This window comes from Saccopteryx leptura, chromosome 8, assembly GCF_036850995.1.
Source record: "Saccopteryx leptura isolate mSacLep1 chromosome 8, mSacLep1_pri_phased_curated, whole genome shotgun sequence".
Taxonomy (NCBI): Eukaryota; Metazoa; Chordata; class Mammalia; order Chiroptera; family Emballonuridae; genus Saccopteryx; species Saccopteryx leptura.
This window is the reverse complement of record NC_089510.1, coordinates 64,340,058-64,412,146: the sequence shown is the minus strand read 5'-3', so window position 1 is coordinate 64,412,146 and position 72,089 is coordinate 64,340,058. Positions and strand designations below refer to the sequence as shown.

General features: G+C 38.8%; 1 protein-coding gene across 1 annotated transcript; it reads left to right on the top strand.

The window, feature by feature from the left end:
* The first annotated feature begins 36,212 nt into the window (after positions 1–36,212).
* RPL39L (ribosomal protein L39 like) lies at positions 36,213–36,366 on the top strand. Its single transcript, XM_066347647.1, is given in 2 exon segments — positions 36,213–36,256; positions 36,258–36,366. Coding segments are annotated over 2 exon segments (153 nt in total).
* Positions 36,367–72,089: the final 35,723 nt, after the last annotated feature.

Sequence of the window (72,089 nt, the reverse complement as noted above, 5' to 3'; positions counted from 1 at the left end):
CAACTCCTCTCTCTACATGTCATATTTTTCTTCTTCAACTCTTCTTGGGACTTTTATAAAGTCTCAATATAAGCAGTCAGACTTGTTTAAACCACCTTTATGCTTATTATATCCTTCTAGAGTAGAAGTTTCTCTGTGGTTAGGGGGACTCTTTCTTACTGATCTCAACCCTGAAAAACTAAGGCAACTGTGTGCCTTCCCAGTTTATGCCTGTTGTCCTGACATTGTCATGAATAACTCCCTCTTTCAACCTGAAACATTCACGTTTGGATGATGAGGGTTCTATCCAAGTACCTAGCACATCCGTAGAGGCTTGGTGAATATGACGACTGGCTTTGAAGAACATGTCAGAGCTGTTCCTTACCCAGCTCCCTGTCCTTCCCCTTTTCACAAGCCTGGAGGCATGCTCCCCTTTGTTCCTCTTCCTCTTCCCTGGGGAAGAACAGCAGAAGGACCTAAGACCTCTTTCATTTTGACAGGCCTTTCCATGATTTCAAAATGCTCCGACCCAGCAAGAAGTTGCTTACCTCAACTCTTTCCATCCTTCTCAGCCCTTGCCCTGCAAGACAGCAGCTGGATGTTTGAAATAGGTATCAAACACCAGAGCTTACCTAGTCTGTGGGATGAAGCCCTCAAATCCATTCTCAGCTGGATTTTTTACTTTGACGGTTTCTTTGACAGCCTAACTCTTCAGAAGTTCCTTCCTTTGTATAGCTGCCTCAGAAGGAAGTTACAACTTGGAAAGTTGAGAGCTAGTTCATTATCAACTATGTTAACATTCTAGGTACAGCTCAGAGGTTAGGAAAAATAAGGTCCCTTGCCCTTTTGCATCATAATGAAAAATTTTCCCCAAAGTAAACCAATTGGGGTGAGTGTTTGTTGACTTATTTTTAAAGATATCAAACATTTGGAAATAACAGCAGGCAAGATGCCTGGCCCTGTGATGGAGCATAGTGTCAGGAAGCCTGGGTCTCCTTTCTCCTTCTCCTCTGACTCACTGCTTTCTGGAGGATGAATCATATGCCCTTTCTCGGCATCGGGTCTCACTTCCTTCATCTCTCCTATAAAATGGGCGTATTTGCCAATCCTACCAAACAGGAGGGGGCTGAGGCTGTAAGAGGCCTTGCTAATTACACAAAATAATTATCATTAAAAGTAAAAATGGACTTGTGTTTTTGACTCTCTGGAGAGGCACACATGGAGGGTATGTGAGGCCTTTTATGTTGCTGCTTTAGTTTCTGGGATGCCTCAATTCACGAAGAGCTGCCTTTCAGAAATGGGCAAGAGGATCAGTCTCAAGACAGTGGGAAGGTGCCTGGAGTGTTTGAGTGGGAGCAAGAGTCCTAAGCAATCAGGAAGGAAATAGAGAGACAAATAAATGATAAACAGGGCTACTCTATGGAGGGCTTTCATGCCAGGCTGGGACATTTTATTTTCTCCCGAGGATCATGGGATATCAATGGAGGGCCTGAGCATGGGCATGGCATAATCTGCAGAGCCTCTCTGGGGGACATGTCTGTGAGAGCCAGAAGCAGACTCTGGACCTGGTGTCTGTCACATCCCCATTTGGCATTAAGTAAATAGCGGCTCGTCTACATCTGAGCCTCAGTTTCCTTCTCTGGAATAAATGCGTAAGATGACCCAGAATAGCCCTTACAGGCTGTGAGGGTATAGTAAAGACAATGAGGAAACAGCTTGAGTGTGAGTGTGAGTGTGTGTGTGTGTGTTTAGGTTAGGGAAGAAGTAGGAATGAGGTAACTGCCCAGTTGTACACAAAACCTCACTTTTTAGGGGAGGAAGCCTGATCAGTCTCATGATCTCAGCCAGATCTGAGGGACTCTTTGTGTGTCCAGAGCCCAAAGATCCTTTTTTCAGGCCTCAGAAGACTACATCTGACCTTTAGGGCCTGCTCAGTCACCTTTGTCTAGACTTGTCTGCTCTCTACTTCCTAGTCTGGCTGAGAAAGCTGATGTTTGAGGAGACTACATTGAAGTTCATACTAACCAGTTATTCTTCAAGATGTTTCAGGTCTCCCACCATCCTGTTAGGGTTCCAGGAAGCCTTCTACCAACTAGGACCAGGGCCCTAGGCAGGGCCTTCAGAATTCTGCTTAGAAGACATTTACCAGGGTCTGCTATAAGATTGACATACAGAAGTTTCTTTATTATGATGGTGCTATCAGGATATTATCTGTTAGGTTGTTTAATGGCTCTTATGTAAAGACTCACATAGAGAATCCCTCAGTGAATTCATAGAGCAAAAACGATGTCATTAAAAGATTTTTTTTTTTTTGTCATTTTAGTGTTTGCAATAGTTCCCTTAGGTTCAGGGATAATTGCATTTATGCTTCTGTCTTATAGTTGAGTTTAAAGATACTTATGCTTTTTTTTTCAGAGACAGAGAGAGAGTCAGAGAGAGGGATAGATAGGGTCAGACAGACAGGAACGGAGAGAGATGAGAAGCATCAATCATCAATTTTTCATAGCGACACCTTAGTTGTTCATTGATTGCTTTCTCATATGTGCCTTGACCGTGGGCCCTCAGCAGACCAAGTAACCCCTTGCTCAAGCCAACAACCTTGGGTCCAAGCTGGTGAGCTTTGCTCAAACCAGATGAGCCCATGCTCGAACCTCGGGGTCTCAAACCTGGGTCTTCCGCATTTCAGTCCGACGCTCTCTCCACTGCACCACCGCCTGGTCAGGCAAAAGATACTTATGCTTTTATTGTAAGCTTTCTCAAATATTTTTTTTCAAGTACATTTACATAATTAAGTAAATCAACAAATAAGAGTGAAGTTAGACCAAATTAGTATATGAAGTGGAGAAAGAAGTCCACTCATGAACAGTGAACTGACTGAAGTTCTCCTAACTTTAATTTTTTAAATTAATCTTCAAATTTAAAAAATTTGAAGCAAAAGATCCAAATTTTAGAACATCATGGCCAGAAGTAGCTGTCACTCAAACTACTGACTTCATGATCCTGTAGATGAGTCAGGCTTTTGTGAGAAAAGGTCTGAAGGGATTGTGATTATCTCTAAGCAGCACAAAGACCCAGTGATAATTGGAAGAAGAAAATTAAAATAGTTCTGGTAGGGTTATGGGGTTGGTGCATGAGGAGGTTATATGGCAAAAGTTACATTTAGCCAATAAGGACTCTGTGATCCAGGTTTATTCTACCAATTACTGTGTGGCTTCAAAATTGTGTCTCAGCATTTAATAAATGATAGGGGAGAGCAGCTGAGCTCTGAAGTCTCTTTTGGTGCTTGTGTTCTCTTTGCCTAAAAGTCAGAGTCTACATGAGTCGACTGATCAAACTCCACCAATCCACTCTGGAGTCCATGAACCAGCTTAGAACATAATATGGTCTCCCTCACCTGTAGCCTCCACACTACATCCTCACAGCTAATGGCTGAAGGGCATCTATGGATGGGAGTAGGGATGTGGCTGGAAGTTTCTGACACAAGCTCTTCTCCCCTCTGAAGGACATGTGTGTTAACTACATAATGACTGAATCAATGCACCACCACCACCCTTTACCTGCTTTACAAGTTGTCCCTAAAGAACATTTAAATTATAATTGTAAGATGCTAGAAACCCATAGACTAAATATAAAATGTGAAATGAATCTAACAGATTGTGTGGTTTAACTCCTTGACTTGATAGATGAGGAAACTGAGGCTTAAAGAGACGCACCCAAGGGAATTGTCCCAAGACACAAAGCCAAGTCTCAGAGCTAGGGCTAGAGCCCAGACCTGCACTGTTTCATGGTGCTTATTTTGGCTACTAGCTGGAGCTCAGTCTCTGGGTTACAAAGGATAATAGATCTTTCGCTAAGTGACCCAGTTACTAAGCTTTGATTGCATCGTTTTTTGGACTCAAAAACCTCTGTGGATTTCTGCTTCCCATTCCTAGTTCAAGGTTCATTTTATGTCATTATTTGGGCTCTGTCCATGATATCTGCTACCACTTTTTAAAAATTTTTATGAATTCCCTTATAGATGGTGAGGTTGGGAGAGGCAGACAGGCGATCTCGCTTAAGGTGATTTTACTATTTCTGACACATACCTAGCCTGATTAACCTTTTCCTGATTTCTCAGTTCTCAGCAGCTTTTCTGTACAATTGCCTGGGTGTCACATTTCTGAAATTCATTTCCTATTTCTTGAAGATAAGTTCGTCATTTTTTTCTTGGTAGTGAGAAGCAAGGTAGAGCTGAGAAACAGGATCTTTAGCAGAGTTTAAATGGACTAAGAGCAGAATTCTATAAGGCAAGGCAAGAAGGACCTCTCAGGTCAGCAAAGAAGGCTCAGAAAACACCAAGCCAATTAGCCCTCTGGTGAAGGAGGTTGAGATTGTCCTCCCAAGTTCCCACCACCATCCCCAATTCTGCTCCAAGCGCGCCCTCTGCTGGATTGGAGCATGACCCAGTGGTCTCAAACATCTTGAAAGTGAGGCCAGCAAGGAACACTGAAAGGATGAAAAGGAAGCTTGGTTTACCATGAGAGATGGGTTCCCCCTCAAGAAAGTGCTAAGGTGCCCCCACTGAAACACAGACATAAAATAAGATGGGTCCATTCCATGCGCCTGTTCCCTCTATATTTATTATTCTCTCCATTTTAATTTCTTTTGTCTCATCTTGCTGATTGGTATTTGGGGAAAGAATTCACTGTGGTAATTCAACCTAGATCACCTTGAGATGAAAAAATAGAATTTAAATAGGTGAAATGGGGTCTTGTGAAATGGGCACAAAATTATGAATTTTACCTTCTTCTTGATCCCTTAATGACTAGATTACAGAAGAGCAATTCTTGGAATAACTCAATTTTTAATCTCAGATCGTATTGCACCTTAGGTTAAAAACTTTCAGAAGCCATTCACTGTCTACTAAACTATGTCAACATTCTTAGCATTCAAGGTATATTTGTAAATACACATGCATTATTTTGTTTGTATTTCATTTACCAAGGCTAATTGCATGTTTATTTAAAAAAAATATTTTTTTTCTTTGATCTGGTTTTTAAGAAATGAAAATGTATTAAAATCTTTAAAAGAACGTTTGAATATCAAAGCATCATATATTTCATATAAAAGTTAGGCTCAGCAAATACTTAATCTGCTTATAATTTTGAAGAAGGCAGCAGACCCTGCTTAACTAATTAGCTTTTAAACAGAAGCAATAATTGATTGAATCTTAGCTTCAGTACTGAGGGTTAGTCTTAACGTGTTCTTTAGGAGGGAAAACCAAGTGAAACTTATTTGACATAAAAAGATTTTTGAGGGTTGATAATTTTTGAAGTGTTATGTGGGTGCTGGGAAAGTCAGTGCCTAAGACTATACTTATTGAATAAACAGAGACAGTAAAATGGTAGCTATTAAAATTATGGCCCCAAAATGAAAATTAAATCTGATTAAAGAGGACTTTATCCTCAAATAACCAGAATGGTAAAGTGAGACCCAGAAAGAAAACTTTTCCCAAAAGTTCATGGGCAGTTACTGGAGGAGCTTAAATTGGAATCTGGGTCATCTATTCTCCATCCAGAGCTCTTACCACACCCCAGCATTACCTTTCTATGATGGCACGGAAACAGACTCAAAGGTAGGAGATCCTAAAGTACCTTTGAAAATTGTTGCCAAAATCCCAATGAAATTAAAAAGTTTCCTTATGCAGACTCTGTCCCATTTCACCAAATCCTTAAGAGGCTGAGAAATGGGGCATTTAAATCCTTTCGGCATGCTGACCCTTTATTCTGTTTACACATGGGCTGGCCAGATGTTAGAGAAATAAACATTTGCAGCTGTTATGATGGGGGGGCGGGGAGGGTGGAGCCCATGATGTTCCCAGGATTGGTTCCAACACATCAGAACACATTTGATTTTTTACTGCTGGTTTAGAGTTTACTGCCTTTAGAATCATCCGCAAAGCCTGACGTTTGCCACTTCTTGGTGAAGCCTACAGTAAGAGATGCCAAGGGTTTCTGGAGTTAACTCTAGCCCATCACCACAGTGGTAAAGATGAGCAAGGCATGTGCACTACTGACTGCTCCATTACAACTTTGGGACCCCTCTTTCCTCATCCCCTGCATTACTTGATGCAAAGCCTGGGGTTCTCAGCCAGCAGAGGCCGGGATGGGCACAATGTGAAAGGCAATGTATTCCAGTGAGCAGAACATGGGTTTTGGGATTATGTAAGACCCAGTTTGAATCCTGGCCCAGCTACTCACTAGCCATGTAATTTTGAATTAGTTGCTTAACTTTGAGCCTTCTTACCCTTGCTTTTCCTTAAAATAAGAATACTCATACTTATTTTTCAAAAAGAAAGGATTTAATGCCATAAAGTTTTAAAGTTTATATTATGCAGGAGTGTATAATAAATTGTAGCTATTATTATTTCTAAAAGGTTGTTTCTTCTTCTTGGAGCCTATACAAATGATATGTCTACTAATTTGTGAAGATTTAAGGGAAAACATTAGGCCTCTTGTCCTCATACTGTTTCTTAAGAACTCAAAGATATGAGGACTTATTATTATGGTCAGTAATAGTCTATCCTATTTATATATGTTTAAAATTTTTCAAAGAACTCTTTTTTTTTTCTATTTTATCATGAAAATTTCAAAGATAATTTTATAAAACCTATTTATTTACCCGCTTTCTAGATTCTAACATTAACAAGCACTGAACTTATATTATCATTTGTCTATCCACTAATCAATTCCTTCATCCATTTATCAATCCACTGAAAGTAATTTGCAAACATCAGTATATATCCCCTTAAATTCTTCAGCATGAATATTATTAGCTAGAGTTCAATATTTGTTTGCTAGTTTTCTTTTGACATATTTTTATATACAACAAAATACACGTTTTAACTATATATTCACTGAGTTTTGACAAATGTATACATTTATGCACTCCAAACTTCTATTAGGATATGTAGCATATTACTAACATCCTGTAAATTTCTCTCATATCTCTCCCAGTCAATCTTTGTTTTTCTCAACTAGAGGAAAACCCTGTTGTTATCTTTTTTTCACCATAGATTAGTTTGGTCTCTTCTAGAACTTCATATAAATGGAATAATATAATATATTCTTGTCTGCATAAGTCTTCTTTTACTCACATAATATTTTTTATACTTACTCTTATAACTGTATATACAGACTGTTTGTTCCACTAGAAAGCTATATTTCTTATGTTTTAAAATTGATATTAGAGAGATGGGAGAAAGAGAAATATTGATTTGTTGTTCCACTTATTCTTGCATTCATTGCTTGATTCATTTGTGTGCCCTGATCGGGAATCAAACCTGCACCTTTGGTGTATTGGAGGATGCTTTAACCGAATGAACTACCTGGCCAGGGCTACAATGCTACCTCTAGTGAGGGGTGCACATATCTCCTAGAAAATACTGAATTGGTATAAACAAAAAGCTTGTGTGTGTGTACAGACAGAAAAAATCTGGAAGGATAATCACCAGACTGTGTATAGCCTTTACCTCTGAGATACACAATTAAGGCAAGAGAAGGAAATGGGGAATTTTTTGTGTGTTTTTCTGAAGCGAGAAGTGGGGGACAGAGAGATAGACTCCTGCATGTACCCCACCGGGATCCAGCCAGTAATCCCACTAGGGGGTGATACTCTGTCCATCTGGGGCATTGCTCCCGTTGCAAACAGAGCCATTCTAGCAGCTGATGTGGAGGCCATGGAGCCATCCTCAGAGCCTGGGCCAACTTTGCTCCAGTTGAGCCTTGGCTGTGGGGATGGAAGAGAGAGATAGAGAGAAAGGAGAGAGGGAAGGGTAGAGAAGCAGATGGGTGTTTCTCCTGTGTGCCCTGGCTGGGAATCGAACCCGGGACTTCCACATGCCAGGGCCAATGCTCTACCACTGAGCCAGTCAGCCAGGGCCGGGAATTTTATTCTTGAATATACACTTTTATACTGTTTGAGTTTTTACATGCATATAAACATTTTAAAATGTAGAAAAAATAAAAATATTTAAAAAACAAAACCAAACTAAAACTCAAGTCTTGTGCTGCCTAAGCCAAGGAGCACATCTCTGGGCTTTGTCTCTGGCCCGGCACTCTCCATGCTGCTGATATGGATAAACAAAGCCTGAAAATAAGTGTGGTTGGCAAGCTCTGGGATACTCACAGATAAGGTCCATTGGACGTTTCAAATATGGGCAGGTTTTGATGGGGAAAAGTATATACAGAATCATTAAGATGGTTGAAAGAATTCTGAAAGAAAACTAATAGAGTTATCAAAGAGTAGAGCCATGATTCCTACTGGAAAAGATCTGTAAGAGGTTTTGGGGGACATTTATTGTGACTCCTTTATTTTGAAAACTGCAAAATAAAATGCTACTTAAGAAAATGACATGTCATCTCACTTGATTATTGAACTTTAGAGCTGATACCAGAGGTCTTAGAGATCATCAAAGCGCCTTGAAGCTTGGCCCACGTCTGTGTTTCCTGTGAACAGTGACAGGTGCAAAGGTTATTGAATCTAATCCATCATATACAAGTCTGAAAACTGAGACATGAACTGATGCTTATTCAGAAGACATATCTCACCCAGAGTATAATAGCCACTGATTACCAGTCTCCACTGAGATATTAAAATAAGAAATAGATTAAAATTATATTTGAGAGATCTAGGTTAAATATAAGGAAGACTTTCTTAAGAAGAAATGTTATGAAACCTCTATTTCTTAGAGATCTTTAAAAATATAATAGTTTTACTTGTTGAAAGAGTTTAAATGTGGCACTACTTGCCAGGCTAGAAAATCTCATTTCCTTCCAGTTTAAAAAAAAAAATTCCAGACTTAGGTTTCTTCTTGAAAGTCTGACCCCTTGTGGTCACCGTCTCTGGTTGTGCTGAGGGGAAAAAAGACCAAGAGAATGAGGACAATTAGACTTTGTTTCTGAAATTGGAAATGAACCTTAGAAATTTCCTAGTCGAATGATCTAATTTCACAAACAAGAGGATTTAGACCAAATGAATAGATATACTGGCCCAACATTAGTGACCCTATAGTAAAGCTTGAAGTGAAATTCAGGACCTTTTGCTGGTGTTCTAGGTTCAAGGTCCAAGTTTTATATCTTCCAGACTCTCTCACCTTCAGTGAATTGGGAGGCTGGAACCTAGTCAGATATTTGGCTTCACATATGCCTATAGTGCTGTCCACCTGCCATTAAAAAGATGTTATTTTCTTAAGCTCATAGAGAAAATAACCTATTTTGTTCTGAGCACTGTGTCATGGACCGATGACCTCGGATAAACTACTGGCTTCTGTGAGCTTCAATTTATTAAAGTGGGAGTAGGAGGGGATGACAAGGTCTCTAAGGGTTTGTCTAATTCAAATCTTTAGGGCTTTCAAGCACACATTGTATCTTGGCTCAGAATTCATAGCAAATGATGGAACTACTACCGTTACAACAGCACTCTTCTCTTTTAAAATAAGGGTCCTGAATCTGGCATCAGTAGAATCCTGGGGGATCAGACTCCATGAGCTCTTGAGCCCACTCAAGTACCATGTAGTTGTTCATGTATCTGTGCATTTTCTTGGACAAAAATTTCTTTAGATTTAATCAGAAGGGCTTAGGACTACATCAGAATTTATAAAATCACTGTGTTAAAAAAGACAGTGGAAAAAGATTTCCAAGCAAGTGAAGGACATAAGCTCTAACTCTCAGCTCTAATTCTGTAGCATTAGACTTGGTGCCTTTAACCCCTTGTTGCCATAGAGACAGCAGAGGTACAATGCTTCTGTGCTCTAGGGACAGGATCTGAGTTCTCATTCTCTCGTCTTATGTGTTGAGGAATGCTGATTATTTAGCAGGTGTAACTTCTACTTAGCTGACAGAAGCCCTCCATCCCCTTGGCAAAGTATTCTGACAAAGGACCTTAGCACACCAAACTCCCACGGATGGTAGGCTGCTCTCTGCGTCCTGGTGCTCGTCCCCTCCCATCAGTTGAGCTGCATGCTTATCAAGGGTCAGTTGATCTCCTCCCCAGACGTATTTATGTCATGTGTACAACTTAATCTAATGATATAATTTAAACGTTATGCAAGCAGGTGAAGTATGAGTGTGAAAATAAAGAGAGTTGTTTCAAAGAAAACTGAGTTAAAGTCTTTGGAAAGGCTCAAAGAGGATGAGTTGCTGAAAAATACTCTAAACTTAATTTGTGGGTGAGGTATCCATAAAAAAATGACAAGAAATTAAAATCTAGAAGAATTTTATAAATCAAGTTTCCTTCATTAAGACAAACAAAACAACGCAGACAGATAAAAACAAAAACAACTGATACTGGAAATAGTGGAGAATACGTTAAAGGAGTGGTTTTGTCAAGAAAAACGAGAAGGAACTCTGGAATCGGAAAATGTGTGCTTAAAAAAAAAAAAAGGCCTGCTGACTGGCAAATGAGTGTCTTAAGTTAATAATATGCACTCATATGATTCCTAGCCTGAACCAACTGCACTGACTAGTGACACTGGTGACAGTGTTTCCTTAGGGTTAAGATTAAAATATCAATTGAAGTCTAAGAAAACTGGTTTACTCGAATCTCCTGCATACTAATTTCACAGGGTTTGAGCTTTTAAAAACTCCCATAATATCTCTTTTAATTGCTCTCTGTTTTTTGTAGGCATTTCTCACAAACCCTTTCTCTTTGACAGTAAGTAAGCTTTGCCTTGGACCTAGGTGCCAAGAATTCAGCATTCAAAATCTCTGTTAAATTAATGTTTGTTAACCTCAGCAAACTAGTCATACTCACTCAAAATCTGGAACCAGATTCTTTATTCACTGCCTTAAGATTTCAACCGTGCAGGGTCATTTGTGGTGCATTAATATTATACTCTCTTTTCAGGGTGTATGAGCCACAGACATGGACCTGCTCTTTGCCCTAGCATTTTCTGGGGAGTTATAGAAATAATATGACTGAGAAAAGAATGAACTGGGAAAAAACATTCATATGATATTGTTTGTATGAAAATCTACTTAACTATTTAGGAGCAAGGTAGTGATTTCATGAGATTTTGACTATCACTTGATTGATTGTCTTGGCTGGTTGGTTATGTGGTCATGAAATAATAATTATGAAGAATTTCAGCAATCATTGTTGAGAAAACATTTATTATAGTATATTAAGTGAAGAAAAATACAAAATGGAATAAACTTCATGATTACAAATGTAGCAAATGTATATATGAAATTAGTGAGCTGGGAGGATTTGATGTTTTTATCTTTTGCCAACTTCTCTTATGTCTCATTCTTTCAATGACTAGAAAAATCCCACATTATGCAACGAGTCACCAATTTTTCAACCTTGGTGTCCTGGGAGGCCTGGTGATGTCTGAGTTTTGATGTAGAGTTTCCCAGAACCACAGAATTACCCCCCAGAGAAATAAGGATTAGGCAAGAACTCACTCAATTACAGATGGAGTGGGTTGAAAAGTGCCTTTGAGGTCATACAAGTCTGGCCTCCTCATTCTACAAATAACATTTATTATGGCACTTACCAGCAACTTGACCCAAACAAGTTACCTATGTATACTCTACCTCAGTTTCTTCATCTGCAGTGAAATAATAAATCTATGCCCACAGTTTGTTGTGAAGTTTAAATGATATAAATGAAGGGCATGGCACAGAATAAGCTCTCAATAAATGTTAGTTATTAACATCACAAAAGTCAGTGGTTCAGCCAGAGCCAGAATTCAGATTTCCTGACTTCCTCACTGGGGCTATTTCTATCACACCACATCACAGACCTTTCATCTTAATCCAGGCTGGAATCCTTTGCTTTGCTGAATACTGGGCAACGAGAAAGCTATTCCAACAATACTGAGGATGCAATGACTTTTCATAACTTTTGCCCATCAGGTGATCAGTGGCATGTACTGTCTGTCATCAGGACTACAAGTGGAAACTGTCAGAGATACACTAAAGGACAGTACCAACCAAACTGAAAACAGCCTTAAATAAGACAGAAATGGGCTCAATTTCTCTGGCCATTTATGTCCTGCTTGACTTGATCTGCACTTGCTTTTATGAGCTTCCATTTCCTTATTGGCCAGATGGGGATTAATAAGAATAATCCTTCCTGTGGATGTGTGTTGTAGGTTGCCACACATGGAAGGGCTATGTAAAATGTAGGGTAGAATACAATTCAAAGTGGTGATTTTGTTTTCCAAAATTATTATTATTATTTTAAAGATTTTATTTATTGACTTTATGGGGAGCAGGAAGAGAAGTAGTTGCTTTACTCTAGCTTGTTGATTGGTTGCTTAATGTATGTGCCTTAACCAGGCAAGCCCAAGGTTTCGAATGGGTAACCTCAGTATTCCAGGTCAACATTCTAGCCACTGTGCCACCACAGGCCTGGCTAAAATTATTTTTATTTTGAAAATATGTATATAGTGAGCTGTATGTGCCAGGCATTATTCAAAGCATTTACACAAATTAACTAATTGAATTGACTGTTGATAGCAGTCCTTTATAATAGTTACTAGTACTATCCAAGCTTTGCTCAGGGAAGCACTAGGATGTTAAAATCTTTACCCTACATCATAGAACTTGTAAGTGATGTTGTTGAGGTTTGACCATAAGAGTTTGCACCACTCTTATACTACTTTATTATCACTGGAAGTGCCTTGACCTAAAAGTAAAGTAACATAAGATTCTGGAGTCTGTTTTCCTTCCTTTCAAGGTTCAATTCAATGTAGTCCAATCTAATGCAATGAAATCCAGTGTAATCCTATTCCATTCCATGCCATCCCAGGCCATCCCATCTTATCCCATCCAAACCTATTCGGTTTGATTCAATATAACTCAAGAAATACTCTTTTCGATGTTTAGCTTATGTCAGTGGTTATTGCACTAAGCAATGTGAGAGCTAACAGAGAGGACTTGGACCCAAGAAACTTGAATTGTAAAAGGACTCTCCTGGAACCACAGAGTCTGAATGAAGGGAGAGCTAAAAATCAGCCAGAGGGGATGGGGGTTCGGGTCTCGTGAAAAAGGTGAAGGGATTAAGTGAAGGACAAAAACTCAGAAGCACAGAAACAGTATGGTGATTACCAGAGGGAAAGGGGATGGGGGGACGTAGAAGAGAATAAGGGAGGGATAAATGGTGATGAAAAGAGACTTGGCTTGGGGTGGTAAACACACAATATACAGATAATGTATTAAAGAATTTTATACTGGAAACCTATATAATTTTACTAGCCAATGTCACATTGATAAATTCAAAAAAATTTAAGAATAAAAGAAAAGAAAAGGAAAAAAAAACAGATACTCAAGACTATTGGAAAGTAAATTGTCGTTGACTGGGTTTATGTCTTTCCAACACTGTAACCGCTGCATCTGTCTGGTCTGGACGCGTGGCCAGCAGCATTGGGCTACCATTGTAAGCTGCAGTGGAGTCATCTCAGTGACCTGGTGCATCTGTCTGGTCTGGACGCGTGGCCAGCAGCATTGGGCTACCATTGTAAGCTGCAGTGGAGTCATCTCAGTGACCTGGTGCATCTGTCTGGTCTGGACGCGTGGCCAGCAGCATTGGGCTACCACTGTAAGCTGCAGTGGAGTCATCTCAGTGACCCGGTGCATCTGTCTGGTCTGGACGCGTGGCCAGCAGCATTGGGCTACCACTGTAAGCTGCAGTGGAGTCATCTCAGTGACCCGGCGCATCTGTCTGGTCTGGACACGTGGCCAGCAGCATTGGGCTACCATTGTAAGCTGCAGTGGAGTCATCTCAGTGACCTGGTGCATCTGTCTGGTCTGGATGCGTGGCCAGCAGCATTGGGCTACCATTGTAAGCTGCAGTGGAGTCATCTCAGTGACCTGGTGTGTGTAATTTCTTATTCCTCCTCTCCCACTGAGCATTCCAAGGAAAATCTGTATATTGATGGGATTTTCCATCTTTTGACCATTTAAAGAAACAACCTATATAAAACACCTTGTACAGTGTCTGGCCCATAGCTGGTGCTCATAAGGTGGTTATATTACCAACATCACCCTAAACCTTTGAAATCTGACTACTTTTCCATAGTTCCCTCTGAAAGCTTGAATAGCCCCACAGACCTGACGGCATATGACAATTATTTGTCTCTTTTGGGGAGTTCTACTTTTTCTCTTCCAAGATAATAAAAGTGAGACTAATCAGGCCAAGCCTTGGAGATCATGCTCCTGCTTGTCCACTGGTCACACTCTATGGATGATGAGAGTTCTGCATAGGTAAACTGTTCCCTTACACAACACTTTTGACATTACACAATTAAAAAGACTAGTATATTAAAATTTGAGGCATGTGTAAGTACCTCATAATTAACTGCTGTCTATTTAACCAGACAGTTTAGCAAGTTAATTTGATGTCTGTTACGAAACTTAATAATTGTCAGTGATTTTTTTAAAAACAATTTACTGGTATAATCATTAACTACCCCTAGATTATCTTGTCAAATTGATAATTAAATGCCTCAAAAATTCATTAGAGTCAGTATATTAATATGAATGTAATTAAGTAATGTTTTGCTTATGTAATCTAGAGTTTATTACCTGTATACTTATTTATCTTTTCTACACTTATTAAATATTTCTAGGGGCCTCTTCAGAATCAATAGAAAACCAAGAGTCAATAAATGTATTATTAGATCTAAATTAACAACTTAATTGATAGACTGTGAAATAAATATAGATTTTCCATATCTGTGGAGAGTCCAAGAGATTATTTCTATTTCACGGTAGTATTATCATTTGGGAAATCAAAGCTCTTCATTACTTTTTCCACTTCTTCCTGCAACCTTCTTTCTCTCTTTCGATCCCTTCTATCTTATCTTTTTTCCTTCCTTCCTTCCTTCCTTCCTTCCTTCCTTCCTTCCTTCCTTCCTTCCTTCCTTCCTTCCTTCCTTCCTTCTTCCTTTCCTTCCTTCTTCCTTTCCTTCCTTCCTTCCTTCTTTCCTTCCTTCCTTCCTTCTTTCCTTCCTTCTTTCCTCCCTCTTTTTCTTTTTTCATCAGTTAAGTGCCTGCTCTATACCAGTCATTTAAGTGCCTGCTATATACCATTACAGGTAGACAGCATAGCATGTGCAATGACATGGGGACAGAGAGGAACATAGACAACCCAGGAGTTAGATGGAAAGGAATGAATTTTAAACTGTTGAGTTTCATGATCAATGCTTTGTTTTTCAAAGAATAACTTTGGAGGTTAGGTAAGGATTTCAGTAGTTCTCCCTGACAGAGCTTTGATGTTCAGTGACTCGCCCTGATATCCTTGAGTCTTCAAGATAAGCATTCAAATTGCAATCTGGTTGGTCCTTCCCTGCCACACCCTCTCCTCCTCTTGATCATCACATGCCAGGCTTTTATAGGTTGCATCAGATTTCTGCTCTGTAGTCATTGTAGAGATATTCATACTTTTTAGATCACATATCCAATGTTGAGCATGATGAATAAGATTGCAATAATTTCAGCCTAGGGCTTCTAAAAAAAAAGTAATCTATATAGTTCAGTTTGGTGATTCCCAGAAACTATCTGACATACCCAGGGGTAATAGATTGAAGTCAAGGATGTTTGGTTATATGAAAAAGACTGGATAAAATTTAGAAGGGAATAGGATCTGAGTTTAAATTGATAGTTTTCAAACCTCCCTAAAGAACCCAGTCCTTCATAACCTTATTTGTCATAACCACTCAGACACACAAGCATCAGTTGCAACAATTTTTGTCCCTTACCAAGTGTCAACCACTATAAAAGTGACTGTGTGGACTTTCTCCTGGCTACATGGCTAAGTGCCTTGTGGCAAAGAAGGAAAAGAGGGAGAGAAATAAATAAAAAAAAACCCTATTCTGTTGGGCTTGACACCTGTGTTTCTAACTAGGGATAAATTAAATGTCCTCTTACTACAAGCACAGTGTACCTTTACCTCTGAGAGTATAATGCAGTGACATTTCTGTGAATAGACCATTTTGAACACTTGTGCCTTTGGGGTGTTTATTGAAGTTTAATAAAATGTGATGCTTTCTCAATATACTTAAAGTCATGTCCACATTTTAAAAAGTTTGTAGGAAAAAAATGGATATATATTTTTAAACTCTGATATAACTTTCTAGGCCTTTAAACTATTAAGCTACTCAACTTGCCTTCATATATGGTATTGTAAATACTTTTCAAGTTTATGATGTTGTCACCTAAAAAACCTTTTAGGGGACATTTCACTGTCCAGCAGTGTCATTTGCCATACAGCTTACGTGGAATTCCTGAACCACAGCTGAAAAAAGCCTTCTGCTGTTTTCAGTCCACCTCAGACACCGTGTATAATTTTAATAAAGGTGGTGGGTAAAAACTTAAGAAGCCTTTCCATTATCTTGGGTTGCAGGAAACTTTATAGTTTTTGAGGTTTAACACTGTCTATGCCTAAATTTACATTGCTCACTATGCTAATGACTCTGTAAAACAGTCTTTGGCATTGATGCGTTTTGTACCTCCCTCCATTAAAAGCATTAACAGCCATAAAAATTATTTTTATAAAACTAATTCTAGTATTTAAAACTGCTCACAAAAATTAGGGGATGGATACTCCAGTACTTTTCAGACTTTTGTGTAGTGCACTTTCACCAATGAAATAAAAGTTGGTTTTGCATCTCATTTGAGTAATCAAACAACTTTCATTGACTTCTCATTTGCTTTTCTGATATTCTTGTTTAATAAAAAAAATCAAATGCTTTTTTTTTTTATATATAATTTTATTTTCTTAATGGGGTGACATCAATAAATCAGGATACATATATTCAAAGATAACAAGTCCAGGTTATCTTGTCGTTCAATTATGTTGCATACCCACCACCCAAAGTCAGATTGTCCTCTGTCACCTTCTATCTTGTTTTCTTTGTGCCCCTCCCCACCCCCTATCCCTCTCCCATTCCCCCCTCCCCCCCGTAACCACCACACTCTTATAAATGTCTCTTAGTTTCACTATCAAATGCTTTTTTTTATTGCTTCATATTCATTTTGAAATATTCCCTAATTTTTGTGAGCAGTATAAATGTTGAAATGTGTTGAAGGACATTGAAGTCTCTTTTACATGATTCTTGAAGATGAATTGACTATCCTAATGCTATTCTTTTTTTTTTTTTTTTTTGTATTTTTCTGAAGCTGGAAACGGGGAGAGACAGTCAGACAGACTTCCGCATGCGCCCGACCGGAATCCACCTGGCACACCCACCAGGGGGCGATGCTCTGCCCCTCCGGGGCGTCGCTCTGTCGTGACCAGAGCCACTCTAGCGCCTGGGGCAGAGGCCAAGGAGCCATCCCCAGCGCCTGGGCCATCTTTGCTCCAATGGAGCCTCACTGCGGGAGGGGAAGAGAGAGACAGAGAGGAAGGAGAGGGGGAGGGGTAGAGAAGCAGATGGGCGCCTCTCCTGTGTGCACTGGCCGGGAATCGAACCTGGGACTTCTGCACGCCAGGCCAACGCTCTACCACTGAGCCAACCAGCCAGGGCCCTAATGCTATTCTTAAGCTCTGGCCAATGCAAAAATCTGCGTGGAGGGCTCACTTTGCTCTGGGAAATGAGTGTCCTTCATTGCTGACACCAGTGTGCTCTGCGTGGGCCCGGCCCCCCTCAGTGATACGCACTGTACCAGCAATATTTTAAAATAACCAAAATGACCATATTAAATGATTACATTAGACAAGGTCGAGAGTGATCAAAATCAATGGCTAAGTAATCCTGAGGGTAAAGAATTCTCTAAATGCTGAGGCTGAGAGTATTTAGAAGTAAGTGACAAAATACACTCCAGAAATACAAAGTAGCTTTGCTTAAAAAAATTATATATTTGTGGAAAGAAGAACTTCAAAACCATCCTCTGAGATCTTTTATAACACATTTGCAGTTTGACCAGAGTGGTAGTTCAGCCTGTCAAAGCTTCTGACCCAAGATGTTAGATGACGCTTTCTTGAAACCGAATGTTAGTGAGGTCTGGTCCCGAGTCTGATGATCTGCAACGAGGCCCCTGGTTTGCCACTCACTTATGTGGATGAGTGGAAACCAGTAGCCTCTGTCTCAAGCCTCCATTTTCCCATATGTAACATGGAGATTGTCTTAAGCCCTTCCATCGTACATCACTGTTAGAAAGATCAGATGAGAGCATAATTTTAAAATACCTTGTATACAGGTCATAAAAGCCCACAAAAATGTGAGGGGTAGTATTATGAGTAGATCTAAAGGGTTGTAAGTATTTCAGAGAAAAATATCCAGTGCTCAAAGCATATGGTTGGAGTTAGGTGCAGCTTTACTCATCTGACCTGGCTCCCAAGAACCGACCTACGTATTCCCGTTCTCCGAGCACTTGTTCTTCCAGGATGCCCCTCCCCCCCATGGATGCAGTTACTGTAGTTGCCTGTTGACCTGTCTGCATCCTTAAATGAGCCTGTAAATTCTGCGAGAGTAAAAATCCTGTCCATTGTGACAGTCTAGTACAATGGCAAAAGTACAGGATTTAGGGAGAGGCAACCTGGGCCAGTCCTAGTTCTAGTTCTGACTTTGCCACTTCTGGCTTTGACTTATGGCAAATTACTGAATCTGTTTAAGTCTTAGTTTTCTCTTCTGTAATATGAAGTAAATAAATATGCCTACCTCATAGTGACCTTAAAAAGAGGAAGTGAGTCAGTATAGTAGTCCCCACTTATCCCCAGTTTTGTTTCCTACATTTTCAGTTACCTGGTGTCAACCACTATCCAGAAACATTAAGTGGAAAATTTAAGAAATGACTTTTATGAGTTTTAAATTGTGTGTCAGTCTGAGTAGTGTGATGAAATCTCACTTTGTCCCCACCAGGACATGAATCATCTCTTTGTCCAGGAACATGTTACCTGCCTGTTAGTCATTTAGTGGCCCTATTGGTGATCCAATTGACTGTCAAGGTACCACAGTGCTTTTGTGTTCAGGTGACTCTTATTTTACTTAATAATGGCCCCAGACATAAGAGGAATAATGCCGGAGCTTGAATATGTCAAAGAGAAGCAGTCAAGTACCTCCTTTAAATGAAAAATATGTATGTATAGGACAAAACAGTATATATAGGGTTCATGATTATCTGCAGTTTCAGGCATCCATTGGAAGTCTTGGAATGTATTTCCTATAGTTAATGGTGGGGGTGGCTAATGTACATGTCAAGTGCATTATATAAAACCTGGAACATAGAGAGTATTCAAGGAATAATGGGGATATATAATTATTATTATTGTTATTATTTTTGGTCTCTCCTTTATATCTGTAGTGCCTAGAACAATGTTTAGCACATAATAATTATGCAATGAATAGGCTAATGAAAGAATACAAAAGAAAGTCCTTTTCAGCAGATACTTATACTGAGATTAATGAATCTTAATATTTAAAAAAAATACAAAAAGATTGAGTTATGTGGGCTGGGTTTTCAAACTTTGGGGCTATTTCTTTCTTTTATTTCTACTGGTAACAAAAGCATTTCTATTATGCTGAAAATTTGTAGTATTGGTATAGCACTTTAGAGTTCACGAATAATTTTTAAGGCCAGTATCTTATTGGATTCCTACATCAGCCCTGTGGGGAAGCTATTAGTATACTGTCCACTTCCCAGTCAGGAACACTGAGGTTCAGACAGGGGCACTGTCTTGCCCACTCATCACATCTGTAAGTAGAAGCTCTAAAATCAGATCTTTTCTGGCTTGTTGTTCTTTTCTCTCCTGGGAACAGACCCAAGGCTAATCTACCCAGGACTGGGTCTCTGGTAGTAGCCATGGAGACCATTCTTGAGAAGAGCCTGGTTTGTCTTCTTGACTACAACAACCCAAATTAGGACAGTGGCCCCTAGATTTCTAGATTTCCTGTAGTATTACATTAAGAATCTCTCACCTCTGAGTTTAATTAAACCCAGCAAAGCCTATTATCAGTTCTGCTTTTACTTTGGTTTTACATCCTAATTTCCTTGGCACACTGGGCTTCACCATTATTGTGCTGGGTTTTCCCCTATGAGAGCTAAACTGATACAACCCATCCTTGATCAGAAAATGGAAACCTTATGCCCTGGAGATCTTTCAGCCTAGGTCATTTAGGCAAGCCAGACATAAAAGTGTAATTACACCATTGCTCAACCTCGTAGAAGCTCCAGATTGCCAGCAGAGAAAAGCATTTCTCTCGATAAATCTGAAACTCCTGATACTTTTCTCTGAAGAATTACCAGCAGGCTGCAAAACCAGCATGGCTCCCCGCTGCCTGACCTTTTCTCCAGTCTCATTCTTTTCCATCTCTCTGCATCGTTCATTGCATACTTTTGACAATCTTTTCTCCCATGTTTCCTGAGACCCATTATTATTCTGGTTCTTCTACACCACCATCCTGGCCTTATCCAGTTCTTCTATGGCCTAAGAAGTTTGGACATTTTCCTAAGGCTTAGTCTGTGTCCCTTGTGTCTTCTTCTTGATCTCCTCTCATCAGCTCTGTGCCCACTCTGATAGTGAGCACTGGGTATATAGTACAAAGACAAAAATACATAGCCTCAAACTTCAAGAAACTCACAGTCTGACTGAGGGGAGCTGGGTGTGGGAACAAAGACCTCTAAGTCTAATGAGCTATCTGTGCTTTGACGGGGCTGGCTAGAGCTTGAATGGAGGGAAAATACAGTAAAAGGGAAGGAAACAAATGTCTCTGTGAAAGGGATCTTCAGGGATGGATGTCTGAGAAGGCAAGTAGGTGCTTCTCATTCAGATTTGAAAAGGAGGAACATTTGAGATAATAGCTCAGTTTGTACAAAGAAGCCAAAGGAAGAAACTTTGAGTTTTGTTTTCCAAATCTGAAACATCTAAATAATATTTTGCAATCAAAAACATCTAAACATCTAAATATTTATTTTGCAATGTTTATGTGAACATTGGCAACATATAAAGTAGAGCCTGGAACTCAGAAGTCAGTGAATGGCCAATAATAAACTTTTTTTTTCTTACCAATTCTCTCTTTCTCTCCCACTCTGTGAAAAGATGGTATTAAACTAGAATATTTTTAAAGGACTTTCTGCTTCTGATATCCAAAGATGCCTTAAAATTCTCTAGAGAACTTTAACAGCAGTGCAATCTGTTTCCCCCATACATTCTTTGAAACCTGGTGAAGCCTCAGCACTCTGTCCCCTCTGAGCACACAAATCATTTGCTCTAAGGACCACCGGTTTACCGACAGCAAATGCTGCCTCATTAGGTTTATTTCTGCACTGCGTGGACTGTCTGGTTTTGCGCTATTATTTTTACACATGGGTTCAACTTGTCTCCTGTACTTGACTGTAAACTCCTTGACATGAGGATGGTGGTACTCGACTTAGAGCAGGAACACAAGATTCCAGTTTTGGCTCCCAGAACCTGGGTCAATAAGTCGCCATTTTCTCATCTACTAAATAAGGAACATGATAACAGCCAACATTTGGAACTTTTGTGATATTCACACGAGATACTGCCTATGATGGTACTGTATAAAACCATTAAGCATTATAAGATAGGAATTTTATATTACATTTGTCTCTACACCTGTATAACCAGGACTCTTTCAGTTGCAACGAACAGAAACCCAATTCAAAGTACATAAAATAAAAAATATCACATTTTGGGCACATCACTGAATAATTACAAGTATCAACTAGAAAAATCAGAAGTAGACTTCTCTTCTATCAGCTATGCTTTTCTCTGTGTTGCTTCGCTATCAGACATTTCTTTTTCTTGATGTTTTTCAGTAGCTCTATGTTTATACCAGTTTAAAAGCCTTAAGTAAAAGCTTTCTTTCTTCTTTTTTTCCCCCTCTTTCTCAAGGAATTCTGGCAGAAATTCCACAATTGACTCAATGGAGAGACAAAGGCACGTGCCCATCTCTGACTCAGTGAGGTAGGAGCACTGATTGGCCAAGCCTGGACTTGCTCTGCAAGTGAGCCTATAGATGTGAGGCCAGTTCTTCACGAAACACATGGATGGAAGGCCAGAGAGACAGTTCTCTAAAGGAAAAGAGAAAGGTTGTTGCCAGAATAGGAGACGGTAGGTGCTGAGAAGGCCAAGATGACAGAGGGGCTCTGCAGCACCCACCACGCAGCCTTATCAATCAAAGCAACACAATCTGAAGAGGGCAGACCCTCTATGTGTCTGCACCATGCTGCACACCTTGGCACAATGCTATGATGAATCAGAATCCACATTGCGTTAGGTACAGCAATCCACTCAACAATAACGGAAGACAGGTTGTGGAAAGTTCCAAAGCAGGGATATTCATAGGGCATATATTGGGAGTCTAACCCATGTTTCATTGCTATGGTTTTGTTGATTTCAAACTTGCCCAGTTTTCTTATACTGGTATTGGTGAACCTGAGACCGAGAAGAGCAGAGAAAGTCCTGAGACAATTTTTTTAAACAAAATCTTTTAAAATAAAACATTTACTCATTTAAATACCTGCCTGAGCAGAGAAGGGCCTCTGAGAAGTTCACCCCAGGACAAGCTCAGCGATGGAGCCAGGCTGCCGGAGGCCGGAAAGGGCAGAGCCCACAGCCACAGGCCTGCACTGTCCCTGCCAGCTGGGCGGCTCCCTGCTCCCGCCAGCCTCCAGGCAGACGGCCTCCTGGCCTCTGCTGTCCTTTCTGGTGCACATGCTTGGGGGCTCACTTGGGTGCCTGTGTTACTCAGTCTTAGCTTGGGTGGCAGTTGGCTATGTTTGCTGGCAGTCACTGGACAGAATCTAGTGAGAGGGACTGAATCTAGACAAAAGCTAAGGGACTGAAGTTCTCCCGTTCCTTTCTCCCCACTTCTCCACCATCCTCTCTGTCTTCTTTTTCCACCAACTTTCTTCTTGTCTTCTCCCCCCATTTGCTCCTTCTACAAGGATAAAAAGCCCTTCAGGACAACCTTTATGTCTTAATTATGGGCAGCACCCTCGTTGAAGAAAGATATTGAGACAAATAAGATGTAAATTCCATCTTTCAACTTTCACTGTAGTAAAGGGAGCCCCCCACTGACAACAAACCCAGAGAAGGCAGTGCCCCCCCCACCAAAAGCACAGCTGGTAGTTTTGGAGTTCAGAAGCAGAAGTGATTTGTGCTGGGAGATTCATAGAATGTTTTCTGAAGGAGGTTTTACATGAGTTAGGTCTTCAAGGCCATGCACTGAAAAAACACCAGTCCACCTAGAAAATAAGCAAAGGACATGGCCATAGCCACAAGAAGGGCCCAAGTTTAGTACCCAATATTGCATAGTTTCATGATGGATGCTAGTCCTTCATTCAAAGCTTGATTAGTTTTAGTTAATAGAAACTGCTAAGAAACTTGGTTACCTAAAAATATATATGAGATTAAAACCAAATCAGAAGTGGAGAAAGGGCCACCATAGGCAGGCCACTGAAAATGGAGTGAAGTACAAACTTGATAGCTTGGTAAAAAGACTAGAGACAGAAACAAAACAAACAAAAAACTAAACCATCCTAAAAATATGCAAGAATAAAAAGAAATCACAGACATCTGAATTGAGGGTAGAAGTCAAGCAGTCCTGTAAATTTAGAGCATTTTCTAGTATGTTACTATACATTAGAGTCTGGTGAAGACAGTGACAGCCTATTGTCCCCTCTCCCAAAAGGCTAGATTATATTGTTTATGCTTTGTTTTAGAATATAGACAAATGCATACTTGATTTTAGAAAGCGTTCTACTCTAATGAAGTTACAAAAAATTTTATTAAAACCCAAAACCTTCAGCATTTGGAATGCTACATCTTAGATAAGGAATAATTTGGTTTGACATTTGATAAGTCCAAAAGTTCTGTGGGTCATTTGATGTCACACACCCCTTTACCAGTCTCCTTACCATCTCTAAGCTTCATTCCTAAGGGGTTTTTTTTCTTCTTCTTCCCAGACTGTGTCTTCAGCAGCTCCCCTCCTGAGTCCAGCACACCTAGCTGTTGTTGGCCCCTCTTCTCTAGCATCTACAACATGGCAGTGAGTGGTCAAGAGGAGAACCCTGAGGCAGGGCCCAGAGATTGGTTTGGGCACTGGTTTGGGCTTACTACCTAAGAGCTGGAGATATTAGAAAAATCACTTTCCTTCTTTGAACTTATTTCCCACTTGGAAAATGGGGATAATAACTCTTATTTATGGAGTTCTGAAAACCAAAGACATTAATGGATATGAGATTGATAAACTGACCAGTATTTCTGTTCTCAGTCCACACACTGCACTTTACCCTCATCCTAGTTATCACTTGCGTGCTCATCTGTGTCCCTCATTTGATGGCTAACTTTGGTTTGAGGCTTTGTTTTTCCTATGGTGTTCTGTTTTCTTTTGTATTTTGGTCTTTTTGTACCTTCCTGATAAAGACTGAGTTCACCGGCTCTGCAGCGCGTGCGCACTGCACAACACTGTGGAAGGGCACTGTTCACATAACTGCAGGTGACTGGGGTGCTTGAAGGTTGTATGATGCAGGAACCATGATCAAAGCACCCAGCATGCTGCTGTTTCTACAGTATTAATCATCAGGGGCTTTCTTTTCTATTCTTAATATCTAAATCCTATCTTGGGGCACAAAATGTTGTTAAATACTGGATTCTGGGCCCTGAATTAAAAGTTTTGTACTCTGTTATTCAGCTCCTGGCCCAGCTTTCAGCCTTCCCTTTCATGTTTGATTGGACTATAACTGGTCCTACTCTTGGTAGAATCTATCAGTCATAGAGGTCTTTTGATAAAGAGGGGCTTGGGGCTCTCAGGGTTTCAAAGTAAAAGTAAATTAAAAACTTGGCAAGCCTGGTGTTTAGACTTTTGTATTTTATTCCTCAAATTTTTGAAAGTGGGGACATCTCAACAGCCAGACTTGAGAGTAAGTGAAGAAAATCACACATATCTCTTCTATGCCCCCAACTCTCACCCCCCTGGCCACAAATAATTAAGATTTCATAGCATTTGTGAAATCTTATAGTCTATCCTCTACTTATTTCTTTTTCTTTTTTTTTTTTTTAAGTGGGAGGAGGGGAGATACTGAGAAAAACTCTCGGCCAATGCTCGAATCAACCAAGCTATTATTAGTGCCTGAGGCTGATGCACTGGTGCCAACCAGAGCCATCCTCAGCACCCAGGGTGAGACTTGAACCAATTGAGCCACTAGCTATGGTAGGGAAGAGGGAGAGGATAGAAAGAATGAGGGAGAGAGAAGCATATGGTCACTTATCTTGTGTGCCCTGACTGGGAATCGAACCCAGGATATCCATATGCCAGGCTGTTCTTCTCTCCACTGAGCCAACCGGCCAGGGATCTACTTGGTTTTTGGTGGGCTTCAATTTCTTCATCTGCATATTGGGACTAATCATATCCACTTTCTAGGGCTACTAACTAGATGACACATGAATCAACTAGGCCACTCATTGTGTGCTCTATGATGGTCATGTGGCAGGCAGCCCATTCTCCCCCCTTTTGGAAGTGTTTTCATTGTTGGATAACTCTGACATGGAACTTTCTATCTCACAATGAGATTTTAAAAATCTGTAGAGCATCGGCCTGGCGTGCAGAAGTCCCGGGTTCGATTCCTGGCCAGGGCACACAGGAGAAGCGCCCATCTGCTTCTCCACCCCTCCCCCTCTCCTTCCTCTCTGTCTCTCTCTTCCCCTTCCGCAGCCAAGGCTCCACTGGAGCAAAGATGGCCCGGGCGCTGGGGACGGCTCCTTGGCCTCTGCCCCAGGCGCTAGAGTGGCTCTGGTCGCGACAGAGCGACGTCCCGGAGGGGCAGAGCATCGCCCCCTGGTGGGCAGAGCGTCGCCCCCTGGTGGGCGTGCCGGGTGGATCCCGGTCGGGCGCATGCGGGAGTCTGTCTGACTGTCTCTCCCCGTTTCCGGCTTCAGAAAAATACAGAAAAAAAAAATCTATTTCTATGTAATTTTCACCTATGAGACCCTTGGGCAGGGAAAAGGTGTCTTCCAATTTTCCTGGCCTCCTCACTAGTGAGGACAGACAGCAGGGGGCCCCTGTGGTCAGAGGATTGAGGAGCCAGACAAGCCTCTGTGGTTACGCACTTATTTATTTCCTTATTTATTACTCTTGCAGCTAACATTTTTACAATCATGTTATTTTGTGGTTTACTTGCAAAATACATTGTGAGCCAAGTTTGCTTCAAATGTGCTCTGAGTTGGAAGAGGACTGCATAGGGGAGCCCGGAGAGAGGTGAGGGGAGGGCAGGGGAGCAGTTACAAAAACATTGTATCATTGACATATCTGTTAATGCTCCTTTCTCTGTAATCAAGCTACCCAAGGCAGATGAAGAAATACAAACTGAGAAAGTATCATAGACCCATGCGGGGCAGCCTCCACAGACCCTGCAACCTCAGAAGGGAACGCAAAGGGGCCAGCCCGGGACTTGGGGAGGATGGCCCAGGAACAAGCTCCGCTCCTGCACACAGACTCCCAAGCGCCCAATGGCATTTTTTGAAAGACTTTAGGAAAGAGTAGAGCTTGATTGTAGAGGAATGATAGGTGATGAATTAATTCATAAATATTATTAAGGAGTTTATTATAATTAGTTTGTCAAGATTTCAATGAAAACAAAAACTCAGATTTTTTAGAGATGAGCGGAAATGGGGCTCTAGAAACACTGCTTTTCCCTTTCAGTCTAGATTCTTCTTTCCTCACCCCTGGCAATTGTAGATTTCTGAGAGGACGCTGGGTAGTTGGTGGAGCCCATTTGGACTGTATTCAAGTTTGTTCTTGTATTATTCCATCTGGTGGCTCCCCAAACCACTTTCTTTTTTTATTCTCCTTGTAAATATTTACATAAGAAGGTTCTTGCAATGCAGAATCCTATATTCATGGATTGGCGCAAAGCAAAGAGTCTTAATATGTTTTATTTCTTTTATGAACAATTTGGTTAAGTGGATTCCCTCCCAGCTCATTTAAAAAAAAATCCTTTTATTTTAATAACATCATCAGAAACCAAATAGCATCAGAGGGAAAAATAAGTTTGCAATGTACAGTCTCGAGTGGCAATCTCTGTGCTGCTCAGTAGCTGTTAATGGTTGAGGCAAGAACTAGGGACCGTAGTTAATGACTGGGATGCAGCAGGTATTTAAAGGCCTCTTCTCCCCAGGCAGACAGGGATCTGCTATGCTTTCTGGGTTGCCTGGGTGAATAAGAGATTAGATAACTGGAGTAGAAGATTAAGACTTGTTTCCGAACTTCACACACTAGCTGATCTTGTCACTGTTCCTAAGGCTCTGTGCTTGTTTGCTTTCTCTTTGTCCTTTCTCCTGGAAGGGGTCATTCTTACCCATAGCTTTAACTGATGTTACCTCTCAACAGGTAAAAAAGCAAAGCCCTTTTTAGTTTTCACTTCTTTTCTGAACTCCAGTTCTGTAATTTCTGCTTTTCTAGACATTTCAGCAAGAGAGCCCTCACTACCCTAACTCAACAAGACCAAAGCCAACCTCATCTTCATTTGGATTTGGTCTCACTCTGGCTCTGGTGAATGTAGCTTCCTACCCTCATGCAAACCAGCATTATTCTCTCAGATCTGTATCTTCTAAATATGCCACCTTTGACTCCTCCCATTCTCTGGCCCCAACAAATGCTGTTGATTTTAACATCTCATAAAGACTTGCATGAGTCTATCTCTGTTTCTATCCCAGTGGTCAATGCCCTAAGCTTCCTTACACATTATACAATCATTTATTCATACGCTCATCCACTCCACACATGAATTGACTAGATACTTTTTTATATGCCAGACACCTAGCTGATTCTGGAAATACAGAAGTGGACAAGACGAAGAAGAAAAAAAGATTTTGTGCTTGACTCATAGGAAAGCATACACATTAAAAATATAATTATCAAATAGCATAGTTAGTGTAATCAAAAGGGAAAAACAGAGGAAGTCACAAATCTCTCAGTCTTTTGACTCTCCTAAGATCTGGCAGCACACTGTTGCCATATTCATTAATCTGACTGTGTCTCTTGCCTTCACAATGCCATCAAAGCCCTTTGCTATTACCTACTCATTTTATGCCCTTTGTTCATTTATTCCACATTCATATTTTTTGTGCTTCTTCTGCGCACCCTGCTGTTTATTGTCTCCATGCCCTCACTAATGCGGTTCTTTCTTCCTGTGGTACACTCAGCCATTCTTCATTTGGTTAATGGAGGAGATCTCATCAAAAATGCAGATACAAACACTTATAGGAAGACCTCTCCACCCCTCTCAGAAGCGTAATGCACTCAGCAGTTTCTTTCCCATCCCCTCATTTCACTCATTAGGTACCTGTTCACTTTTTAAGCATATCAGAGAGCATCATAACATTTGTTGCTGATTTATGTGGTTCTGAACTCTTAATTCTGTGACAATAGCCATGACCTAAATTTGGTGCTTGTAGCAAGTCTTCTTTGAGTTAAACCTCTTGCCTTTAATAACACATGACCTGTGATTTGGCTAATGCCTCCAAATCTTGGTCACTCTAGCCTGGGGTAGAACCTGCTTCCTGTAATCTGAAATCCACAGAAACTGCTCTACTATTAACCTGGACTCCTTGGACACTACTGAACTGTGCCAAGTTTAGAACATGTAGAGGAGACAGTTTCCATGTGACTATTATTATGTGACCTAGAATAAAAGGGCAATGCATTATAAAGCTGTGCAGCAACATCTTTGTGGAAAAATATTACTTCTCTGTGTTTCTTCTTTCTCTTTGTCAGATTTTCAGATGAGGAAAGGCAATGTTTAAAAAACAGTCTCTTGTCTAAGTTATAATGAATTAGAAGAAATGATAGAGGTGTTAGAAATCAGGTTTATGAACACAAACTTCAGTAGTTGTTCTGGATTTGTATGGCTGCAATCAGAGTGGTTAGATGATATAATATTTTGTCCATTTGGTGTACTGTGTTTTGAATCCTTTATATTTAATGTCTCCTCATCTCACTCCTTTTCAAGAAATAAAATGCCTTTCGGAGAACAGAAGCATCTGCCACGGAGACATTGTGAGCACCAGAGCAGCCCACGGCTGCAGAGTAACACCTGCCTGCAGCTGGACTGAAGATGGGACCAAGTTCTGAGAAAGACTGCACACTCTTCCTATTGGAAAGATAGGCGTCATTTCGGGAAATATTCAATAAAAAGTGTTTGAGACAGAGTCTCGTTCCCGGTGTAAGGGATTGAAGGGAGCTGTTTTTCCTCTTAAGGCTTGGCTCTGTCTGGAAGGATGCTATTTAATGTAACCCAGAACTAATTATTTTGTTGATCATGTTTCAAAACCCCTGCCCTTTAAACGAGTTCCCAGAGTCAACTGAGTGCAATTGTGGGAAATTTAACTTTAAAAAAAGAGTCTTATTTTTTGAGATTTGAGAGCGAAGATGACAGGGGATGGTGAATGAAAACCTGCCCAAGGACCAAAAAATAAAAAGGACTGGGGCATAGGGGTGGGGGAATGAATGGGGCAAAGCAAGACAAGAATTCTGAGACGGAAACTCTTGCTGAATGAGTCATCCTGCAGGACAAATAAAACCTCACTCATCACCCTGTCTTCCTTCTCTGTAGCAAGAGAAGCAAACAGTGGGGCCCTGGAAAAACATCAGCAACTTCTTGTAGCATCTGTAGGTGGGGAAGGTTTCCAAGCCACAGAGAAGGCTGTGAACGCGCTTACCGAGGCTCCAGCTTTTCTCAGCCAAATAGGAAGAACCTCCAAATTGACCTTGGAAAAACATACTCACTGAAGGAAAAAATATTCTCAGCTCCCCCTGCGTATTCGTATTAAGAGATTTTTTTTTTTAAAAGGAAACAAATAGACTGCTTTCCAGTTTTCCATGAGAAGAGCTTGAATGCTCTCAGAGTCGCAGTGGTAGAATCCTTAAAGTGAGTTTTGAAAGGCTGAAGGGAGGGCTTTAGCTTTGCCCCTCTTTAATGAATACAAGGTCATCCACATTGTACAAACATATCCATATTAAAAAGCCGAAGGGGAAAGCATTCTTGCCACTCCTTTCTGCAAAGATTGCAATTAGCATTTTTATGAAGAACATAAACTCTCTGTGTATCAAAGATGCACTTTTATTACTCTGAAACTGGCTCCAATAAGCATCCCGCAAACGTTTGGCTCTTTCCCTTCCAGGAGGAGGCCAATTAAAACACAGTCTGTCTCACTGCCAGCCCCTACCCACCCTGCAGTGGGGCAACAACAATATGGAGATGGTAGCATTGGCACCCTTAAAGGTGGCTTTTCAGTTAGTGGGCACCTGGCAGGAAAATAATAAGTCCTTGGCTGCCATCTCTCTCTCTCTCTCTCTCCCCCCCCCTCTCTCTCTCTCACACACACACACACACACACAAACACACACACACACACACACACACACACACACACACACACACACACACACTCCTAGGGCTTGAAAAAACCTTTCCCTCTTCCCTCTAGTTATAAACTGCTTGATTCAGAACGATGATTTAACTTGCCACCAATTGTGCTAGCTGTTCTCCCTCCTCTGGAGCAGCAAGGCTCAAGGGAGAGTGGCAGTTGACCATGTCTCAGTGGCGCCTGCATGCTTTTACAAACCGTACTGCTCTCCAGACGGCAGCCTGTGCCAGGGGGCTGCTTTCTGGAGCGAGACTTACAGCTGCACAGTCCCCCTGCGGCTAATGGCTGTCCGTACCATTTGATATTTCTTCAGGTATTGTCTGGTCGGACAAGTGGTTTTCCTATTATAGGTGGACTCTATCATGGCGTGGGGCAGAAAGTGGAAAGGACAGTGCTGGCTGTTTTTGGAGCCAAAGGCAACAGGCCAGGTTTTACCTCACTCGTTTGGTTTTGTCGGCCAACTGGTCTTACAAAAACATTTAATCTCCATATACACAGTAAACAGTCTTGAATGGGAGTCAGAAAAAAAGTCTAATTAAGCCCAATATACTTCTCAATGGAGATGGCACAAAGCACAGTGGAAGTAGTCAGTGCTCAGTAAATGTTATTTGAATGAAGGAACTAATATGCCAAGGCTAGAGAGAGAGAGTAATTTCTACCAACTGATGTTAGATAGATTTGAATGGTATTTTCCTAGTGTTCCTCTCTCCATTTACCTCCACTTCCTGAAGTGATGAAATCCATTCTTGTGATTGCTTTACTAATGTGACCTCCAAATGTGAGTCTTCCAGATTTCAGACAAAGAATTGCACTGACTCCGTATAAAAACAGTACACGTAATGCTTTATAAGTGTAAGTTTTGATGCTTTTGGCTGCAAATAAGAAAGTGTTGTCAAAACTAATTCAGACAAACCAGATTTATTAATAAAACCCATCAAATGAGATGTCCAGAGATTACCAGTTCAACCTGGATCAGCAATTCATCAATGTCTAAGATCAATGTCCCTGAATTTTTCTTTTTTTCATGCTTTCAAGATGGCTGTTACAGTTTCAGGCATCCTCTCTTCATAGAATAATGTCTAAAGCTCAATATAACAGACATTTTTGAAAGACCTAAAAGACTGCCCATTACAGCTCATTTTTTATAACTGTGCAAATGCAGAGTAAAAGCAATTTTTGTGATTGACTTAGACCCATTGTATTTGTTTTCTGAAGCTGCTATTATTCAAAGTACCACAGACTGGGTTGCTTAAACAACAGAAATTTATTTTCTCATGACTCTGGAGGCTAGAAGTCCAAGACCAATGTGTTAGCAGCGTTGTTTTATTTATTTTTTGAGGCCTCTCTTATTGTTTTATAGAAAACACACTCTACCTGTGTTTTCACATGGTCATTTCTTTATGCATGTCTGCATCTTAGTCTCCTCTTCTTATAAAGATGCTGCCATAATGCATTAAGGACCAACCTAAAGACCTCATTTTAACTGGACTATTTAAAGACCATATCTTCAAATATAGTCACATTCTGAGGTAATGGGGCTTAGGCTTTATTATGTAAGTTCTAGGGGGACACAATTCAGCCCATAATAACTATCATAATTAGTCCTCTGGGATTTAGCATATTACTTCTCAGGGAACATTGGTGTTTGGTTAACAAGGAAGAAACAAGAATTTCACAGGTAGTCTTACTTGTTAGTATTATTATTTTTAATGTGATAATCATTGAGATGCTGTCATTTCCCCAAGTGTAATCCATTTTGAAGAGACCAATGGTAGAAATAATTCAACTCTGGCTGGTTTTCTCAGTGGTAGAGCATTGGCCCTGCATGTGGAAGTCCCAGATTCCATTTCCAGTTAGGGTACATAGGAGAAGTGACCATCTGCTTCTCCACCCCTCCCTCTCTTCCTTCTGTCTTTCTCTCTTCCCCTCTTCCCCTCCTGTAGCCATGACTTGAATGATTAGAGCAAATTGACTCTGGGTGCTGAGGATGGCTCCATGTCCTGCCTCAGGTGCTAAAATAGCTCAGTTGCTGAGCAACAGAGCAGTACCTCAATGGACAGAGCACCACAAGGAGGAGGCTTGCCCAGGGCTATTGATCAGGGTTGATGCAGGAGTCTGTTTCTCTGCTTCCCCACTTTTCATTTAATAAAAACAAAACCAATCAAACAAAAATAACAACAACAAAAAAAAACCCCAAAGAAATAATTCAGAAAAACAGAGGATCAGTATTAACTAATCACGTTGGTCTCTAGATATGTTCCTTAGTACATGGCCAGCCTGTATCCATGGGGACATATTTAGCAAGTATGTGGTAAGAAAACTAAATGAATTTGCTTAACAAATGGCACAAGAATTTCTCTGAGGAAGATGTTTTGGTTTGGAAAAAAATCTTGACAAGCTGCTTATTAGGAAAATGGTACTCAGAGATCATGGGCTATCAGAAAAACAGTTAACACAAGAGAGGGCTAAACTTCTCTGAATGAATCATAAACAAGAATTTGGGAGTATGAGGAGAAGAGTGAAGGGATAAGAGGAAAAATGAGATGTTAGAAGGTGGCACAAGGCTGGAGACCTTGAAAAGTGGACATTGTTCATCCCATTGTGGGTGAATCAAAGGCGTTCCGTGTCCAGTTAAATATATATATATTTTGTTAGCATTACGTAGTCTTCTCCTCAGCCACCTTTCTTTGATTATCAGTAAGACATACTCAGCACACACTTATCTCAAGAGAATAGAGTTTTAGGGAAGGGGCTGGGTTGAAAGGGCATTGGATATGTCATGAGCAGAACTGGCAGATCATCTATAAATGGAACTGATTCAACCAAAGCAGGATTTCAGAAATAAAAGTACCTGTAATTACTTCCTACTCCTCCCTCCAGGCAAGAACAGAAATCTGGGAAGATTTTTCCATTAAAAAATATTTTTATTTTTAAATTACAGCTGACATCAAATATTATATTTGTTTCAGGTGTGCAGCATAGTGATTAGACATTTACATAATTTATGAAATGATCACCCCAATAAGTCTAGAACACACCAGATACCATACATTGCTATTATAATATTACTGACTATATTCTTTATGGAGTACTAAATATTCTCATGATTATTTTTAAAAGAGTTTAGTTATTGATTTGAGAAAGAGAAAGAGAGAGTGAGGTGGGAGTAGGGGAGGGGAAAGCATTAATTTGTAGTTGCTTCTCATATGTACCTTAACTGTCCTCAACATTCCATGTTGAAACTTTATTTGCTTCACCCCCATGGGTCAGGCATCATAATATTTTTTATAGAAACCAAAAGGTAGTTGAGAGTGAGGATGTGTTTGATTCAATCTTATCTATACTTTAAGGGGGAGGATGATCTCAGATGTCATCTAGGTTGCATATGTATTCTAACAGTTCAGCTGAATGTTAGTTAGATTATGAGTGATTTTAAAATGTTTTTTAAAATCCTATATGATCATTATAATCTGGGGAAACTAACATACATCTTTAAAAACTATTTACTTATTTTAAAAGTTTTCTATGAGATCATTTAAAATTGACACACAATTGTAAGAAATAATACAGAAAGACTCTTTGTCTAGTTTCTATCTATAGTAACATCTTACAAAACCAGAGTACAATATTACAACCAGGATACTGACTTTTATATACTCAAGACACAGAACATTTATCATCATCCCTCTTGTTGCCATTTTAGCTATACCCACATCCCTCTTGGCCCATCCTTCTTAACCCTAGCAGCTGCTAATCTGTCCTCTACTTCTATAGTTTTGTCATATCAAGAATTTTATCTAAATGGAATTATACACTGATACAAAAAATGAAATTATTGGATTGCTTTTTTTTCACTTAATATAATTTCTCAGGGAGTCATCAGGTTGTTGTATATATCGACATTTTTTCCCTTTTTTATTGCTCATTAATATCCTATGGTATTCATATATCACAGTTTGATTAAATGTTTACTTACTGAGAAACATCTGGGTTGTTTACAGTTATGGGATATTACAATTAAAGGTGTTTGTTATGAACTGAGTTGTGTTTCTCTCCCCAGAATTCATATATTGAAGTCTGAACTTTTGATACATAAAATATGACTATATTTGTAGAAAAGTCTTTACAGAGGTAATCAAGCTAACATGAAGTCATTGGATAGTCCTTGATCATATTTTTCTAGAGAGGGTAAATTTGGAGACAGACATGCACACGGGGAGAACACCATGTGAAAATGAAGTCAGAGACTGGGGTGATGCTTCAATAAATCAAGAAACACCCTGAATTGCTAGCAAACCACCAGAAAGCTAGGCAAGAGGAATGGGACTGAGTCTCGCTCCCACCCTTCAGAAGAAAACAGCCATGATGACATTTTGATCTTAAACTTCAAGGTTCCAAAACTATAAGACAATACATTTTTGTTGTTTAAGCCACCTAGCTTGTGGTACATTTTTTATGGCAGCACTAGCAAAATAATACAGTGACATAAACATTTGCATATAAGTTTTTAAGTGGATACAAACCTTCACTCCTTTGGGATAAATGCCCAGAAGTACAATTCCTGGTCCATATAGTAAAATTGCATGTTTGGTGTTTAATGAAATTACCAAACTGTTTTCCACAGTCAGGGGCTATACCATTGTGCATTTCAAGCAGTCATGTTCGAGTGATTCAGTTTCTCTGAAGCCTCACCAGTATTTGGTGTTGTCACTATTTTTATTTTAGCCATTCTGACATGGGTGTAATGATATCGCATTATAGTATTAATGTGTATTTCTCTAATGGCAAATGACAAAGGATATTTTTATGTAGTTTTTTGTTTGCTTATTTTTACTGTTGAGCTGTTGGGGTTTCTATATATTCACTTACATATATTTATTATATATACTCTTGTTGTATACATGGTTTGCAAATAGTCTCTTCCAATCTGTAGCTTGTTCTGTCTTCTCCTTAATAGGGTTTTTCCTGGAGCAGAGATTTGTAATTTTTTAAAAATATTTTTAAAAATTATTTTATTTTATTTATTCATTTTAGAGAGGAGAGAGAGAGAGAGGAGAAGAGAGAGACAGAGAGAGAGAAGGGGGGGAGGAGCTGGAAGCATAAACTCCCATATGTGCCTTGACCAGGCAAGCCCAGGGTTTCGAACTGGCGACCTCAGCATTTCCAGGTCGACACTTTATCCACTGCGCCACCACAGGTCAGGCGAAATTTGTAATTTTGATGTTCACTTCATTTGTTTCCTCTTTTGGGTTATGCTTTTAGTGTCAATTAGATTTCCTGCCTAGCCCGAGATGACAAAGACTTTTTCCTATTGTTTTAATAAAAGTTTTATAGTTTTGCATTTCACATTTTATACCATGAAACAGTTGAGTTAATATTTGCATAAGACATGAAAATTAAGTTGAAGTTTTTTTTTGTTTATTCTTATGGATATTCAAGTACTCCAGCACCATTTGTTGAAAAGATATCTTCTTTCCATTGAATTGTTTTTCCAGTTTTGTCAAAAGTCGGTCACTGTTCTGGCTGGTTGGCTCAGTTGATAGAGCGCTGGCCCAGCATATGGATTCAATTCCTGTCAGGGCACACAAAAGAAGTGACCATCTGCTTCTCTCCTCCTCCCTCTCCCCGTTCTCTTTCTCCCCCCCAAAAAAACCAGTAGCTCAATTAGTTCCAGTGTCACCCAGGCACTGAGGATAACTCGGTTGATTTGAGCATTGGCTGCAGATGAGGGTTGCCTGGTGGGGGTGCATGTGGGAGTCTGTTTCACTATCTCCCCTTCTCTCACTTAAAAAGAAAATCAGTTGGGTATAGCTTTCTTTCTTTGCCATTGTGGTGCTTGCAGTTGACTTTTCTTTGCCATGTCTTCTCAAAAGACTTTTAGGATCAAGAGGTTCCTGGCCAAAAAAGCAGAATTGGTCCATTCTCCATTGGATTCAGATAAAAACTGGTAAAAAAAAAATCAGGTATAACTTCAAGAGGAGACATTGGAGGAGGACCAAACTGGGTCTATGAAGAACCACACATAAGATGGCTCACATCTTACCAAATCCCTGAAAAGAGCACAGCTGTCTGGGCAGTTGGATGTTTTAAATGGGACATTATTGGAAACTTTATTTTTTTCCATTTTATTTCTGCAGTAGGAGGTTGGTTCAGTAATAAATTTGAGACCTTATAAAGAAAATCAATCGGGTATATTTTTGTAAATTGATTTCTGAATTCTCTATCCTGTTCATTAATCTACGTCTATTCCTCCACCAGCATCAAACTACACTAATCACTGTAGAAATATATTAAGCCTTAATACTAATATTAAAACTTTCTACCACTTTATTCTTGTTGACTCTTCTGTCAATTTCTGTCTTTTAATTCATGTATTTAGATAATTTGTATTTACTATAATTATTGATATCTTAGTTTCTATTTATTCTATTGTTTGTTTCTATTTTATTTTTTTCTGCCATCATTTGGGTCACATGAACATTTATTAGAATTCCATTTTGGCCCTGGCCCTTTGGCTCAGCAGTAGAGCATCAGAACGGTTTGTGGAAGTCCCAGGTTTGATTCCTAGTCAGGGCACACAGGAGAAGTGACCATCTGCTTCTCTACTCCTCCTCCTCCTCCTCCCTCTCTCTTCCCCTTCTGTCATCATGGCTCGATTGATTCAAGTGCATCAACCCCGGGTGCTAAGGATGGCTCTGTGGAACCTTCACCTTAGGTGCTAAAATTAGCTTGGTTGTGAACATGGCCCCAGATGGGCAGAGCATCAGCCCCAGACAAGGGTTGTTGGGTGGATTCCAGTAGGGGAGCATGCAGGAGTCTGTGTCTCTATCTCCCCTTCTTTCACTTGGAGAAAGAATAAAAAGGCCTGACCTGTGGTGGCGCAGTGGATAAAGCATCGACCTGGAAATGCTGAGGTCACTGGTTCGAAACCCTAGGTGTGCCTGGTCAAGGCACATATGGGAGTTGATGCTTCCTGCTCCTCCCTCCCTTCTCTCTCTATCTCTCTCTCCTTTCTAAAATGAATAAATAAAAATAAAATTAAAAGAATAAAAAGAAAGAATTCCATTTTTGATTTTTCTATAGCTTTTTGAACATTATTGTTTTGTATAGCTGTTTTGGTGGTTGCTCTAGGTTTTACATTAGATCTACATCACTTATGACTGTTTACTGGTATCATTTTTTCAGTTTTACTGCAGTATACAAATCTTGCCTTCCTTTCTAATTCTCAACCTTTCCCCATTTAAAATATAATTTTCTTAAATATGTTTTCTGTATACATTTAGATTTACATCAGACAGTGTTATAATTTTTGTTTCAATTGTCAAAATAATTTAGAAACCTCAAAAAGAGGAGAGCCTATTTTCATTTATTCATATTTTGCTTAACATGTACTTTCTTCCTTCCAGATATTCAAGGATTATAATTTTTTTTCTGTTTAGAGAACTTTCTTAGCTATTTTATTATGGTAGGCTTTCTGATTAAAAGTTCTCTTAATTTTCCTGTGTCTGAGAATGGCTTATTTGTCTTTTACTCCTGAAGGATATTTTCACTGGACATTGAATTCTGTGTGGGACATTTATTTAAGCCATTGAAAAATGTTGTTCTATTTTTTTCTAGCCTCTATGATATCTATTAAAAAATCCACTGTAATTGGAATGGAGTTTTTCATGTAAGTATGGTTTTATTTCTCTTTCACTTATTTTTTTTCTTTGTCTTCAGTTTCAGAACTTTGAATACAATATGCCTTGGTGTAAATTCCTTTGGGTTTTCCTGTTTTGGATTGTATCAGTTTCTTGAATCTTAAGTTTATGTGCTATTATGGTAGGTTTTTTTAAAAAATTATATTTATTTATTTATTCATTTTAGAGAAGAGAGACAGAGAGAGAGAGAGAGAAAGAAGGGGGGAGGAGCAGGAAGCATCAACTCCCATATGTGCCTTAACCAGGCAAGCCCAGGGTTTTGAACCAGCGACCTCAGTGTTCTAGGCCGACGCTTGATCCACGGCACCACCACAGGTCAGGCACTATGGTAGGGTTTTTTATAGTTGTTTTTTGTTTTTGGGAAATTTTCAATCATTATTTCTTTGAAAACTTTTTCAGCTCCACCTCCCCTTTTATTTCCATATAATTCCAATGACACAAGTTTTAGATACTTTTGTTACATTTCCATAGGTCCTTGAGGTTTCTCTCACTGCTTTCTCTCTCTGTTTTTCTCTGTTGTTTAGAGTTGGTAATTTCTATTAATCTTAAAATATACTAAATGCTCTTTCCCATTCATTTCACTGTTGAACCCATCCATTGAGTTTATTTTTAAATTTTAAAACCGCAAGTGTTTTATATATATATATACTTTCTGTTCTTTGCTGAGACATTCTGTTTCTTTGTTGGAAATTTCTATTTTTTATTTGCCACAACTATGTTCATAATTGTTTATTGAAATATTTTATGATGGCTGTTTTACAATATTTGTTAGATAATTGCATCACTCAGCGTTAGCATTTACTAATGCCTTCTTTCATTCAGTTTGAGATTTTTTAGGTACTTGGCATGAGTGGGGCTTTTTTTTTTTTTTTTTTGAGTAAGGCTTTTTTAATTGAAACCTGCATACTATGATATTATGCTATAAGAAACCAAATCTTATTTAAACCTTTGTTTTAGCTAGCTTTTTCTATTTCACTTTAGCAGGGGGAAGAGAGGGCACGGCATTATCACTGCCCTGTGAGAGTAGAAACTTGACCTCCATTGACACGAAAAGGTATGGATTCCTGCTTACTACTTGATAAAGTTGAAGTTCCAGTTTTCTTTTCTTCCTGTTTTTTCTTTCTTTCCATCCAATTTGTTTGAACCATTTGACAATAAGTTGTGAAACGCAAAACTTCAATGTGTATGTCCTAAATACAAAAAAATTCTTTTAATAACTATAATTAAATGGTCAAAATTAGGAAACTGACATTGGATATTTAATCTTACAGTTATCAACTGTCCCACTTCTCCTTCATAGCACAAGGTAAAGAAATAAACTCAAAACATTTTATAGAGGCCTGACCTGTGGTGGTGCAGTGGATAAAGCGTCGAACTGGAATGCTGAGGTCGCCAGTTCAAAACCCTGGGCTTGCCTGGTCAAGGCACATATGGGAGTTGATGCTTCCTGCTCCTCCCCCTGTTCTTTCTCTCTCTCTCCCTCTCTCTCTCTCTCTAATAAAAATGAATAAATAAAATCTAAAAAAGTAAATAAATAAAAAATTTAAAAAACAACAACAACAAAAAAAACATTTTATAGAAAAGTAAGTCCTTTCACCATTGGATTCTCAGATTTGTTGTGTTAGTTTACTGGGCAATTAATCTCCAGATTCTTTTTCCTTCTTGTTCTTTTTCTTTACCAAATTTTTTGTAGGTACCCTATATTCGATCAACCTAGAATCTCTTTACTTGTTTCTAACTCGATCTCTACCTATACTAGTTTTTGTTAGAATAGGAAAATAGAGTCATTCTAAGTGATGCAGGAATAATATTTTTATATAAAATACATAGAATACCGAATAATATTTTAATAGAGAAGTCAGAGATCACCTGGGAAAGGAAGGATCTGGAAGGCTGAGGTTAAAAAATGTCAGAGACAGACTAAAACTTTAGAATGAATAGCTACAATTTCACAAGGAAACTACTACAATTCTTTAGTCTTAGGGAAGGTTCCCAAACAAGTCCTTCAGTTAGCTGTGTGATTTTACTCTGGCCACGCATGTGGCCACCCACTCTGACCTTCCAAATCACTTCTACCTTTCAAAATCTCTTGTGAGTTTTTGTTATGGCCAATTCTAACTTAGACTTATATAACAAACGGGATTCTGGGAAATGTACTTATATGGTTTCTGGTTTATCTAAGTCCTCCTGATGAGTGAATTGTGTCCTATAATAGGAGAGATAGTGAATGAGAAAGTATCTATCTGGCCCAGGCAATCTGTCTTTCTGGAAAATTACTCAAATAGTTAGAAATATATTGCTAAATTTTGCCATTGGACCCATGGAAGAGATAATTGGTCTCCCTTTCCAAAGAATGATGAACTTATTTTTTTAAAGATTTTATTTATTAATTTTTTATAGAGAAGCGACAGAGATAAAGATAGAGAAAGAGAGAGAGAGAAAGAGAGAGAGAGAGAGAGAGAGAGAGAAGGAGGGAGAAGAGCAGGAAGCATCAATGCATAGTTGCTTCGTATATGTGCCTTAAACGGGCAAGCCCTGGATTTCAAACAGCCGACCTCAGCATTCTAGGTCCACTCTCTATCCACTGCACCACCACAGGTCAGATGATGAACTTGTTTTTATTATCATCCTTTTTCAATGGATTCATCCTCAGTTACTATCTAAAAAAATATATATCTATAGTATTGTCTAATCTATACCATTTCTTTCTTTTGGAAACTGTTCTTTCATTCCAACCAATTGACTTCAGTTGTGGCTATGTTACCATAATTTCCCACAACCCTGATTCTATCTTTGGCCAGTTTATTGATTTATGAATGACATATTACTCAATTTGGACCAATCAGAGTGTTTTGTTTCCTATAAACAGTTAATTGACCTAAAGGTAGGTTCCTGATCAGACTAGCTAATCAAAATTATTTCCAGAATTTCTTGAAATGTAATTGAAAACATTAAGAACTCTTGGCAACTATATTTCTTATTATCTGGACTGTATGCAAGGAGACAAACGGGAAATGATACACAGAGAGAAAAAGACCAAAGAATAAAAAGATAGGGAAAGAGAAAGGATTATGGTTGGTCATATTTAATTCCCTCATCTAATTGTTCTAAAATGTGCTTCATTGCTCTTTTTATTATGGTTTGCTTATTCAAATATTGTCTTGTTTATGTGAAATAATAACCATTCTCTAGTTCTGTATGTCTCTATTTTTCACTAAACTAGTTCATACCAGATTCTGTAAATTTGAAACATATATTATTAGACCATGGAAACAAGTACAATGTGACACATTTATGAAGCTTCCCAAACAACTTATTTTGGAAAGTGGTCATTTTTTCTACTCACAAATATTCCCTGTACATTCATTGATGTAGTCTTTCAACAATCAAAGTTGACGCTTCAGGTTTAAGTGCTATTTGTCTATGTTGTAGATACTAGATATACACTTTTATACACCTTATTCAATTTAAACCGTCTAGCAACCACAGTGGTAAAAGTTGTTGTTCATATTTTAAAGATAAAAATTGAAAATTTTGAGAAGATAAATGATATTTCATAGGTCGTCCAAAAAGTAAGTGAGATCTGAGTGCAGGGATTTAGGTCTCATATAAAGGACTTTTTGTGAATCAGAGAAAGTTACCCTGCTGTTGGGCACAGCTCTCAACCAGATGCATAACTTGGTGTACAGAGCAGGAGATGAATTTCAGACTTCACCTGTCTTCACCAGATGGTTGCCCTTGTGCAGTGAAAAACCTTGGCGACCGTACATGGTACCTGGCAGGGTTCATGTCTTAGATTTGATTTGAACTTTTGACTCTAAGTTCAGTTATTTCTTTTCTCATTCAGTCATTCTGCATCTGTTTTTCATTTCCACTAATGGCTCAATTTTATGGTACATCTAGAACAAATGAAGACTACATCAATCAGTATAGACTGGGTTATGCTATGATAACAACTCCAAAATCAGATTAATTTAGCATAACAAAATTTTATCTAATGCTCATTGAAATTCTACTTGAAGTCCAGGTGTTTCTCCATGGCAACTGTCCCTCTATATAGTGACCTAGTATCTTAGGCTACTTAGATCTTAATGTACATCCATATGGATATATGCTTCTACAATTTCTGTGGGAAGGGAAGAGCCAAGCCATAGATTTGAGCATCTGTAGTTAAATGTTTCCACATAGAATCTATCCATCACTTTCCATTCACATTTTATGGTCAGATCAAATCACATGGCCATGAACAATTTTTAAGAGTTAGATTAGTACAACTTTCCACATACTCAGAAGTAGAGGATACCTAGATATTGGTGAACAATAATAATGGTCACTGTATGGATTTTTGACTATTCAGTTAGAGTTAATGATTAAAACAGCTAACTATGATGCCACTATAGTCTCAAGTCAGAACACTGTGTATCAGTAAGTACTAAGGAAAATATACTCTCTTTGCCTGATTAGGCGGTGGCGCAAGGGAATAGAGCATCGAACTGGGATGCAGAGAACACAAGTTTGAAACTCCAAGGTCGCCGGCGTGAACACAGGCTCATCTGGTTTGATGAACCAGCTTGAACCCAAGGTCACTGGCTTCAGCAAGGGGTCACTCAATTTGCTGTAGCCTGCCAGTCAAGGCACATATGAGAAAGCAATCAATGAACAACTAAGGTGCTGCAACAAAGAATTAATGCTCCTCATTTCTCTCTTCCTGTCTGTCCCTATCTGTCTCTCTCTCTGTTTCTCTTTCTTTGTCACACACACAAAAAAAGAAAATATACTCTCTTTTTGCTTATGCCCAACATTGTAGATAATCTATTTGTCTTTTGTATATCTCTTCTGAGTTGGAAATCTAGTGTTCAAACTACTCTAATGCTAGAGTACTATTTATGCAGCCTACCATACAAGGTTGTTGTAAATCTTAGGTTAAGAGATTATTACTGTTTTTTCTTTGGACTTCCACCAGAAGCATCTCTGAATGGCTCTTCAACTGAAAGTCGAATGGATAATTCTTTAGAGGATAAAAACCCCTACTTACAGACAACCTAAAGGCCTCTCTTAGCTCTTATTTATTCACTGAAAGACGCAATTAGAAATGGCAGGGCAAAGTGGGCCTGGGGTGGAAGGTAAGGCTGATCATAGGAAGGTGGTGATCTGAATGTGGCTTGGATGGGAAAATAAAGCATCCCATAGTCTAAATGTGAGCCTGCTGAGGTCTGCACTGTGATTCTCTTTAATAACAGAGTCGAAAGGTGTTAATGAGCATGACACAGGGCACAAAGCCATCGAGTGAATTAGTCATAGCTTGATTCTTTTATGTGCCTTCTCTAATGGCAAACATTATCCAGCAATCACAGCAGCAACAGTCTCAGATGGAGCAAAAGGTGTAGAAGCGAGTAATGAGGCTGCCTAAAAACTGTTTCTCAGAGCCCTGTTCCAATTCACAACAGATAATAGAGCTCAAAGCCAGACAGATAATAGAAGCGACAGCCATTTATTGCTAAGAGACTGTCTGAATATTTGTGCGTAAAACAGCCCACTCCAACTTCTTTTAATCACATTTCCTGAGAAAAAGTGGCAAAAAGAAAAGCCACGTGGTAGGCTACTTCCATTAGTGTATTCTAAATGAGTACAAAAGAAGAGGAATGAGTAGATAGATATGAAATAAAAGAATACTGACGATCAGAAACATAGTCTGGCTGTTTGAATCCAGCAAAATGGGACATGCTCTCCTTGTAGGTAGGGCAGGTATTGGAAATAGATCTCAGTCTGAAGTTACTTGATATTCAGGATTGTTAAAAGAATCTTGGTTGACAAGTCTTTGATTTCTGAAAAAAAGAGGATGGCTTACCCAAACCTCATTCTTCCTTACTTCATGCCCAGATTTTGGCACATTTTTATTGTCAAGGGCAGAGAATGAGGACAGATGTATAGTATTTGGTAAAGTTCTGGGGGATAGAATGCATAGTTTTGCATAAGGTTTTATAAACAAAAGTAATTATGGCCCTGGCAGGTTGGCTCAGTGGTAGAGTGTCGGCTTGGCATGTGGAAGTCCTAGGTTTAATTCCTGGCCAGGGCACATAGGAGAAGCAACCATCTGCTTCTCCACCCCTCCCCCTCTCTTTTCTCTCTATCTCTCTCTTCCCCTCCTGCACCCAAGGAGCCAAGGCTCCACTGGAGCAAAGTTGGCCTGGATGCTGAGCATGGCTCCATGGCCTCTGCCTCAGGCACTAGAATGGTTCCAGCTGCAACAGAGCAATGCCTCAGATGGGCAGAGCATCGCCCCTTGGTGAGCTTGCCAGGTTGATCCTGGTCGGGTGCATGCGGGAGTCTGTCTTTCTGCCTTCCTGCTTCTCACTTCAGAAAAATACAATAAATAAATAAATAGTAATTATCTTTTGTGATAAGGTCCCCAAAAGGACCTTAAGAGGAAACATATTGCAAGATAACTCTTAATGTAATGTAAAATTCAGAAATTTGTTTTTGGTATTTTTTCTACTCCATCTGGCAATAATGTTCTGTTATGGTGCCACATTTTAAAAGGGACGTTGACCAGATGAAGTGCATCCAAAATGAGGTGTCCAAAATGTCATCGGAGTGTGAAACCATATTATTTAGAAATGGTTGGCGAGCCTGGAGAGAATTTTAAATTGGGAGAATTGTGAATGGGGAGCTGGAGAACAGTGTTCAAATAACTGATACATTTCTTGTGAAAGAGGAATTGGATATGTTTTATAGGACTTTAGAGAGTAGGAAAAAATGAATAAAATTATAGTAGATGACCTTAACCTTATTATAGGAAAAGGTTTGGCAGTAATTAGAGCTGTCTAGGAATAGAATGGACTATCTGGAAGAGTAATGAGCTCCCTGTTAGTGGATATGTCCAAACCGAAGCCAAATAACCACTTTTCAAGATCTTGTTGAGAAAGTTAAGCCTGGAGAATTTTCCTGACTGATATGAATCCATTTGAACCCAGAGGGTCTGTGATATTACTCTTTTTATTAGTCTCTTCAGGGAAATTCTTGCTCTACCATAACCTGAAGCCCTTGAAGTGAGCAAAAATGGAAAAGTGGAGAATTTAAAAGTTGTGTTTGAAAAAATTTTTCTTCTCTTCTGAAGTCAAAAGTACATTATTACGATTATAAAGTGAGGCCTCTAGTAAAGATAAATAGTAAATCATGATTGCATGAGTTCTTGTATACTTTTTTTGTTTTTCCCAGAGTAAATAATTGCTGTTTATTAATATTCTTTATTTTTAAGTACATATAATCCCCAGGTGCCTTAAAATTTTATAAAATAATCTACATTATTATTTTACACATAGTCAAATGCACTAGGTCACCCATAAAGTCCAAATGTAATGATTTAGTACCCAACATTGTTAGTGTGTAGCCATAATCCTTTCTCCCTTTCTCTTTTAGTAATGGGAGCTTGTATTTATTCAGGGCAGCAAATTGTGACTTTAAAAATTTATTTCTTGGCACTGGCTGGTTGGCTCAGCAGTAGAGTGTTGGCCTGGCGTGTGGAAGTCCTGGGTTTGATTCCTGGTCAGGGCACACATGAGAAGCACGATGAGTGCTTCTCTAACCTCCCCCTCTCCTTCCTCTCTGTCTCTCTCTTCTCCCGCAGCCAAGGCTCCATTGGAACAAAGTTGGCCCAGGCACTGAGGACGGCTTCATAGCCTCAGCCTTAGGTGCTAGAATTGCTCCGATTGCAGCAGAGCAATGCCCCAGAGGGGCCGAGCAGTATCTCCTGGTGGGCATGCTGGGTGGATCCTGGTCGGGCACATGCTGGAGTCTGTCTGACTGCCTTCCTGTTTCTAACTTCGGAAAAATACAAAAAAAAAAATTATTTCTTAGTCTCTCTTACAGCAAATATTGTCCACAAATACAGTCTGCCCAAGGAAATGTAAATAGATGACTTCCAGGAATTTTGGGGTAATTTTATTTCTTGTTAAAGATATCACTCCTTCCTTTTAGCAATGTTTTGCAGTTTTCAATATGTGAGTCTTTTACCTCCTTGGCTAATTTAATTTCTAAGTATTTTATTCTTTTTTATGCTCTTGTAAATGGACTTGTCATTGCTAGTATAAAGAAATGCAAATACTTTTTTTAAGGCTTTCTATCCTGCTACTATGTTGATTTCATTTGTTACTTCTAACAGGTGCTGTTTGTGTGTCTGTGTGTCTGTAATCTTTAGGGTTTTCTCCATATAAGATTATATCATCTGAGAACAGAGATAATTTTACTTCTTTTCCAATTTGATTGCATTTTATTTCTCTCTCTTGCCTAATTGCTCCCCTGGCTAAAACTTCCAGTTCCATGTTATATAGAAGTGGTGAGAGCAGACATCCTTGCCTTGTTTCTGATCTTAGAGAAGCTTTCAGTGTTTCACCATTGAGTATTATGTTCACTGTTTCATTTACAGCTTTTATTATGTTAAGATAGTTTTCATCTATCCCTAGGTTTTTCACTGCTGTAACTATAAAAAAGTGTTGAATTTTGTCAAAGGCTTTTTTTGCATCAACTGAGATAATCACGTTTTTTTCACCCTTTATTTTTAATGTGTTGTATTATATTAATTGATTTTTACCTACTGAAGGATCCTGGCTTTCCTATAATAAACCTCACTTGGTTATGGTGTATAATTCTTTTAATATGCTGCTACATTTGGTTTGCTAGTATTTTGTTGAATATTTTTACATCAGTGTTCTTAAGAGTGATTGGTCTGTCATTTTTTAAAAATTGTCTTTATTTTGTTTTGATATTATGGTAACTCTGGACTTGTCAAAAAAGTTAGAAAGTATTCCCTCTTCATTATTATTATTCTTATTATTATTATTTAGGAAAAATGAGAAGAATTAGTACTAGTTGTTTAAATGTTTGAAAGATTTTTTTAGTGAAGATCTCAATGTGAGGATTTTTTTGTTGGAGATGTTTTATTCAATCTCAATTCTCATTACTTGTTATTGGTCAATTCAGATTTTCTTTTTTTCATGATTTAGTCTTGATAGATTTTGTGTCTAAAATTTGTTGATTTTATCTAGGTTATCAAATTTGCTAGTGTATAATTGTTCATAGTACTCTTTTTGAATCACTACTTCTGTTGGTGGTCTAGTTTCATTTTTTTTCGTATATCTGTGCAATTTCCCCAACATCATATTTTGAAGACTGTCTTTTCCCCATTGTATGTTCTTGTCCCTTTGTCAAATATTAAATAACCATAAAGGCATAAGTTTATTTCTTGTCTCTCTATTCTATTCTATTGATCTATATGCCTGTTATTGTGCCAATAAAATGCTATTTTGATTACTATAGCCTTGTACTAGAGTTTAATATCAGGTAGTATGATACCCCTAAGTTTGTTCTTCTTTCTCAAGATTGTTGAGCCTACTCAGGGTCTTTTGTTATTTCATATACATTTCTTGTAATATTTGTTCTAGATCTGTGAGATATACCATTAATATTTTAATAGGAGTGGCATTGAATCTATAGATTGTTTTGGATAGTATGGATATTTTAACGATGCTAATTTATCCTATCCATGAACACAGTATATGCTTCCACATATTCATATTTGTATCTTTCTCAAATCTTTCTTCAGTATATTATAATTTTCCAAGTACAGGTCTTTTACCTTCTTGGTTAAATTTATTTCTAGGTGCCTTATTTTTTGTATCACAAAAGTAAATGGTATTGTTTTCTTAATTTCTCTTTCTGATAGCTCATTGTTGATGTATAAAAATGCCATCAAATCCTGTACACTAATTTGTATCCTGCTACCTTGCCAAATTTATTAGTTCTAATAGTTTTTTGGTGGATTCTTTACAGTTTCCTGTATACAATAACATGTTATCTGCAAATAACAGTTTTACTTCCTTGTTTCCAAGTTGGATGACTTTTATTTCTTCTTGTCTGATTGTTTTGGCAAGGACTTCCAGTACTATGTTGAATAAGAGTGGTGAACGTGAACATTCTTGTCTTGTTCCTGATCTTACAAAAAAGGCTTTTGGTTTTTGCCCTTTAAGTATGATGTTGGCTTTAGGTTTATCATATTTGGCCATTATGTTCAGGTATGATCCCTCTATTCCCACTTTGATGAGAATTTTTTTCATAAAGGTGTGATGGATATTATCAAGTGTTTTTCTTCATTTACTGATATGATCATGTGATTTTTACCCTTCATTTTGCTCATGTGATGTATCACATTCACTGATTTGTCAGTATTGTAGCAAACTTGCATCCCTGTAATATATCCCACTTGATCATGGTGTATGATCTTTTTAATGTATTGCTGGATCTAGTTTGTTGATATTTTGTTGAGGATTTTAGCATCCATGTTTATCAGGGATATTGGCCTATTAAGTTCTTTATTTGTAGTTAATTTATCTGGTTTTAAATTTAGGATAATGCTGGCCTCTTAAAGTGGACTAGAAAGTCTTTGCTTCTCTTGTATATTAATGAAACGTTTGAGAAAGATAGGTTTTAGATCTTCTTTGAATGTATGGTAAAATTTACCTGTGAAACCATCTGGTCCAGACTTTTGTTTTCTGGGGATTTTTGATTACTGCTTTGACTTCATTAGTTTTAATTGGTCTATTCAAATTTTATGATTCTTCCTGATTTAATTTTAGAATGTTGTATATTTCTAGGAATTATCCATTCCAAATTTTTCCAATTTGTTGGCATATAGTTATTCATAGTATTTTCTTATAATCCTTTGTATTTCTGTGGCATCAGTTGTTACATCTCCTCTTCTATTTATGATTTTATTTATTTGAGCGCTCTTTTTGGTTGTTGTTGTTGTTGTTGTTAGATCTGGTTAAAGGTTTGTCAACCTTATTTTTTCAAAGAACCAGCTCTGGGTTTCATTGTTTTTCTAGTCTCCATGTAATTTATTTCTACTCTAATCTTTATTATTTTCTTCCTTGTACTTACTTTAGGCTTTGCTTGTTGTTCTTTTACTAGTTCTTTTAGGTATAGGGTTAGATTAAGTTATTTCTTGGGTTTTTTTGTTTTGTTTTGTTTTTTGAGATATGCCTATAATGCTATGAATTTTCATTTTAGGATTGCTTTTACTGTGTCCCATAGACTTGGGGTTATTTTGTGTTCATTTTTTATTTGTCTACAAGTAGCTTTTGATTTCTTCCCTAATCTCATTGTTAACTCATTCATTGTTTAATATCATGTTATTTAGTGTAGGAAAACGGCTGGGAATTAGACTTGTCCTGAGCAGCACTGATAAGATTGTTTATTCCAGAAACAGCTGATCCCTATGGCTGATTCCCTACATACCTGAAAGGTATTAATTATCCTTCTCTGCACCTGAACCCAGGCTCTCTTAATTTGCTTGATGAGCAAAGAGACCAATAAATATGATGAGGCTGCAGAGATCTGAGTTCTTAGTCCTAGAAGCTGAGAGTCCCCTGTACCCATCTTTTCTCTATGTTGTGTCTTGTATGTTTTTCTTAAGTCCTGCAGCACCTTCCTTTAGTGCACACCCATTGCTGAGCTGGTTGTAGCAATTTAAGCTCCTTGTGTTTGAATGTTTTTCAGCTTTTTAATTGTAATTGATTTCTAGTTTCATACTATTGGGTCCAGAGACTATGCTTTATATAATTTCAATCTTCTTAAATTTATTAAGACTTATTTTGTGCCCTACCATGTTCCATGTGTACTTGAGAAACATGTATATTTTGCTGTTTTGGGATGAAAAGTCCTGTAAATATCAATTGACTCCAACCAGTCCAGTGTGCCATTTAAGGTTGCTATTGCTTTGTTAATTTTTTTTTTTTTGTATTTTTCTGAAGCTGGAAAAGGGGAGAGACAGTCAGACAGACTCCTGCATGCACCCAACCGGGATCCACCCAGCACGCCCACCAGGGGCGATGCTCTGCCCCTCTGGGGGATCGCTCTGCCGCAACCAGAGCCACTCTAGCGCCTGGGGCAGAGGCCAAGGAGCCATCCCCAGCGCCCGGGCCATCTTTGCTCCAATGGAGCCTTGGCTGCGGGAGGGAAAGAGAGAGACAGAGAGGAAGGAGGGGGTGGGGGTGGAGAAGCAAATGGGTGCCTCTCCTATGTGTCCTGGCTGGGGATCGAACCCGGGTCCCCCACACGCCAGGCCGACGCTCTACCACTGAGCCAACCGGCCAGGGCCGCTTTGTTGATTTTTTGTCTAGAATATTTATCCATTGATACCAGTGGAGTGTTAAAGTTTCCTATGATGACTGTATTGCTGTTTATCTGTCTCTTAATATCCAGCAAGATTTTCTTTATATATTTAGACACTCCTATGTTGATTACTATATGTTTACAAAGGTTATACTCTATTATTAGATCAATGTCTTTAATATTATTTAATGACTTTTTTTTTTCTCTTATTATGTCCCTTGTTTTAAAGTCTATTTTGTCTGATGTAAATATTACTACCCTAGCTTTTTTTTTTCTCAACTCCATTTGCATGGAAGTGTTTTCCTATCCCATCACTTTCAATCAATGTGTATCTTTTGTTCTGAGGTGGGTCTCTTGTAGACAGCATATATATGGGTCACATTTTTTTTAAAATTTTAATGGGGTGACATTGATAAATCAGGGTACATATGTTCAGAGAAAACATCTCCAGGTTATTTTGGCATTTGATTATGTTGCATACCAATCACCCAAAGTCAAATTTTCTTCTGTCACCTTCTATCTGGTTTGCTTTGTGCCCCTCCCCTCCTCCCATCCCCTACCTCTCCTTCCTCTCCCCTGCCCCGTAACCACCATACTCTTGTCCATGTTTCTGAGTCTCATTTTTATTTCTCATCTATGCATGGAATCATATAGTTTTTAGTTTTTTCTGATTTACTTATTTCACTCAGTATAATGTTATCAAGGTCCATCTGTGTTGTTGTAAATGATCCAATGTCATCATTTCTTATGGCTGAGTAGTATTCCATAGTATATATGTACCAAAGCTATTAATCCACTCGTCCACTGACAGACACTTGGGCTGTTTCCAGATCTTCGCTATTGTGAACAATGCTGCCATAAACATGGGGGTGCATTTCTTCTTTTGGAACAGTGCTATGGTGTTCTTAGGGTATATTCCTAAAAGTGGGATAGCTGGGTCAAAAGGCAGATCAATTTTTAATTTTTTGAGGGATCTCCATACTGTTTTCCACAGTGGTTGCCCCAGTCTTCATTCCCACCAGCAGTGCAGGAGGGTTCCCTTTTCTCCACATCCTCACCAGCACTTATTCTGTGTTGTTTTGTTGATGAGCGCCATTCTGACCGGTGTGAGGTGATATCTCATTGTGGTTTTAATTTGCATTTCTCTAATGATTAGTGATGCTGAGCATTTTTTTTACCTGTCTATTGGCCATGTGTATGTCCTCTTTGGAGAAGTGTCTATTTCTTTTGCCCATTATTTAATTGGATTGTTTATCATCCTGGTGTTGAGTTTTACAAATTCTTTATAAATTTTGGTTATTAAGCCTTTATCAGACGTACTGTCAAATATTTTCTCCCATTGTGTAGTTTGTCTTTTTATTCTGTTCTTATTGTCTTTAGCTGTGCAAAACCTTTTTAGTTTGATATAGTCCCATTTGTTTATCTTGTCTTTTATTTCACTTGCCCATGGAGATAAATTGGCAAATATATATATATATATATATATATATATATATATAACCAAATGAAGTAGAACTTTTTATTTATTTTTTATTTTTTAATCTTATTTTTATTAATTTTAATGCAGTGACATTGATAAATCAGGGTACATATGTTCCGAGAAAATATCTCCAGATTATTTTGACATTTGATTATGCTGCATACCCCTCACCTAAAGTCAAATTGTCTTCTGTCACCTTCTATATGGTTTTTTTTGTGCCCCTCCCCTCCCCCTACCCCCTCCCCCTCCTTCCTCGCCCCCTCCCCACCCATCCACCCCACCCTCTGTTACCATCCCATTCTTGTCCATGTCTTTGAGTCTCATTTTTATGTCTCATCTATGTATGGGTATATATAGTTCTTAGTTTTTTCAGATTTACTTATTTTACTCCATAAAATGTTATCAAGGTCCATCCATGTTATTGTAAATGATCCAATGTCATCATTTCTTATGGCTGAGTAGTATTCCATAGTATATATGTACCAAAGCTTTTAATCCACTCGTCCACTGACAGACACTTGGGCTGTTTCCAGATCTTCGCTATTGTGAACAATGCTGCTATAAACATGAGGGTGCATTTCTCCTTCTGGAACCATTCTATGGTGTCCTTGGGGTATATTCCTAAAAGTGGGATAGCTGAGTCAAAAGGCAGTTCGATTTTCAATTTTTTGAGGAATCTCCATACTGTTTTCCACAGTGGCTACACCAGTCTGCCTTCCCACCAGCAGTGCAGGAGGGTTCCCTTTTCTCCACATCCTCGCCAGCACTTATTCTGTGTTGTTTTGTTGATGAGCGCCATTCTGACCGGTGTGAGGTGATATCTCATTGTGGTTTTAATTTGCATTTCTCTAATGATTAGTGATGTTGAGCATTTTTTCATATGCCTATTGGCCATCTGTATATCCTCTTTGGAGAAGTGTCTATTCATTTCTTTTGCCCATTTTTTGATTGGACTGTTTGTCTTTCTGGTGTTGAGATTTACAAGTTCTTTATAAATTTTGGTTATTAAGCCCTTATCAGATGTACTGTCAAATATGTTCTCCCATTGTGTAGTTTGTCTTTTTATTCTGTTCTTATTGTCTTTGGCTGTGCAAAAGCTTTTTAGTTTGATATAGTCCCATTTGTTTATCCTGTCTTTTATTTCCCTTGCCCATGGAGCTAAATCAGCAAATATATTGCTGCGAGAGATGTCGGAGAGCTTACTGCATATGTTTTCTTCTAAGATGCTTATGGTTTCACAGCTTACATTTAAGTCTTTTATCCATTTTGAGTTTATTTTTTGAATGGTATAAGTTGGTGGTCTAGTTTCAATTTTTTTGCAGGTAGCTGTCCAATTTTCCCCAACACCATTTGTAGAAGAGGCTGTCTTTACTTCATTGTATTGTCTTACCTCCTTTGTCAAATATCAGTTGTCCATAGAGCTGTGGGTTTATTTCTGGGCTCTCTGTTCTATTCCATTGATCTATGTGCCTGTTCTTATGCCAGTACCAGGCTGTTTTGAGTACAATGGCCTTGTAGTATAACTTGATATAAGGAAGTGTGATACCTCCCACTTTATTCTTCTTTTTTAAGATTGCTGAGGCTATTCGTGTTCTCTTTTGGTTCTATATAAATTTTTGGAATATGTGATCTATATCTTTAAAGTATGTCATTGATATTTTAATTGGTATTGCATTGAATTTATAAATTGCTTTGGGTAATATAGACATTTTAATGATGTTTATTCTTCCTAACCATGAGCACAGTATATGCTTCCACTTGTTTGTATCTTCCTTGATTTCTTTTATCAATGTTTTATAATTTTCTGAGTACAAGTCTTTAGTCTCCTTGGTTAAATGTACTCCTAGGTACTTTATTTTATTTTTTTATTTATTTATTTTTTAATATTTTATTTATTGATTTTTTTAGAGAGAGGGCAGAGAGAGAGAGAGAGAGAGAGAAGGGGGAGGAGCAGGAAGCATCAACTCCCATATGTGCCTTGACCAGGCAAGCCCAGGGTTTCGAACCGGCAACCTCAGTATCCCAGGTTGACGCTTTATCCCACTGCGCCACCACAGGTCAGGCTGTACTTTATTTATTTATTTATTTATTTTTGGTTGTAATAGTGAAGGGGATTGTTTCCTTAATTTCTCTTTCTGACTGTTCATTGTTGGTGTATAAAAATGCCTCTGATTTCTGAGTATTGATTTTATATCCTGCCACTTTGCTGAATTCATTTATCAGGTCCAGTAGTTTTTTGACTGAGACTTTAGGGTTTTCTGTATACAATATCATATCATCTGCAAATAATGATAGCATTACTTCTTCTTTTCCAACTTGAATGCCTTTTATTTCTTCTTCTTGTCTAATTGCTGTGGCTAGGACTTCCAGGACTATGTTGAATAAGAGTGGTGAAAGGGGGCACCCCTGTCTCATTCCTGATCTTAAGGGGATTGCTTTTAATTTTTGCCCATTGAGTATGATGTTGGCTGTGGGTTTGTCATAGATGGCTTTTATCATGTTGAGGTATGTTTCCTGTATTCCCACTTTGCTGAGAGTTTTGATCATGAATGGGTGCTGGATTTTCCAAATGCTTTTTCTGCATCTATTGAAATTATCATGTGGTTTTTCTCCTTCCTTTTGTTTATGTGATGAATCACATTGATTGATTTAGAAATGTTGTACCATCCTTGCCTCCCCAGAATAAATCCTACATGATCCTGTTGTATGATATTTTTTATATATTGCTGGATCCAGTTTGCTAATATTTTGTTGAGAATTTTAGCCTCTATATTCATCAGGGATATTGGCCTATAATTTTCTTTCTTTGTGTTGTCTTTGCCTGGTTTTGGAATCAGAATTGTGCTTGCCTCATAAAAGGAGCTTGGAAGTCTTCCTTCCTCTTGAACTTTTTGAAAGAGCTTGAGAAGGGTAGGAGTTTGTTCTTTGAAAATTTGGTAGAATTCACTTGTGAAGACTTCAGGCCCTGTACTTTTCTTTGTTGGGAGTTTTTGATAATTATATCGATCTCATTTGTTGTAACCAGTCTGTTTAGGTTTTCTGATTCTTCCAGATTAATTTTTGGAAGATTATATGTTTCAAGGATTTGTCCATTTCATCTAAGTTGTCTAGTTTTTTGGCATGCAATTCTTCATAGTATTTTCTTACAATATTTTGTATTTCTGTTGTGTCAGTTGTTATTTCTCCACTCTCATTTCTAGTTTTATTTATTTGAGTCCTCTCTCTTTTTTTTCTTGGTGAGTCTAGTTAAAGGTTCATCAATCTTGTTTACCTTTTCAAAGAAGCAGATCCTGGTTTCATTGATCCTCTGTGTTGTTTCTTTAGCCTCTATGTCATTTATTTCCACTCTGATCTTTATTATTTTCTTACTTCTACTTCCCCTGGGTTTTACTAGCTGTTCTTTTTGTAGTTCTTTTAGATTCTGGGTCAAGTTGTTTATTTTAGCTCTTTCAAGCTTCTTAAGGAATGCCTGTAGTGCTATTTACTTCCCTCTCGGTACTGCTTTTGCTGTGTGCCATAAATTTTAAGTTGTTGTATGCTCATTATCATTCATTTCTAGAAATTTTTTTATTTCTTCTTTGATTTCATTGTTAACCCATTCATTATTTAATAACATGCTATTTAGTTACCACGTGTTTGAGTATTTTTCAGTTTTTCTGTTGTGGTTGATTTCTAGTTTCATGCCATTGTTGTCAGAGAAAATGCTTGATATGATTTCAATCTTTATAAATTTGTTGAGCCCACTTTTGTGTCCTAACTTGTGGTCTATCCTAGAGAATGTACCATAAGCTCTTGAAAAGAATATATATTCTGCTGCCTTAGGGTGAAAGATTCTAAAAGTATCTATTAAATCAAGTTGAGCCCCTGGCTGGTTGGCTCAGTGGTAGAGCATCGGCCTGGCGTGCAGGAGTCTTGGGTTTGATTCCTGGTCAGGGCACACAAGAGAAGCACCCATCTGCTTTTCCACCCCTCCCCCTCTCCTTCCTCTCTGTCTCTCTCTTCCCCTTCCACAGCCAAGGCACTATTGGAGCAATGTTGGCCTGGGCACTGAGGATGGCTCTTTGTCCTTTGCCTCAGGCGCTGGAATGGCTCTGGTTGCAACAGAGTGATGCTCCAGATGGGTAGAGCATCGCCCCCTGGTGGGCATGCTGGGTGGATCCCGGTCGGGCGCATGCGGGAGTCTGTCTGACTGCCTCCCTGTTTTCAACTTCAGAAAAATACAAAAATAAATAAATAAATAAATAAAATAAATCAAGTTACTCTAGTGTGTCCTTTAAATCTATCTAGTGATGTTAGTGGGGTATTGAAATTTCCTACTATTATAGTATTGCTGTTGATCTCGCCCTTTATATCCATCAAAGTTTGTTTTATATATTTAGGTGCTCCTATATTTGGTGCACAGATATTTATGATGGTTATATCTTCCTGTTGAATTGCTCCCTTTATCATGTAGTGTCCTTCTTTATATCTTACTATATCCTTTGTTTTAAAGTCCATTTTGTCTGATATAAGTATTGCTACCCCAGATTTTTTTTTCATTTCCATTTGCATGAAATACTTTTTCCATTCTTTTACCTTCAGTCTATGTGCATCTTTTGTTTTAAGGTGTCTCTTGTAGACAGCATATGTAACGGTCCTGTTTTCTTATCCATGCAGCTACCCTATGTCTTTTGATTGGACCATTTAATCCATTTACATTTAAGGTTATTATTGATATGTAGTTGTTTATTGCCATTTTATTGTTTAAAACTGTATTTCTCTTTTGCTATATTTTTCCCCCTTTGATTTGTTTACAATAGGCCCTTTAGCATTTCTTGCAGCATTGGTTTGGTTGTAGTGAATTCCTTGAGTTTTTTTTTTTTTTGTCTGGGAAGATTTTCATTTCTCCTTAAATTTTAAACAATAGCCTTACTGGATACAGTAGTCTTGGTTGTAGGTTCTTGTTCTGCATTACTTTGAATATTTCTTGCCATTCCCTTCTGGCCTCATGTGTTGAGAAGTCGGATGTAATCCTTATGGGGAATCCTTTGTAGGTGATAACCTTTTTTTCTCTAGCTGCTTTTAATATTTTCTCTTTATCACTTAGCTTTTGTATTTTAATTATGATGGGTCTTGGTGTAGATTTCTTTGGGTTTATCTTTAATGGAGTTCTCTGTGCTTCTTGAATGTGTGAGATTTTTTTCCTGCCTCAATTTAGGGAAGTTTTCAGCTATGATTTGATGGAACAAAGTTTCTATCCTTTGTTCTTTCTCTTCTTCTTCAAGAACCCTACGATGCGGATGTTATTTCTCTTCATGTTGTCACAGAGCTCTCTTAGAGTGTCCTCAGACTTTTTGAGTCTCTTTTCTTTTTTCTGCTCTGCTTCCATGCCTTTGTTTATCTTGTCCTCTAACTCGCTGATTTGATCCTCAGCTTCATCCATCCTGCTTTTAATTCTTTCCATTGTGGTCTTCAATTCTGATATTGTATTTGTCATTTCTGACTGATTCTTTTTTATTATTTTAATGTCCTTTTTTATATATGCTATCTCTTTATTTAGGTGTTTATAATCACCATCTATTGTTGTTCTAAGCTTTTTGAACATCCTAACAATCATTATTTTAAATGCTGCATCTGGTAATTTGGTTATATCTGACTCATTCAGGTCCTTCTCTGGGGATTTCTCTTGATTCATTTGGGTTCCATTTCTCTGCCTGCCCATTTTGTCTGTGTATAAGAAGGGTTTGGCCACTGGAGTCCAATAGGCATTGCCTCTGTGTTTCTTAGGTGTGGTCTGTCTGCAGGCCTGCAACACCGTCTGCCGCTGCCTTGGGCATTCAGGTATGGGCATTGCAGGCGCTGGCCTGCTGCAGCTGTCACTTTGGTTTTTGCCTCTCCTCCACAGGAGGGCCTGTGTTCACGTGCCAGCTCTACAAGCCTCAATCAGTCTCAGTCTTCACCCCGCCCCCACAGGTGGGGTTGCACACTGTCCATGGGCCACAAGCCTTTGCATCAAGGGCAAGGGTGAGCACCTTTTCTCAGCTGTGGGTCTCCGCCTATACCTGGGCTTCCACTTCACCCCAGCGGTCAGAGCCGGCTCCCAGGTTGGGCCATAAGCCTCGGCTCTGCTGGCCGGCTGGGGCTGCAGGCACGCGCTCAGCTGCGGATCTTTGTCTTTCCCTGGGCTTTCACCCTGCCCCCACCTGCGGAACTGGCTCATGCATAGGGCCACAAGCCTTGGCTCTGCAGGTTGTTAGAGGCTGTGTGCCTGTGTGCCCTTGCTCAGCAGCTGATCTCCACCCATTCCCCGGCTCCCGCCCTTCCCCCACAGGCAGGATTGCAGGCGGGCTCGCAGCCATTTGGACTGCTTTCACATGGCCCCTCCGCCCTCCTGCTGGGCTAGACTGAGCTCACACTGGGCCTCAGGTGAGGCTGCCCAGCTTCCGCCTTCGCTGATGGAACTGAGCTTCCACGTCCTGCCACCTCCCGCCCTCTAGCAAGCCCTCAGCAGTGTGGGTGGAGGTGCTGCAGGTCAGACCCTAACCATACTGTAGTCCTGAAAGCTCCCTTCTTCTAAGTGGCTCTGTTTTGAGTGCCCCAGGAGAGCTTGTTTGGCTGGTATCCTGCTTCCCTTTGCTGGTATTGCTGATTCCAGGGGAAATAGTCTCTTCATATTTGGGGAGTGACTCAGCCCAGGGGTTAGGGTGGCTGTTTCTCAAAGTGTTTCTTCCTGTGCCTCCTAGATTATACTCTCTTCCTGCTACTCTGGTCCTCTCCTCTCTTCCCATCCTCCAGAGCCCCTGGTGGGTGGTTGTGAAAGAGGTTTTCTGTGAGGTCCTTTTAAGAAAAATCCTGGGTCTGAGAAAACTGTCTCTTTCTCACAAACAGTATCCTGACTTGTTTCGCAGCTAAATACTGTCTGTATGCCTCTTCTAGGCTCTGGGGTTGCAGGCTGGGGCTTTGTTTCTGGGACCCAGGTCCCTCCCCTCTCTGCTAAACTCTCTTCCCACATGTGAGTCTCTCTGGGCTGCCATTCACTCCGAGGAGCTGGGCAGCCCTCTCCACGTTTCCACTTTTCCTACCAGTCTCAATGTGGCTTCTTCAGTGTTCTTTGGTTGAAGAGTCCTCTTAGTTTAGTTCAAAGTTGGTTTTTCCAGATGATGGTTCTTAAAATTCAGTTGTAATCCACTTTGGTTCTGGGAGTTGGAAGTTGGTATGTCCGCCTACGCCATCAACATCTTGCTACCGCCCCTGGCTCACGTTTTCTATCTATTGAGTTCCCTTACGTCTTTTGATTGGAGTATGTAATTTGTTTACATTTAAGGTTATTATAGATAGTTATTTATTTCCATTTAGTTTTTATACTTATGTTTGTTCTCTCTCTCTCTCTCTCTCTCTCTTTCTTCTTAAAGCAGGCCCTTTAACATTTCTTGCAATATTTGTTTGGTGGTAATAAACTCCTGTCACTTTTCTTTTCTTCTTTTTTTCTTTTTTTTGTCTGGGAAAATCTTTTATCTTTAATTTTAAATGATAATTTTTGCTGGATATAGTAGTCGTGATTGTAGGTCCTTGCTTTTCATCCTGGTGAATACTTCCTGCCAATCCCTTCTGGCCTGATGTGTTTCTGTTGAGAAGTCAGCTCACAGCCTTTTGGGAATTCCCTTGTAGGTAACTGTTTTTCTCTTGATGATTTTTAACATTCTCTCTTTGTCTTTAAACTTTGACATTTTAATTATGATGTGTCCTGGCATAGGACTCTTTGGGTTCATCTTGATTGGGATTCTCTGTGCTTCCTGAACTTGTGTGACTTTTTCCTTTACAAGGTTAGAGTAGTTCTTGGTCATTATATCTTCAAACTGGTTCTTTATTCCTTGCTTACTTTTTTCTCATCAGGTACCCCTATAATGCGTGTATTGTTACGCTTGATGTTGACCAAGAGGTCCCTTAGACTTTCTGCATTTAAAAAAATTTTCTCTCTCTCTTTTTGATGCTCTGCTTGGGTGGTTACTGTTATCTTGTCCTTTCCATCGCTAATTCAATCCTCTGCTTTAAGTAACCTACAATTGATTCCTTCTAGTTTCTGACTAGTTCTTTTTTTATGCTTTATATATCTTATTTAATGCTTACTATTTCTTTGTTTAAATTCTCACTGAAACTATCCATTCTTCTTTTAAAGTCCTTTAGCATCCTTTTAGCCATTGTTTTAAACTTTGCATTTGGTATTTTGGTTGCTTCCATTTATTTAATTCTTTTTTTCTGGGGATTTCTCTTATTTTTTTATTTGAGAAATATTTCTTTCCTCCCATTTTATCTCTGTGTATTAGGTAAATCTGCTATGACTCCCAAATTTATTCTGATGGCTTTATAATGTAGGTATTTTGTTGGGCTCAGTATTACAATCTTCTAGATTCTCTGAGCTTGGTCTTCCAGGCATGTTTTTTGTGGGTTATGTGTATTCTCTTGCTGTAGTTGAGTCTTGAATGTTGTTGCTCCTTTGGTTGAATGGAGTTAACACTTTAGGCAGCCTGGCTGTAAGGATAAACCTCTATTACCATGCATACGTCACTGTACAGAGGCTGTCCCCAAGGTGGAGTTGTTCCTAGCAGGGTCTAGTACTTGCTGAATACCCCTTTTTGTGTGCTTCTTGTGTAGCTTGTTGAGTGAAACTCCAGTGTGGTCTGAAGCTCACTACTGGTTGTATTGGTTTTGGATCCACTAAGGTGGGGTTCAGGTACAGGTCAATGTCCAAGTTTGTGTATAATTAGTCTTGGGCTGTCTGGAATTATCACTCTATTCACTGTTTGTGCCTACTCTACTGGGTGTCAATGGGAGGGGACAATCTGTGCACGAGGTTTGGCTTCCTCTAGCTTAGAGCCGGGGGCACATCTACAAAAGTTTCAAGGTTCCTTAAGGTCTGCTTTCACCTTTTAGCTACTCCCTGCTCCCCCTGAGGTTGCTTGGTCTCTTCCTCCATAACCTCCTGAAGAAAGAGTGTAAAGTGGGCCCAGGCTGCGTTTGACCACAGCCCCTTCCACAGGCCACAAGCTTCCTAGAACTGAGCAATTGAGGTTGTGAGAATGAGGCTAGTGGGTCTTGTACTTGGGTTCCACACAGACAGGCTCTCAATGAGGAAAAATTGTCCTCTACTCCAGACCCATACCACTTACTCTCTACGAGAGTCTCCAACTCTACCTCTCCCAGAAGGAGTGCGCCACAGGCCTAGGTTGAGTATAGCCAGCCGTCTCTGAGGAGCAAGGTCAGTAGGGATCATCCACTAGAGCTTTGGAGGACAGATCAAAAGACTATCCCAATGAAGGTGGTAATGTCAAGCCTGCAGGAAGGGGCCAAGTACTGTGCCTTGGTCTCAGATGCTAGCTTCTGAGGGAAACACACTTTGAATACCTTGGCTTTGAACAGCACTCCCTCACTTCCTACATCATGGAGCTGAGCTCAACAAGGTGGGGCCACTGGGACTTGGGTGGGCAGATCCAAACAGTCTCCCGTTGGTGATGGTTCCAGAAAGCCTGTAGGAGGAGAATGGGCACTTCTTCTCCTTCCTGAGCAAGAGCTTCCAAGGTAGATGTGCACAAAAGTTCCCAACTCTGAGCATCCCTCAGATCCCACTGTGGGACTGAGCTCAGCAGAATGGGGGCCTGCTACTGTGCTAAGAGTTGAAATTGACTGAAATTAACTGACTTAGTCTTCTAAGATTTCCCTTGAAAGTTACAAGCCTTCAATAGGCTTGTAGAGTTCCAAATATTACATCTAACAGATTCTGCCAATGCAGTTGTCTAAGTCATGAGAAAAGATTCCTGATGTTCCCTATTCTACTCTCTTACCAGAACCTTCTCTGTCTTGAGGAAATTAAATCTTTGTTTTACTGAAAGAAAGATGTTGAAAATAAGAGCTCAATGACCAGGGACCCTTACCAATTGTGACAATTGGAAATTCAGAATGACAAAAATATATATTACATGTATGAGTTGCATTTTTACTTTTCAAAGTGTTTTTATATTCATATGTCAATGTTCCCAGTATCCTTTAAAGAAAGGCAGAGTATTTGCTAAATAGTTCATTTTATATAAGAGAAATTTATCTCAGAGAGCCCAAGTTACCCTGTGTGGCACACCTACCTAATGCAGCTCTTGGCTCAAAAGAACATTATTTGAATTCTAGTGCTTGCTCCACAATGCCCCTCAAGGTGGGTTCTGAAGAAAAGGATGCTTTTGGATCAAAGAGAATTAAACATGTGGTACTCTTCTCATGTACTCAGGTCTTGTAATGTGTATACTTGTTTCAGGGAAATTTGTTTTCCACATTTAAATTTTTTTATTGTCTGCAGATGCAGAGTTTTTCCCCCCCCTTGTTACTTGCTTCTTCCAGAAACCATTCTTATGAAAAGAACTGATACATGTGTAAATTTCAAAGGTACTTCCTTATATTTCAACTGTTGACAGCTCTGAAGTCCAAATCACAGAGCAGAAACACTGTAGGCACCAGAGAGCAGAGTTGAAAACATAATATTTTAACCAGAATGAATTTTTTAGTTTCTAGATTTACATTGTGTAGATAGAGCATTCCTGTTCTGCCTGACCTGGGACAAGCTACATGTAATATTGAAGAACCCTTATTTTATAAGTTGAAACTAAGGCCTAAAGAGGTAAAATAATTTTTCAAGGTTACTCCATGTAAATTTGACCTTTGTTTTATTAAAAGATAGTAACCTCTGACTCAGTGACTGGTAATCTGTGAAAGATTGAGTTCTTTTGGAAGCAGATGACAATAGAGATTAGTATATAGGATAGTTCCTAGGAAGTACCCTTGGGATCCATGCCTGTAGGAGGGAGGAGTCAATTGCAGAAGTGGGAAGGAGAAGTGGACCTGACATAGGGGGACTTAGTTGCCTGGTAGCTTCTTCAATTAACACTGAAAAGAGCTCTGGATGTAAAATGGTCCATTTGACTTGTTCCACCTTGACTACAATGGCCAGGTCTTTATAGCCCAAACTCCATCAGTTCTTGAATATATGCCACACCAAGAAGGAAGTTATCTTAAGCAAGGCAGATCTGCATCTGAGGCAATTTCTGAAGGGTTGATAGTAGACAAGTTTCTGTGACAGCAATTCCAGAAATTGGGCAAAAACACCTTCCTTGAGAGGGATGAAAGCTGTGCCTTTCCATGTCCACTGCAAGAGCCTTATTGAATATGAGAATTGGAGATTGTGTCCAGTGTTTATCAACACTTGTGGTAAAACCTGAACTTTAAAATTAGAATTCTCTTGCTTCTAGCCTCTGTGCTTATCACTCTACTTGCTCTTACAGTTCAAACTTTTTCTCAGGAGTTTGTGAGTTGGATTTTTTGTGGTTCTTAGATATGAGCTGTTGAAATGTGAAGAATTTTACCAATTTGGTTGGTTGAATAAATTTATCTTCATGCTAAACTACTACAACAAAATTATTTAAGCCTATCCTGAATATGTAACAGCTGCAGTAAGAGAACAGAATCCTTAATACCAAGTTTTCTAAATGTCTCTCCAAACTCCATAACCTAAAAAAATATATATGATTACTCTCTTCTGCCTGCAGATGCATATTGATAAATGATTACCCTAAAGGGTTTTCCAAATCTACATCATTTATGTCTATAGACATCACCCTTCATCTGATGAATATAGAACTAGAATTAGAGGGCATTATTGGGACCTTGGTCTAAACCAACAGTCCTCACCTAAGATTTGAACTCAATTATTACATTCTATCTTCCTATCATATTGAATGTCTGTGTCTTGTTTATTTTCTAAGCAATTGCCCAAAGGCTACCTCCTCCTGGAGGATTAAATAATTCAATACACAAAAAAACACTCAACTACATCTAATATATATGTGTTAGAATTTAATAAATATTGGCTATTATTATCTTTTTAATGGCTTTTGAATCTTCCAAATGAAGTTCTGTAATTTGTACCCGACAGCATATCATCTGAAGTGTGTTAAAATCCAAACAAGTACATTTTTTCACATGCCATATTCACAAGAAGTTGTGGTTTCAGAGACAACGATTGTGTCTTTGTACTATTTACTATTTGCTCCACACGTGTCCCATGCATATTATTCAAGTAGGGGCACAGAGAAAGAGACAATGAGAAAGAGTAAGAGTGTCAAAGTCATCCACAAGGCATTGAGTCACAGGGCTTCAGGCTTGTAATAAACTGAGAGTCCATTGGCCACAAGGGCTCTTACAGAGCCTTCAAGCATTGTACCTCCACACCTCTGTGCTACCCCTTCTTCAAAATGACAAAGCAGTCCATCTCATCTCTGAAAAAGTTGTTCAAAAATTTTCTTAACTGGAGACAAAATTTAACTTTGGAACTTTTATCCAGGCTTTTAGGTCTGTTCTCTGGCACCATACAGACCAAGTTTCTTCCCTTTTCTTTAAGAGTGCCCTTCAAGATTTATGGAGACCTATTGTAGCTGACCATTCTAAAATGCAGGTAGAGTTGTGCCTTATATATTGTCTGACTTCAAAATTCAATTTATCTTCTGCTTAACTTTTGGTGACTAGGTAGGAACTAGAGATTTAGCTTGATCCTTGACTGATTGGTTGCACCTCTCTCTCTCTCTCATTCTCTCTCTCTCTCTTTCTCGCACAGTTCTATCTTGCAGGATGATCTGAGTAGTTCTTGCTCACCCTTTTACTTATCCAAATATGACCCCTTTTAAAGACACTCCTTATATGCCAGAAATTCTCTGGCTCAAAATTTATATTATTTTTTTAAAAATTGTCCTTGCTGTAATCTTTTTTATAGGGGTACCCATGAAACCATGACTACAGAAAAAATGCACAGACTCAGCATAGATAGTGAAGGCACTGAAATTGATAAATACTTTGCTTACCTTGGTTCAGTCATCAATTCAAATGGACATTCCTGCCAAGAAATAAAGAGAAGGCTGAGACTCAAAAGAGCAACAATGAGAGGATTAGGAAAGATCACCAAGAGTAATGATGTGTCATTAAACACCAAGGCTAAGATCATCCACACCCGTGTATTCCTAATTACTATGTATGGATGTGAGCATTAGTCAGTGAAAAAGGATAATAGGGAACAAATTGATTCATTTAAAATATGATGTCAAAAGAGAGTTCTACAGATACCCTATACTGCCAGATGGACAAACAGGTAGGCTGTAGAACAATTTAAGCCTGAAATATTGCTGGAGGCAAAAATGACAAAACTGAAGCTGTCCTATGTGGGACACATCAAGAGAAAGCACAGTTCTTTGAAAAAGACAATAATACTGGGAAAAATAAAAGACAGCAGGAGAAGAGGACGACCAAATATGAGATGGATTGATTCCATTAAAGAAGCTGTTGTTATGAATTTACAGTATCTGAACTGGGCTGTTGAGGATAGGATTTTGTGGACATCACTCATTCATAGAAGCTTCAGGAGTGGGAACCAGCTCAATGACATATAACATGCATAATTGTATGCTTAGTTGTTGACATTCTTCCATAGGGAAGCAGGAGAGAGTTAATCCATTGGGCTGATGATTTAGGAGTAAACCTTACCAGGTGACTTTTGTCTCTGAGTTGATCTGCTCACAATTTTGTCCCAGCAAACTTTGGTGAAAATAAGCATTATTAGTGAAGCCCACACAGAGGAAGATGCTGAAGAACTGCAGGCGGACAGCACATCAGGCTTTTTTTGTATTCATTTTAAAAGTTTCTATTTTTTGGAAAAGGCAATCCATTATTTTGGCAATGGAAATAATACAGTTATGTGGTTTAAGAATCCAAACATTGTTAACAGATATAAACTGAAAATGTAACTCCCACCTCTATTTTTCCTTGATCACTGTATTTATCATTCTACTGTTTATTTTTAAAATGAGAAGCAAATACAAACACACATTCTTATTTCTCTCCTTTTTACACAATGAGGAGTTACAGCAGAAACCAGTAATGCTCACTAATATTCGTGCTCTTCTCTATCTGGAAAAGACTTTGAGTATGTATGTATGTATGTATACTTATATGAGAAACTGATGAGAAGCAAATAGATCAGAAAGAGACCAAATTTTATGGTGCATTGTAATGTCAAAAAGCTATGATCCCAGATTTGATATGCAGTTCTATTCAGGTCCTATTTTTGTACCAGCAAGAAATTGGCTATGTGATTTGAACAGCTCCAAAAAAGTACAAACATTCTCTTTAGAAGTGGCCAGAAGATAGTGAATAAGAAAGAACTTTCCAGAGGGAGCCAGTGGCCTCAGGAATAAATGGACAGGAATACTTCTCCCAATGGCAGAATCAACGTCTAGTCAATTAATCTTCCCGTTTCTATAGTAGGAGGCCATCAAAATGCCTTCCCAGTGGGATTTTGGAGTTTATATGGATCAATCACTTCTATATGTCTCTCATTCTTCTCTTTTCTAAATGAATATTTCTATTTTGGTAATTTTTCCTATTTCTTCGTTCTATAGTTTATGTAGTTCATAGGAGATATAGCTAGATTGTATGTCTATATATAGAGAGGATGGATTCAGACATCCTGGACTTTGAGTTTGGTTTAGTGACTGGAAAGGAATTTGTGTAGTGTCTTCTGGGGAGGAAATAAGTATAATCCAAGCAATGGACTAATATGTATTAGATAATACAAATTCTAAAATATCTTAAATACAGAGTAAACCAGCCTAACTAGGTGGTGGCACAGTGGATAGAGCATCAAACTGGGACATGGAGGACCCAGGCTGGAAACGCAGAGGTTGCCAACCTGAGTGTGGGCTCATCCTACTTGAGCACTGGCTCACCAACTTGAGCGTGGAGTCACTGGCTTGAGCGTGGGATCATAAACATGACCCCATGGTTGCGGGCATGAAGCCAAAGGTCACTCGCTTGAGCAAGAGGTCAATTGCTCTGCTGTAGCCCCCCGGTCAAGGCACATATGAGAAAGCAATCAATGAACAACTAAGGTGCTGTGATGAAGAATTGATCCTTCTCATATCTGTCCCTTCCTGTCTGTCTGTCCCTATCTGTCCCTCTCTCTGACTGTGTCTCGGTCTCTGTAAAAAAAAAGAAGCAAATCAGAAGTTTGACAACCCAAACATCACATAGTGATGGAAGCTGTTAATGCTCCTTAATATTGATTGTTTCTTTTCTTCCTGAGGATAAAGAGAAATTTTTCTTATCTTCTTGTGATTTAAGGTGACCACATGACTGAGTTCTAACCAATGGAATAAGAACAGAAATGATATACCCACTTCCAAACTTGGCCCATAAAAACCTCCTGCATGTGAACCTTTTCCCCTTGAAACTCACCTCTGGCTGAATGGTAAGAACCCCAAGGACTTAGAAGAGGGAAAAGTCACAAGATAGAATGTAGCCTCGATAACTACATGGAGCAGAACTCGCTGTGAATTTGCTTTTAGACCTCCCTCTGAGCCAGCTAGTAAAGCATTTTTACCTTTTTCTAGCCATTACCTTCATGAATGCCTGCCCAGATGTTAGTACTCAGCACTAATAGATGCACCACTACAAGTTTGAAGCTGGGAATTTGCCCTTAGAAGCTTTCTTCACTTATTCTGGCTTCAAATTCCCCCCCTCTTTGGAATTTGAAGCCAACAACCCATAGCATACTTTAGAGTCTGTTTCAGAATTGCACATCTGCTCTTACTCAGCAGATCATAAAAAACTTGAACTTGTGGACCACATCTTTTGCTTCTTTCATCACCTTAGTGCCCAGGAAAAGTGTCGGATACATAGTGGGTGCTGGTATGTCATAAGCAATGAATTCATTGGATTTCCCAGTGGAGCAGATGAAAAGTGATTAGGAAGCTTGAATGAGGTATCTCTAAAACAAGCTCTGAGATTGAACTTTTGACCCTCTCCAGAGCTCTCTAGGGTTGTTTTGGGGTGTTTTCCAAGAAAAATTTTAAATCAAGAGAAGTTTATCTCTATTGCTGATCATTAGCCAAATTTAAGCATTCACTTATCCAGAAAATCCTACTGACAGCTTTGGTTTTGTTGATTTTTAAACATTAATGATTCCATAAGTCAAGAGATAGAAAACCAGCTGGAGGTTATGTTTCCTTGTTTTGAGTAGTCAACAAAAGTGTTGTTGGGCATGTACACTTGGCTAAGGAGATTCACTTTGAAATGGGAAGGAAATCCCTTTATGTATTGTCTTTTTAAAAGGGAGTCATCTAATTTTCCTCTACCTTTGGAGATATTTTCATTACTTTTAAAAGGCTTATGCTGGAAGAAACTTGAAAATATAGGCCTATATTTAAATAGGTCTAAATTACTAAGTCATTAGTAAACTAATTAATAAATTCATTTAACATTAATTGAACACCTATTAAATTAAAGGCACTGTACCAAACGCAGTGAAGCATGTAACGGTGAGTGGAAGCATGTGCATAATGGAAAGCATGTTAAGTAATTAGCAACAGCAACAGTATAATTATTACCAGTAATGGTAGCTGCCATTATCAGATTATCTACAGTCCTCAAAATAATTCTGAAAGGTAAGTATTAACTAGCATTTATAATTCTATAGTTGAAGAAACAAAAATTCTGAGGTTGAATGACTTACTCAAGATTACAAGACTACCAATTGAATTTCTTATTTTTTTATGTTAAAAATATTTATATGTAGAATTAGCCAGCTGGATTCAGTTTAGATGATCCTAATTCTGTTGGCAATATTCAAAACATCGGAGTGAGGAACCAGTCAAACATGCCTTTTCTTCTCCAGCAGGTCTGATCAGGGAGGGTGTTGACTTTGGCCATGTCAATGCCATAGAGAGTCTTCACAACCTGTTGGATATGGTGCTCATTGGCTTTGACATCCACTGTGAACACAAGTATGTTATCTTTTATCTTCTTAATGGCCAATACCTAGTGAATTTGAATATAGCTCTCTCTGAATCTATACACAGTTTCCCTCCCCCATTAAATACCCTTTCCTGCAATCTCAGGTTTTGTGTTTAGATTCTGCCTCTTAATACTTAATTATCTCATCAAAACTCAGTTTTCTCATCTTAACATCCGGGTGATGATTGTCATTGTTCCACCTTTCTTCTAGGGGAGTATTCTAAGAAAACGAACTAGTAGATATTAAATGAACTGAAAGCAATGAAGCACCATACATATGAAAATAACAACAACAACAATAATAAGTGGTATTACTTATAGTAACTATCTTCCAGTTGCTTATGATCTAGATTGGGAACTAGAACATGTAAAATAATAGTGTGAAAAATGACAAGTGATGCAACACAGGAACAGAGAAGGACCTGGAAGTGTACTGAAGGACAGCTTGTCCTGTTGGGATATCAGGGATGTACTAAATATATGTGGATATGAGCTCTTGGGGAGTTGCCATGGTATCTGCGCTGAAAAGGTAGCTCTATTTAACAGCAAGAATAGCAGAGGAAGTGTATTCTCCTACAAGCTTTTCCTTCTGGTAGGCACATACACTCCAACAACTGTGATGGAATTCTAAAGACTACCAGCTCAGATTCATTGCAGTCCCAGTTTTTTAAAAAAGTATGTTAATTGTTTTATAACCATTAGAGACTGACTATAAATCGGAAGTCAGCAAACTATAGCCTGTGAGCTGGGGTACTTGTTTTTATAAAGTTTTATTGAAATACAACCATGCTCATTATTTACATATTTGCTATGGTTACTTTCTTGCTACAACAACACAGTTAAGTTGTTTCTACACACATACATACAGACTGGCCCTTTAAGAAAATGTTTAAAGACTCTTACTTTAAAAGACAGCAACCATTGGTTAAATAAACAATTCATTATGCTAAGTAAGTATCAGTATTATGTGAGTAGAGAGAGGGGACAGGGAGGGTTGAATGATATGGGTGCCACCTACCTCTTTGTTCACTGTCCATGAGACCCAGCCTGTTGATCATTAGTCACTAGAAGAGGCAGCAAACTGTGATCAGGCTGTGTTTCAGATCAATTAAATCAGACTGACTTGGAGGTGTGACTGGACATTAGTAATTACTGAAGTTTTATAGGTGATTCAATGTGTAGTCAAGATTGAGAATCAGTAATGTAGTGGAAATAATCTGACCTGGGTTTCTAAAATACAGTTCTAACCCAAGCTCTGGCACTATTTTAACTAAATAGTCAAATGTCTCAATGAGAAATAAATTGGTAGTCTGTGCTTTCTTCATTCTAAATCAGGAATTTTTACTGTCTTCTTTGGGCTGGGATGATGCCCGGGAGACAGTAAAATAATGGCATTCTTATTTGAGGTTTGCTCTTTGCTTTCAGAGATTGGTTCTTGCTCTGTGCACAATGGATTGCAGAGTTTATGGACTCTGGAAAGCATCAAATGGGTTTGGAAAAGGAAATGGTCATGGAGCAAGTCCATTTGGAATTTAAGATAGGCTAAGTAAAGCAAAAACAAAATAAAATCTGTGTTTGAATAGGTTTCTTAAGCATTTCTCTGTATTTACTCCCAGCTGAATAAGACATGGCAGCTCAACATTTACATTATTTTTTCTTCCTAAAACCTCTTCATTCTTCCAGAATGAGAGTGACTGAGTCAGTAAAGATGGTTGGGAGAAGTGTGGAAAGAAACCTGGTCTTTGCAGTTTGGCATGGTACTATTCATGGATGCCCTTTTGACACCACAGGACTAATTATTTATTCCAGCACAGAATAGGGCTACTGAATTAGCAACCATATTCAGATTAGTGGTTGGAGGGCTGGTCTAACCCCATCCATGCTTTTATGGCCCACTGGCTAGCACCAGGACTAGAAAATCCAAGTTTTGAGAATGTTTTCTGAAAATGTGATCAAATTCAAATATATTGATTAAGGTTGTGAAGCCACTTAGCTTTCTTAACTCATTATCTCCTATTAATATGTTTCATTTATTTCACTGTCCTGAGGGAAGTACACTGGCTTGGTGAATGTAAATGATGCTTAAGAACAGGATGGACGCTCGACCAAGGAGCAGGGCAAGAATGGTGCTGAATAGAGAAGGTAGCTCTACTGACACCCTGTAAAGAGGGGCTTATGAGACAATATATAGCTAGGGGTTCTATTCAGTGAGAATTTCTTCCTTTTTTCCCTGACTCTAAAAGTAATACCTAATCATCAGGAAAAAAATAGAGTTGCAGAGAAACATTAAAAAAACCCCACAACTAAAGTTACTTTGTAATCTTGCCTCCTAACATTTCTAGTCCCTGTTTCTATTCATTTATTAATGAAAAATCTTTTGCCAACAGAAATACATTTTATATTTATTTCCTATATTTACCTATAGTTATCCTATAACTCTCAAATACCCCAAAACAATAATTCTCTATTGGTGTGCTGATGTGTCTTCTCAGAGCGTGCTGGTGAAAAGTGGGTTAACTAAATTGTGATATAACTAAGTGTACACTCTCCAATGACTGACATCTCTCTCGAAATAAAGGGAGAACAGTGAGTAACTTACTGACAGGGAAGAGATATAACATAATCAAGCCTGTGTTTGCTTTCTAAAGAATTCTTTAGAATATTTAAGATTGTTGCCTTTCAAATATTTAAGAAAGCACTATCAGATCAGTCAACATGTCTACAATAAAAATATAACAGCACAGTGCTGTTTATTGTCCCAGAAAAGTACAATTGCTCTGGGTAAATTTTAAACATTGAGAGGCATTATTCTTTTTCAGAAGTGATTGTTTTGTCATTAAAAGTGATTTTTTAACGTTTTTTTCTTTCAATTTTTTAGTCCTTTATTAGCACATTATCAAAATTTATAGGGCTCAGAAACCATCATTGAACACAAGATTGAGAATCCCCCCCAAGGAATAAGAGAAGTGTATTAGTCAGTCTGAGTTGCCATACCAAAATACCACAGAGTATGTTGCTTAAACAACAGACATTTATTTTCTCATAGTTGTAGAGGCTGGAAGCCCATGATCAAGGGGCCAGCAGGGTTGGTTTCTGGTGAGACCTCTCTTCCTGACTTGCAAATTGTTGCCTTCTAACTGTTGACTGTAAACAAATAATCAACCAATTATTTCCATCAAAATGGGTTTGTGAACAACAAAGAAATGCAATTTGGGGCATGAGTCTTATTGTAAACCACATGCAAGGCAAGAGAAACAGAGGAGAGGAATGTTCTTTTATAAATTTAGGAGAAGTTGCTATAAAAGAAGTTGCTGTAAAGAAGAGTCTGAGTTATGGAAATCTCCAGTTGGCTGAGATGTTTCTGAAACAGGAGAAATCTTTTCTTCCTCTTCTTAAGGTAGTAATGTAGTATCACTTCCTGTCAGAGATTCAAGTTCTATTTCTTCCTATTGGCAACAGTAGCGTATATTGAATGACACGAGCATGAGAATTCTCTCTTTCAGTCTCCTGATTCCATTTTAAATAGGTCTGTG